The sequence below is a fragment of the Rhineura floridana genome, chromosome 3 (genome assembly GCF_030035675.1).
Source record: "Rhineura floridana isolate rRhiFlo1 chromosome 3, rRhiFlo1.hap2, whole genome shotgun sequence".
NCBI lineage: Eukaryota > Metazoa > Chordata > Lepidosauria > Squamata > Rhineuridae > Rhineura > Rhineura floridana.
The window spans coordinates 206,246,535-206,316,823 of NC_084482.1; the positions used below are offsets into that span (position 1 = coordinate 206,246,535).

The following is a 70,289-nucleotide window of genomic DNA, read 5'->3' on the forward strand; positions in this document are numbered from 1 at the left end:
CCTACCCCTTTTAAAATTTCATCATTTCTTTGGTTTTTATCCCAGGGGGGAGGTTTATTCCGAACCTGACCTTTCTCAGCTCCTGTCGGGTTTCCCCCCTCAGTCAGTTTAAAAGCTGCTCTGCTACCTTTTTAATTTTAAGTGCCAGCAGTCTGGTTCCATTCTGGTTCAAGTGGAGCCCGTCCCTTTTGTACAGGCCCGGCTTGTCCCAAAATGTTCCCCAGTGCCTAACAAATCCGAACCCTTCCACCCGACACCATCGTCTCATCCATGCATTGAGACTGCGAAGCTGGGCCTGTCTGGCTGGTCCTGCGCGTGGAACCGGTAGCATTTCAGAGAAAGCCACCTTGGAGGTCCTGGCTTTCAGCATCCTACCTAGCAACCTAAATTTTGCTTCCAGGACCTCATGGCTGCATTTCCCCATGTCCTTGGTGCCAACGTGCACCACGACCACTGACTCCTTCCCAGCACTGTCTACCAAACTATCTAAACGACGGGCGATATCCGCAACCTTCGCACCAGGCAGGCAAAACACCTTGCGGTCTACACGCCCATCACACACCCCACTGTCTATGTTCCTAATGATCGAATCACCCACTACAAGGATCCCTCCACCCCCTGGAGATATATCCTCGGCACGAGAGGATAGCTGCTCATCCCCCAAGGAATGGGTCCCTTCTAAGGGATCGTTTCCCTCTTCCTCAGCTGGATGCTGTCCTTCCCCGAGACCATCGTTCTCCATGATAGCAGGAGAGCTATCATCGTTGGAGTGGGACACAGCTATAACGTCCCTGAAGGCCTCCTCCACACACCTCTCTGCCTCTCTCAGCTTTTCCAGGTCCGCCACCTTGGCCTCAAGGAAATGAAGTCGTTCCCGGAGAGCCAGGAGCTCATTGCACCGAGAGCACACCCACGACTTTTGTCCAACAGGCAGATAGTCGTACATGCTGCAGGCAGTGCAAAACACTGGAAAGCCCCCACACCCCTGCTGGCTTCTTACCTGCATAGTTTTGTTTAAGGTTTATTACGTCAATGGGTTGGAGACTGCGGTTTAGTTGAGGTCAGGGAACAGACGGGCAGAGTGGGGGGCCCTGGCCTCCTCGCCCTGCTGCCGAACTCGCTCTGCTGCTGAACTCGCCTTGACGCTTCATCAGCTGGGGCTCCCTCTATCTCGTGGAGCAGGCTCCCTCGCTAGGGTGCTCTGACTTTATATGTGTGGCTGGTTCCTCCCAGCTACTGCTGCCAGCCAATGATGTGTTGCTTGAGGCTGATGGCTATCAGCTGGGGCTTAACTCTTTAGTATTCTCTCAGGCTTCCTTCCTTCCTGAGCGAGGGGCGGGGCTGTTTAAGCTTTTGGCTGCTTTTAATCTAATCAAGGGGCTGCGCCTTCCAGGCAAGTCTTTTGTGTTTGTTGTTTTCCCACCTAGAACAGCCTGACCTTTCTTTAACCTAGGGAAACAGAGCTTGTGGTTGTGTTTCAGGAAGGCTGAAGCTGCCCTTTTTAGCAAGGACTGAGCTGACTCTCTCCCTGTATGTGTCGGTGGAGTTTCCTTTTCCCCCTTCTCTCCGACTGGAATTTAGCCTTGTTTACAGTGTCCCCTGAAGCTTTCCTGCTAGGGTGGTGTTGAAAACTAGCTTTCTATGGGCTTCCTTCTCCTAGGATCTGTCTCTTAAGATATAGGTTCTTTCAGGATTTGGTTCCTAGCTCAGGGTGACCTTGGGCTGCCCTTATTACTTATTGCTCTGAGCTGTTTTACTTCAATTAAATAATGGAATAAATGGGAGCTACCCTCTTTTCGCTCTGCTGCTTAACTCGCCTTGACGCTTTGTCAGCTGGGGCCTTGACGCTTTGTCAGCTGGGGCCTTGACGCTTCGTCAGCTGGGGCTCCCTCTAGCTCTTGGAGCGGATGAGCCTGAAGGCTGCTTGTGTCCCTTCAGCCTGGGGTTCAAATGATGGAGAGAGTATTATGGTCAAAAGGTGCCCTTTGGGGACATGTCCGCTGAGCCCAGATCTGACCCCCTCTCCAAATCCTTTTGACAGCAGTATTTGTGGGTATATTATTTGTACTTGCATTTTTTTGTTAGGTTATGATTGACAAGTGACTAAATTCTCTTTTTCCCTCCAGACACACACATACCCCTTTCCCCCCTATGCATTCCACACTAACGGGGCTGATCCATCAGTTCTGTTATTAACTTGCTGCTTGGCACTCTAACTTTCCATTTGCCTGTCGATAGTGACGATGGCATTATTAAATCACTAAAAGCAATCCAGTGCTGTCAGTTATTTTGTGGTTTAAGGGGCAGCCCTTCCCAGATTGAGGGTGGGGGAAGGCTTGCCAGGGGGGGGAATATTTATTTTATGTACGTTTGGTCTGGGATTTTAACAAATCAAGAACACAGCCTTGCTTTTAAGGCACTCGGCAGGTTGCCACTGGCGACTAGAAAAGTCATCCAGGAGAGCAAGTAGGCTGCCAGATGAGGGAAGCCTCGCTTCTGTGACAGCTCACGGTGTTTCTGTGCACCACGGATGAACATCCTGCGTGACTACACAAGAGAAAAACAGCAGGCGGTTGACAAAGGGACAGAGCAATCAGTGCCTCTGTCACCACAGCAAGCCCGGCTGCTGGATCAGACCAAAGGCCCACCTAGTCCAGCAGCCTGTCCTCTCAGTGGCCAGCCAGATGTTCCAATGGGAGGCCTGCAAGAAGAACCGGAGTACAAAAGCACTATCCGCAGCCGAGGAAATGCTGCCCTTGGGCTGGGAAAATTCCTGTCTCCCTGACAAAAGAAAGATACTGCAGAGGTGAGAAAGGTTGAAAAAAGGGCAACTAAAATGGGTGAGAGGGCTGCAGCAACTTCCCCATGAGGAAAGATTGTAGCATATTGTGTGTGTATGTGTGTTATGTGCCTTTGAGTCGACCACGACTTATGTCGACTCTATGAATCAGCAACCAACAGCATCTGTCGTGAACCACCCTGTTCAGATCTTGTAAGTTCAGGTCTGTGGCTTCCTTTAGGGAATCAATCCATCTCTTGTTTGGTCTTCCTCTTTTTCTACTCCCTTCTGTTTTCCCAGCATTATGGTCTTTTCTAGTGAATCATGTCTTCTCCTGATGTGTCCAAAGTATGATAACCTCAGTTTCATTTTAGCTTCTAGTGACAGTTCTGGTTTAATTTGTTCTTTTGTTGTTATGTGCCTTCAAGTCGATCACGACTTATGACAACCCTATGAATCAGCGACCTCCAGTAGCATCTGTCATGAACCACCCTGGCCTTCCTCTTTTTCTACTGTTTTTCCCAGCATAAAAACATAAGAACAGCCTGCTGGATCAGGCCACTGGCCCATCGAGTCCAGCATCCTGTTCTCACAGTGGCCAACCAGGTGCCTGGGGGAAGCCCGCAAGCAGGACCCGAGTGCAAGAACACTCTCCCCTCCTGAGGCTTCCGGCAACCGGTTTTCAGAAGCATGCTGCCTCTGACTAGGGTGGCAGAGCACAGCCATCATGGCTAGTAGCCATTGATAGCCCTGTCCTCCATGAATTTGTCTAATCTTCTTTTAAAGCCATCCAAGCTGATGGCCATTACTGCATCTTGTGGGAGCAAATTCCATAGTTTAACTATGCGCTGAGTAAAGAAGTACTTCCTTTTGTCTGTCCTGAATCTTCCAACATTCAGCTTCTTTGAATGTCCACGAGTTCTAGTATTATGAGAGAGGGAGAAGAACTTTTCTCTATCCACTTTCTCAATGCCATGCATAATTTTATACACTTCTATCATGTCTCCTCTGACCCGCCTTTTCTCTAAACTAAAAAGCCCCAAATGCTGCAACCTTTCCTCGTAAGGGAGTCGCTCCATCCCCTTGATCATTCTGGTTGCCCTCTTCTGAACCTTTTCCAACTCTAGAATATCCTTTTTGAGATGAGGCGACCAGAACTGTACACAGTATTCCAAATGCGGCCGCACCATAGATTTATACAACGGCATTATGATATCGGCTGTTTTATTTTCAATACCTTTCCTAATTATTGCTAGCATGGAATTTGCCTTTTTCACAGCTGCCGCACACTGGGTCGACCTTTTCATCGTGCTGTCCACTACAACCCCGAGGTCTCTCTCCTGGTCAGTCACCGCCAGTTCAGACCCCATGAGCGTATATGTGAAATTAAGATTTTTTTGCTCCAATATGCATAATTTTACACTTGTTTATATTGAATTGCATTTGCCATTTTTCCGCCCATTCACTCAGTTTGGAGAGGTCTTTTTGGAGCTCTTCGCAATCCCTTTTTGTTTTAACAACCCTGAACAATTTAGTGTCGTCAGCAAACTTGGCCACCTCACTGCTCACTCCTAATTCTAGGTCATTAATGAACAAGTTGAAAAGTACAGCATTATTGTCTTTTCCAGTGAATCGTGTTTTCTCATTATGTATCCAAAGTATGATAGCCTCAGTTTCATCATTTTAGCTTCTAGTGACAGTTCTGGTTCAATTTGTTCTAACACCCAATTATTCATCTTTTTTGCAGTCCATGGCATGCACAAAGCTCTCCTCCAATAACACATTTCAAATGAGTTGATTTTTCTCTTGTCCACTTTTTTCACTGTCCAACTTTCACATCCATGCATAGAGATTGGGAATACCATGGTCTGAATGATCCTGACTTTAGTGTTCAGTGATGCATCTTTGCATTTGAGGTCCTTTTCTAGTTCTCTCATAGCTGCCCTCCCCAGTCCTAGCCTTCTTCTGATTTCTTGACTATTGTCTCCATTTTGGTTAATGACTGTGCCAAGGTATTGATTACAGTGAAAGTTGGTCCATTTGGGCACTGCTCCACAAACCTGCCTACTTCCAGCCAGCCTCCATCTCTGCCTTCTTGCATAGCACCAGTTGAGAGGTAGGCACTGGCCATCAGCTTCATCTTCCTTAAGTCTATGTTGGTCTTGTAGAAGTCGAGAAGATAGGAACAGCAACTAGAATTGACCCTGTCACTGGCTTCGGCTCCACCTATTTTGGGCTCCCTGCCTGCCACCCTGCCAATCTCAAATGAATGTCAGCCACCATTGTAAAATTAGACATGGTGCAGAAAAAGCAGATAGGAAGAGGTCTTTCTCCCTGTCTTAATAGGAGACCTGGAGCTCATCTGTTGAAATTGACCAGCAGGAAATGCAGGACCAAAACAAAAAGGAAGGACTTTTTCACACATGCACAATTGATCTATGGGATTTGCTGGCAAACTAGGAGGGTGGCTGCCAGCTTTAAAAAAAGGGTAGGATTTGATAAGTTCAGAGAATAAGTTTTTCAATTAGCTGTGATAGGTAAGGGGAACCTCCATGTTCAAAGGCAGTGTACCTTTATAAGTGCCAATTGCCAGGGACCAACAACGGGAGAGGGCTGCTGCTTTCATGCCCTGCTTGTGGGCTTCCTGGATTCTTCTGACTGGCCGTGGCAGGAAACCAGATGCTGCACTGAATGAGCCCTTGGTCTGATCCAGCACGGCTGCTCACCGTCTTCTAATCAGAAACTAGACAGCAGGGATAGGTGGGTGGGCCCCAGGCTGGGCTCTGAAAGCCGTCTCCCCCCTTTTTAGAAGAGAAACACTGCAACCTCACGTTGATCTTTCAACCACTTTTCTTCAAAGATCAGCACCAAGAGCCAAGGTAGGACTTGGGGCAGATGCCTGGGCCCCCACTGGCCAAATGCAGCAAGGCTGGCTTTGCAGATTTTGAAATGAGTAAAGAAAAAACCATCCCATCTGAAAGAGGAGACCCTGAACGCCCCCAAAGACTATGCAGAGTCTATCAGCTTTTCTAACTGGGTCCAAGTTCCAGTCCTCCACTCTGCGAAGAAGCTTGCTGGTAGCGTCACACAAGCCATACACAGCCAGCCTAGCCTGCCCCACAGGTGGGATAATCTCTTTTGCTCCACTTCCCCACCCCCACCCCTACTATGGCCTCTGGTCCTGAAGCCAACAGTCAGCTCTGGAGCACAGGATTTCAACATTCTGTGACTGAACCTCCTTCATCTGCACGTTGGCAAACATTCCATAGCATCAGACACACTGAAAAGGTAGATTAATGCCTGCACTCTGCTTTTCTCCTGGTGAAGAAATCTAAACTGGGCTCCTGCTGGGTGGAAGGGCGGGATATAAATCAAATAATAAATAATAAATAAACTGGAAAGCAAGGAGGGAGGCACCCAAAATGTTCCGCAGACAGAAAGAGGGGATGACCTCAAAGTGCCAAGCCAGCAAACAGCCAAAAATATTGCTGCCTGATGCATTTTGGGTGACAAAGAGCCTTTATCAAGGGCAATCTGTAAAAGCATACATATAAACAGCATTAAAATCAATTATCAGATATACTATAGATAATGTTAAACATACTACAAATAATTATATAAATAAAATTATAGACATACTATATAATGGGGTCATGTATTCACATGAAGTTAAGTTTTATTTTGTATTATGTTCCATCCCAGTTGCCCTTTTTCCTTATTGATTAGAGCTTCTTTAGCCAGTGTCACAGTATCACAGAATTTTTCATTTTTAATAGATTAATGTATAAAAGTATTATTATTTATAGTATAGCTGATAATTGATTTCAATGCTGTTTATATGCATGCTTTTACAGATTGCCCTTGATAAAGGCTCTTTGCCACCCAAAATGCGTCAGGCAGCAATAAACCACTTCTGTTTTCATTTCTGGCTGTTTGCTAGCTAGATACTTGGAGGGTATCCCCTCTTTGCCTGCGGAACAAAGCTAAACCTAAGAAGAGTTTTTATTTTATTCAAAATTTGTTTGGCAACAACTAGGTGGAACAGGAAGTTGTCTATAAGAACGCATTCTCCAACCCTGTGAAATCCATGATCTTTCAGCAAGTCCCCTTTCAGCCAAATGACAAATTCCCAGAAGAATGGTTCCCGACTCAGATCGTAAGAAGCTCAGCACATTTCTCTGGAAAGAGGCTGCCATGCGCCTTATTCCTCCCTGTCACGTTCTTGCAGATGCAAGTGTGACATGCGCAGGAGTAATCCCTACGCAGCAGCTTGCACAAACCTGTGTTAAAATAACAGGCATTAAGAACCAGAGCAGAAAGTCAGGTGAAGAAGCGGCCTCCCCTGCAATGGAGGCAGGCCCATGAGGGCAAATGGGACGCCCCACCAACCCCAGTCTGCTCTCAGCCAGCCCCCACCTACTTACAAAGCCTCTTCCTTGCCAGTTGTGGCTGGTGCCCACTGGGACTGGGTGGGGCAGAAGGCAGGGCAGCCCAATGGTAAGTGCAGCCAGAACCAAAAGATTCTGGTTTTGTCCTCAGCCCCTTGCCGGTCGAGTTCTACAAGGACAACACGGAGGTGAAGGACAAGGAAACGGAGAGGCAGGTCCACCTCTTGGTCCAGCTGTAAGTAAGAAGGCAGGCAGGCGGAGCAGACTGCTATTGGTGGGGCAGTGTCCCATTTGCCCTACTTGGCCAGCCTCCCACTGCTTTATCCAGGTCATTCCAGTGTAAGGCCTGTGGAGTATAGCAGGCATTTGTCTCTGCTCCTGTCCAGACTATTTTGCACCTGCCTCTGGTCGGTGGATCTCAGGGGTTCTAGTTAAAAAATCAAACACACCACCCCCCAGAGTAGATCCCACAGGTCTGGAGTTCACCCCACACATGATGTATTTGAAAGGGGATCTTCACTATAGAGAGTCACTATGGGCCCCTCCTAACACCCTCCTTGCTGAGCATTCATGATGATTTGTGCTGTCAGGGCACTCACAGGTGACCCCACTTTCAATACTGCTTGTGCCTGCAAACATATCGGGGAGAATCCACTGCTTCGTTTCCCATCGGTGAACGTCCCGTAGCTTCCTGCTGAAATCCCGTCGCTTTTCATACCACCAATGTTGGGGATTTTTTGGTCCTGCCTTTGTTGCGCTAGAGCGCAACAGCGCCTCCTCAGATAGCAATAATGCTCAGTAACAGTAGGAAAGCATTGCAGGACTAGAGATGTGAACATCCAAAAAAAAAAGGGAAAAATTAGGGAAAACCCATTCCCCCTGAAATTTTTTGCCCCCCCCCCCCTCAAATTGGAAAACACCCCTCCCCCAGACAAAAACCATTTCCCCCCATTTTTTTCCTGGGCCATCACATCTTTACCCATTGTTGCTGTTATATGCCTTCAAGTCCTTGCTGCCCTGGGCTCCTGCTGGGAGGAAGGGCGGGATATAAATCAAATAAGAAATAAATAAATAAGTCGATTACGACTTATGGCAACCCTATGAAGCAGTGACTTCCAATAGCATCTGTGATAAACCACCCTGCTCAGATCTTGTACGTTCAGGTCTGTGGCTTCCTTTATGGAATCAACCTACCTCTTGTTTGGCCTTCCTCTTTTTTTACTCCCTTCCTTTTTCCCCAGCATTATTGTCTTTTCTAGTGAATCCTGTCTACTAATGCATTAGCTTTGTGTTGACAGCAAGTTGCAAAGATGCTTGCAAACCCCCTCCCCCAAAACTCCACACCACCAGTCTAGAGGGGCCCTTGATTTTACCAGCACACCTGACAAAGATTATCCAAACCGCATGGGATTGTATAAGTTAGAACCTAAGAAGAGCCTGCTGGATCAGGCCAGTGGCCCATCTAGTCCAGCATCCTGTTCTCACAGTGGCCAACCAGGTGTCTGGGGGAAGCCCGCAAGCAGGACCCAAGTGCAAGGATTTTACTGCCTTGTCTCACATTTTCTGCCTTGTCAGCTTCCTGCTCTGCCCCATTTTCCTGTATGGCAGGATCACCAACATGCTCCCCTGGATGCCAGTGTGCTTGCCAGAACCCCCTATGGCCCCCATGTAAGGGCTCAGCAAATATTCCCTCAAAAACCCACAATGCACAAGAGACTGTTTCCTCTTTCTGCTCAGTTCCTGTTTGCAGTGACTCAGCCTCTCTGACATTGAAGATGCCCCCTTAAAAATGCTCACATTTCATTGGCTGTCTGGATAGGACACACAGCTCCCTTTCTTTCTGAACAGGTGCTAAGAGCATCTCTCTGCAAGGGGGCATGACAGTGGCTGATGTAGGCACCTTCCTCCCCCAAATGATGGAGCAGCTGGTGGAGGGGTAAGTATGGGCTCCTGCTAGGAGGAAGGGCGGGATATAAATCAAATAATAATAAGTCTACACATTTTGTGGCCCTGTCTCATTTTCTGCTCTTTTCAATATGGTAGCCCCATTGCAGTCTTTTTGTGACTGGCACCACAGCACAGTCTCAAACTTCCTGATGTGCCCACTGGTCCAAGGAGGTTGGAAACCTCACAAGACTAGGAAAATTCTTGACAAAGTTCTTTCTGTTGCTTGCCTCAAGGTCAGGCCTTGCATTTGCTGCGCATAACAAAATAATGTTTTACTGTTTGCCTAAATAATACATACTCTGCACAGGGAAAAGCCTAAGTCTGCAACCTGCACCACTTATGCAAAACTTATTTGGCATACCTTTAGTCCATTTCAGTCATGGGGAGAAAGGGCAGGAGCCACCCCCCTCAGGAATCCTGCTCAAGCCCCACTCGCTCTGTTGCCACCCCCCCTTTTGATTTCCAAGATTCCACCAAATATCACACATATGTATATATACTTTTAAGCCTATCTTGGCTGTTATGAGGGCTAGAAGCTTGCTTTTTAAAAAAGCAAACAAGAGACTGAATTCGTCATCAGATCTCAATTTTGGCACATACATTGGACAAACGTGACTAGTCCACATGCACATACACACAAATGAGCAGGTATACTTTGAGGCAGGCTAAGTTAATTATTTGTGGAGCAAAGGGGCAAGGGAGAAAAAGAGCAAGAGAAATCCCCATTTCTGTAAAGCTTCGGTGCTATTCACCTAGGGCGAGATAAGAATGGCCTCCAAGTGACCAGGGTTTACAAACAAGACTGACCGTCAGCCAGTGGTGCTGTCAGGGCAGGACTCCCCACACAACAGAATGAGCAGAAGAAGCCTCAAACACACCCACCAGGGCTGGCTTGCCGCATCTTGGAGCAAGTGAACTAATACATGTTGCCATCGAAAGAGCCCCCACCCCACCCCAGTAAGACCATCAAGTCTGCTATGTCAAATTATCTAGCCGCACCACTGCTATAAGTAACCCCACTCAGTGTGGAGAAGGACGCACATGTGTCCCATCCTCACATCCTTCTGGGCAACAATTCTCTGAGCCATTTCAGCAACTTCCTCCTTCGCCGGAAGTCCAATCTCGGCGGTATCAAAGCTTTTCCCATTGTCCAGATGCTGTGGGTACAGCTGCTGTCTCGTGTGCCTTCTCTCATGAGTGCTGCAGTGGGACCTCTGGCTGAAGCCTTTGCCGCAGTCCAGGCATTTGAACGGCTTCTCCCCCGTGTGGGTCCTTTGGTGGCGGACGAGATCTGAGCGGTGGCGGAATGTCTTCCCGCAGTCAGAGCAATTGTACGGCCTCTCTTTGGCATGCATCCACTGATGCCTAACGAGGAGAGAGGGCTCGCTGAACTTTCTCCCGCAATCCAAGCACCTGTAGGGCTTGTCGCTCGCTGTGTGGGTCCTCTTGTGCACTACTAGGTTTGAACTGTCGCTGAAGCCTTTGCCGCAGTATGAGCACTTGTACGGCTTCTCGCCTGTGTGGGTCCTCCGGTGGCGGACCAGGTAGGAGTTCTGGCAAAAGCTTTTCCCACAGTCCAAGCACTGATATGGTTTCTTGTCCGCATGGATTCTTCTGTGTGCGATGAGGTTGGAGCGGTCACTGAAGCTTCTCCCGCAGTGGAGGCACTCGAAGGGCTTCTCCCCTGTATGGGTTCTCCGATGTTTAAGCAGGTCAGAGCTCCGGCCAAAAGCCTTCCCGCACTCCGTACACACTTTTCTCCTCCGGTCCTTGTGTATTCTCTCTTGGGCTGTGGAGTCGCCAAGATTCTGGATGATTTCTTGACAGGGAACCGGTTTGCACTCTCCGTCCCCCAAGTGGCCATCATGCAGATTCTCCGATTTGTGTTGATTTTCAAAGGCTTCTAGCTGGTCAGGGCAGAGGAAAGCAGCCTCTCCGTGCACCTCGGACGGTTCTGTTTTCTCTGAACATTTCAGCTGATGTTTCTCCTCGTCATTCTCGCTCATCCACCCATCACCTGAGGGTTTTTTTAAAAAAGGAGGAGGCATATAATAAAGAGAATTTAATGCTAAACTACTTTTTTTTAGGAATCTTTTCTGTAAACCACTTAGAGGTCTTTAGATTCAAGCAGTATATAAATTTTGTTAAATAAAAAATAAAGAAAACCTAAGAAGAGGTCTGCTGAATCAGGCCAATGACCCATCTAGTCCAGCATACTGTTCTCACAATGGCAAGCAGGACCTGAGCGCAACTATGCTGTCCTTGTTTGTGATCCCTAGCAATTGGCATTCAGAGGCATATTGCCTCCAACAGTGGAGGGAGAACATAGCCGTCGTGGCTAGTAGCCTGTTTTTTGTGGGGGTGGGGAGGGGAAGATGGCTGGGAAAGTAGGGGAAGTTGTCCTGGTCACAAGGTGCCTCCACATTTGTATTTTTTTCCCTCCTGCTTTTGGTACTTCAAGGAAAAGCACAAAGAGCTATTTTGGATCAAAGTACTCTGCTATTTTTATTTATAAAAGCTTTGATATGCTGAGGGGTTTTTTTTCCGCTGGGGGGGAGGGCTGAAAATCAACACCCCTCCCCAGAGGTTCAGGTGAAGGGAAAAATACAGTAAAAGACAGAGGCCAGAATAAAACAGAAACCATGACAATGAAAAAAAAGAGCATGGGTGGGAAACCTCACACTCAGAAGCCAAATGCGGCCCTACAGGCCTTTCTGTCTGGCCTTTGGGACTCTCTGCAGGCTATGCACTCTCTACCCATGCTGCACACCCTCTTTGAATGTTTCTTGCTTGGTTAGCATGTGCCCTTGAATACCTATAATGTCCCTTGCTAGCCTGGATGGAGGATATCGGAAAGACCGCCTCCTTCCCTACAGACCCTCTTGGGAGTTAAGATATGCAGAGGGGGTCCTCTAGGTAGTTCCATCCTCAGAAGCTCAGGGGATGGTTGCCCGAGAGAGGGCATTCTCTGTGGCAGCCTCTAAGTTGTGGAACTCCCTCCCCGCAGAGAGGCGCCTGGTGCCTTCAACATACAGTTTTGGCGAATGTGGAAGATGTCCCTCTTTACCCTAGCCTTAGACACCAGAGTGGAGCAACGGACGTAAAACTTACATTTGTACAGTGCCCATGTGCACATGCACGCACACAGAGACCCCCCCACACACACACACCTCTCTTTCCTCCATCCAGGCAAAGCAGAGGCATTTTCAGAGTTCCAGACTCATTCCAGACAGGCACAAACACTCAAGGAAGGTTCACCTTTCTGGCTCTCCTGTCCTCAAAGCTATTGCCTCTATCTCCTTTTTTTCTCTTAGTTTGGGAGCCTCCCTCAACAGGTAGCCAGCTTGTCTTTTTACTTGAGCTGTGTGCATTCCCCTGCTCTGCTGCAAGGAGGATCCCTCCCTTCAGATGAGCCGGGCCACATTCACACTGTACATTTGTTTCACTCCTACACCGCTTTAAACAGGCATGGCTTCCTGCATAGAATCCTGGGAAGTATAGTTTGCGAAGGGTGCTGAGCAGGGCTGGTTCTAAAGGGTGGCCTGGTGGGGCACTGGCCAGAGGGACCCTGGAGCTACAGGGGCCCCTAAGGGGCCCCTCCACTCCCCTTCCACGATCCGCAGCAACAGCAGTGGATCGCAGGGCAGGAGCTTCCGCCTGCCCACAATTCCCTCGCCCCACCTACCTGTCTCCTGCCTTTTAGCATTGCCCTTAATGAAGATGGTGGCTGAGGTTTCCCTAAACTGCTGAAGCCCCTGCCACCATCTTGGTTGATGGCAGAGATACGCACGCGTAGCACACGCACGTGCCGTCAACAAAGATGGCGGTAGAGGCTTCATCCCCTTAGGGAAACCGTGTCCACCATCTTGGTTAATGGCAATGCTAAAAGACAGGAGACAGGTAGATGGGGCGAGGGAATGGTGGGCAGGTAGAAGCTCCTGCCTTGCAATCGCAGCTGTTGCAGCGGATCACGGAAGGGGAGCGGAGGGGCCCCTCAAGAGCCCCTGTAGCTCCAGGGGAAGGGGAAGCAGGGACAGGTAGGTGGGGGGGCATGGGAGGAAGGGGAGCAGAGACAGGTAGGTGGGGGGCATGGGGGCCCAGGGCACATGGCGGGGCCCAGGGCAAGCTGATGCCCAAGGGCCCCGGCATGTCTGGGGCCGGCTCTGGTGCTGAGGGTTGTTTGGAGCCACCCCTATTCGCCTCACAGAGCTACAATTTCCAGAGGTCCCTGGGAAGAAGGACTGTTAAATCATTTTGGAAAATGTACCTCTGTGAAGGGAATAGGAGGGTCTCACCTCTCAGCACCTTTCACAAACTACAGCTCCCAAGATTCTTTGGGGGAAGCTACGACTGTTTAAAATGGAAGAAATGTATGGTGTGATTGTGGTTCTAATCAAATTTGCTGGCAGCTGCCAAACCAGCTCCCAATATACACCTAGTTTCAGTGCATACCTCTACTAGACACTTTCTTCCCCAACAATGCCCAGCATAGGGTGCAAAGCTCTGTCATGGAGCTCCTGCTAATACGCTAACAGCTACGTGCTCCTCCCCAAATAAACTCCGCCCCCCCTTGCATCAGGACATCGCGGGCATCAGAAATACTTACCCGCTGAGCTGCCATCGCTGTCCTGCTTTGCTTCTCTGTAGAGCTGCCACTGCCCAGAGTCCGACGGAGGCTGCTCTGCCTTGCGGACGTTCCCTGGTGTTTCCTGGAAAGGCCTTGGAGCCTAGGACGAGAAGGCAGGACAATGACGGAGAAGGCTGGAAGACGCAGGACAGACAAAAGGACGTACTACTTCACACAGCACACGGCGAAACAACGGATTTGGCCTCGCAAGATTTAGCGGCAGTTACTAACTTTGGTGGCTTTAAAAGATTAGGCACATTCAGAGAAGGTCATCTAGTGGCTACTAGCCACCATGGCTGTGCTGACCCTCCACTGTCAAGGGCAGCATATGCCTCCAAATACCAGTTGCTGGGAATCACAAGAGGGGAGAGTGCTCTTGAACTGAGGTCCTGCTTGGGGGTTTCCCATCGGGGCATTTGTCCAGCCACTGTGAGAGCAGGATGCTGGATTAGGATGGGCCTTTGGATTGATCCAGCATGTTCTTTAGTGGTTCTTTAGTGGCCGTGCTATATCTGAATAAAAAAACATATTTATTATAGCATTTTTAAGCTGAAAGGGATCTTGGAAGTCATCTGGTCCAGTGTTCTTCAACCTTGAGTCCCCAGATGTTGATGGATGGGTTTATAAGAGAATTTGGATGATAAGGCTACCAGTGGCTACTAGCCATGATGGCTATGTTCTGCCTCCACTGTTGGAGGCAGTAAATGCCTCTGAATGCCAGTTGCTGGACACTGCAGGAGGGCAGAGTGCTCATGTGCTCAGGTCCTGCTTGCAGGCTTCCTATTGGGGCACCTGGTCAGCCACTATGAGAACCGGACGCTGGATTAGACGGGCCTCACTGGCCTGATCCAGCAGATTGGCTCCTCTGATGCTCTTATAGCTACAATATCCAGCCTGATATTTGTGCTTTACTTCACTCCCCCATTCCCCTCCTTTGTCTAACCCCTTTGCTGAAAAAGAGCTTTGGAAAACTCAAAACCTCATTCCCATTTTGCAATAATTTGATGGGTCCTAATAAAGGTACTGACCAACTGCAGATTATTTATTTTTCCCCTTTCCCCCCAGATTATTTATCCCCCCCATAGTAATTGTGTAAAATATTGTGTTATTTTACTCAAGAACAACACGTGTTGTTGTCTACACAGCACAGCTACAACAGGCAGGGGGGGAAATCATTAAGTGTCTGTGAAGATTCTCAGAAATTTTTAACTGGTCTGTGGGGGAAAATGTTTGGGAACCACTGCCTTAGGCTGAAAGATCATCTCACCTGCTGTGCCCACCTCTTGGGCTCTCGCGGCCTCCTCAGGAAACCCTCGGCCAGGGCCACCGCCTGGGCGCAGGTCTCCGGCCCACCTTCCCTCACCCAGCTCTGGATCTCCGGCGGCAGGATGGTCAGGAACTGCTCCAGGATCAGCAACTCCAGAATCTGCTCCTTGGAGTGTCTCTCCGGCTCCAGCCACTGACGGCAGAGCTCCCGGAGCCGGAAGCAGACATCCCGGGGGCCCTCTGCCTCCCGGTAGCAGAACTGCCTGAAGCGCCGGCGCTGAGACTCTGTGCTAACTGGGTCCAGCCTCAGGATCTCTGCTTTTAACTTCCCACTGCAGCCGTTGCCACTCTCTCTGGCATCCAGGTTGGGGTGGGACCCCAGCTGGGCCTCTCCTGAGAAGGGCGGGGCTGCCCATTCCCCTCGGGGCCACATCCAGGCATCGGCAGCTCCCTCAAAAGGACCCCCACAGATCTTGCTGTTCTCCTCCCATGGTGGGGACGCCAACAGCTGTGGATTGCCCCATCCTGGGTGCGGGGACTGGACTGCCTTCAGGAACTCCTGCCAGGGGCCGTCCCAGCCCTGAGGGGTCCCCTCACTTGGCTCCTGCTTCACTTGCTGCGGGACGGCCCATTGCAGAAGCTCCGTTGCCGTCCTGACCTGAAGAGCTTTCCCAGCTCTCCTGTTGGAGTCCTTGCTTGGTTTGGGGCTGGCTGGGCCTGCTTCCTGCTCCCCCATTTTCCCACTAGACCTCCTTGCTCAAGCGCTGGGTGGTAATGGAGGCCTACGGACGTCGTGGCAGCGCTCCCCGCAGCAGCCACCCTCTCTCTTGGCCTAGAAACGTGAACAAAAGGACAGCAAGTCACTTTTCTGGAACAGACCAGAGGCTTGGCCTAACCCAGTTCTGTCTCCAACTGAGTGCAGCCTAACACAGCTGGAAGAATATCAGAAGAACAGGTCCTAACGGAGGCGAACATAAGAAGCTGTGTTGCACCATGTCAGACCATTGGTCCATCTAGCTCAGCATTGTCTACTCTGACCGGCAGCAGCTCTCTGGGGTTTCAGATAGGGGTCTGTCCCAGTCGTACTTGGAGATCTGGACAATGAACCCGTGACTTTCTGCATGCAAAGCAGCATCCCTAACTGTTCCTCCTTCTCCAGCATCTACGATATTTTGCTTTTGGACACAGAGGATTTATTCTTAGCTTATCACAGCCGTTGGTGATCTAAAGACCCATCCTCCCTGACAGCAGTTTTAATTTTAGGAAGAACTTTGGGATGTGGGATATGAAGACTGGAAGGAGGCTGCCAAATTTTTTCCTCCATGGACACGCTCCTGTGCTTTTAACAGCTACACGGTGGGTCAAAATCCAGCAGGTGCAGTTTCCCATTATTGTATTAGAGCGCAATTAGATGTAAAAGAGAACAAGGAAGAGCTGATCTAAACCAACAATCTTTTCCCCTGAAGGTGGGGCTGGGGGAGGAAAGCCAGCTGCAAAAATCTCAAAAATCCTTTCTTCAGCACAACTGTTAAAACACAGGAGCTCCAAGCCTCTTTTAGATAGGAAGCTGCCTTCTATTGAGTCACACCATTGGCCCATTGAGCTTATTACGGCCTATACTGACTGGTAGTGGCTCTCCAGGGTGGCAGGCAGGGATCCTCTTCCTCCATTCTCTGGAGATGCTGGGGATTGAACCTGGGACCTTCTGCATTCAGAGCAGATGCTCTGCCACTGAGGTATGACCCTCTGCTGCGAATCAACTTGCTACAATTTCATGCTTCACCAGCTGATCTTCTGCCTGTCAGACTTTTTTAAAAACCCAGAAACTCTACTTGGGAACCTGTTAGGGAAACAGTAGCCACTAGAGACGGATGCAAGGTCAGTTACACTAACACCCCCAAATCCTAACCTGCAAGGTACAGTATTTTAATACTTTCACACACACCAGCGTTTACCCCTTGTTGCTAGATCCCTCCACCCTCTAACCAGGGGACTTCCCTTCGCCCCACATTTTCCAAATCTCAGCGCTTTACTGTCCCTCTCCGTTTTACCTTTTATCATCCAATACAGAAACCCCAGTTTACAGCTCACCCTTGCAAGCCAGTTTCCCCCACGTGGGAGGCAGGAGGCGTGGCAGGAAGGAAGGAAGGAAGCGTCTCTATTTACATCCTTTTCTCAAGTTTCCCACGCCTCCTCTAGACACTGCAGCTCTATTGTCACATTAACTCTTCCAGCACCTTGCCACAGCTGCCTGTTGTCGCAATTGAAACATGCTGTGCCAGACACTGTATTTTTTAATTGGGTTTTTATTGCTTCTGTCATTTCTTATGTATTGTATTTTATTGTATCATAATTTGAATTCTTGAGAATAAATAAATAAAAGAAGCAATACAAATACAATAAAAAAATCAATAGGAATATTTAATGTGATGGATGAGCCTTCTCCCATCTTCAACCACAAATCTATACACGTAAATCCTTCGACTATCTGAATGAAGCTGGTGGACCACTGTTTGGGAGCCCCTGACTTGGGTCAGCTGGCTGGGGCTGATGGGAGTTGGGTTCCACAACATCTGGGGAGCGCCAGACTGGGGACAGCTGACACAAAAAGACGTTCCCTCCTCCTTTGGCAGCCTCAGGATTTCCTTTGTTAAAAACATAATTCATTTAGAAGGCTTTGGGGGCAGAGGGTTAATCAAGGGGATGGAGCGACTCCCCTATGAGCAATGGTTGCAGCATTTGGGGCTTTTTAGTTTAGAGAGAAGCGAGTCAGAGGTGACATGATAGAAGTGTATAAAATTAAGCTTTGCTGGTCTACGGCCGAAATAAATAATGTATGTATGTATGTATGTATAAAATTTAGCATGGCATGGAGAAAGCAGATAGAGAAAAGTTTTTCTCCCTCTCTCATAACACTAGAAGTGGTGGACATCCAATGAAGCTGAATATTAAAAGATTCAGGATGGACATGAAAAAGGACTTCACATAGCACAGAGTTAAACTAAAATTTGCTTCCACAAGAGGCAGTGATGGCCACTGGATGGCTTCAAAAGAGAAGAGGCAAATTCTGCAGTGGTTAGAATGTTGATCTACTATGAGGGAGTCCAGGGTTCGAATCCCCACACAGCCATGAAGCTCTCTGGGTGACCTTGGGCCAGTCACTGCCTCTCAGCCTCAGAGGAAGGCAATGGTAAACCACCTATGAATACCACTTACCATGAAAACCCTATTCATAAGGTCGCCATAAGTCGGAATTGACTTGAAGGCAGTTCATTTCATTTTTCAAGGCTATCAGTGGCTACTAGTCCTGATGGCTACGCCCTCCCTCCACGGTTGGGGGCAGTGTGCTTCTGACCACCGGTTGCTGGAAACCATAGGAGGAAAATGCTCTTGTGCTCAGGTTCTGCTTGCGGACTTCCTATTGGGGCATCTGGTTGGCCACTGTCAGAAACAGGATCCTGGATTAGGATGGACCACTGGCATGACCCAACAGGTTCTTCTTATGTTCTTATGAGGGTTGTCCCACATGGCAGTGCCCACTGGTGACTTGCGTTCCCAGCGCATGGAAGTTGTAGTCCAAGCCTTCTGGAGGGCACCAGGTTGTTAAGAAGGGCTTACCCTCCCAAGCGGGTCAGAGGAGACATGATAGAAGTATATAAAATTATGCATGGCATTGAGAAAGTGGATAGAGAAAAGTTCTTCTCCCTCTCTCATAATACTAGAACTCGTGGACATTCAAAGAAGCTGAATGTTGGAAGATTCAGGACAGACAAAAGGAAGTACTTCTTTACTCAGCGCATAGTTAAACTATGGAATTTGCTCCCACAAGATGCAGTAATGGCCACCAGCTTGGATGGCTTTAAAAGAAGATTAGACAAATTCATGGAGGACAGGGCTATCAATGGCTACTAGCCATGATGGCTGTGCTCTGCCACCCTAGTCAGAGGCAGCATGCTTCTGAAAACCAGTTGCCGGAAGCCTCAGGAGGGGAGAGTGTTCTTGCACTCGGGTCCTGCTTGCGGGCTTCCCCCAGGCACCTGGTTGGCCACTGTGAGAACAGGATGCTGGACTAGATGGGCCATTGGCCTGATCCAGCAGGCTCTTCTTATGTTCTTATGTTCTTAAGAACATAGGAAGTTGCCTTACAGTGAATCAGATAATTAGTCCATCTACTTAGTATTGTCTGCAATGACTGGAAGCAGCTCTCTAGGATTTCACATGTGAATCTCTCCCAGTCCTACTTGGACATGCAGGAGACCGAACCTGGGACCTTCAGCATGCACAGCAGATGCTCTGCCACTGATCTATGGCTCTTCCCCAATCTAAGCGTAGTTATTTTTAAAGCCCATTATAAGAACCAAAGCAAAACGAAGACAACTCAGGGCTATGGGAAGCTGCCTTATACTGACTCAACTCATTGGCATTGTCCAGGGATGGGGTGCCTGTGGCCCTCCAGATGTCACTGGACTCCATTTCCCATCAGCCCCAGCCAGCATGGCCCAAGGATCAGGGTCTATGGGAGTTGTAGTCCAACAACATCTGGAGTGTCCTCAGGTGCCTTATTCCTGGTCCCCAATAGCTGGCAGACACTCTTCAGGGGTTAAGAACCTAAGAAGAGCCTAGCTGCTGGATCAGGCCCAGGCTGACCCTGGGCTTGAACGCTGAGAATTGTAGGTCTGTGAGAATAGGGAGGTCCCTGAGCACCTTTCACAAACTACAGTTCCCAAGATGCTTTGGGAGAGGGGAAGCCCTGTCAGTTTAAAGCGGTATGATACTGCTTTAAGTGCAGATGGAGTCTCAAATGCATAATGGCAAATTTAGGTTTGTGGAATTAAGGTGCTCTGGTGCAGCAAACCCATTTTTAAAAACGTGACAAGGAAAGTGTTGTGACAGTAATTGGGCTTCTCAAACTGTGGTCCATAAGCTTCATTCAGGTGGCATGTCTGTGAGGAACACATACAGGGGAAAGCCATGACTGTTTCAAGTGGTATAATACTGCTTTAAATGCTAGGGCTGATGTGACCAATGTAATACGTGGGATGAGGCAGGAAAAAGGGTGACAGGTCAGAGACGGTGTCATGACGTGGTTCTGGTATAGCACAGTGGGGAGGAGAGCCTGGCTGGGAGTCCAGAGTCTGCGGGTTCAAATCCCCGCTCGTGTCTCCTGAGTGTAAAGGGCCAGCTAAAGATCACCCCCACAGGGAGTGGCTCAGGGGTTACCTACCCTGCCACCTGTGCAGCTGTGGGCAAGCTGCATAGTCCCAAGGAGCCCAGTTGCCCCCCAGCTGGCAGTTGTGGACAAGGAAGGGGCTGACCTGTGCAGCTGTGGCAAGCTGAGCAGGCCCTAGCCAGCTGGGGAGGATGAACCTCAGAGGGAGGCAATGGTAAAGCCCCTCTGAATACCGCTTACCATGAAAACCCTATTCATAGGGTAGCCATAAGTCAGGATCGACTTGAAGGCAGTCCATCCATCTGTGGTGTGTTAACAGCATCCAGGATCAGGTTCATTTCCCCATACATTTGGGTCAGTCATTATCAGTCAAAGGCCTAGCCTTCCTTGCAGGATTGTTGTGATGATACAAGAGGGGCGAACCACCTGCGCTGTCCCGTGGGCCTTGGAAGGAAAGGTGGGGTATTAATGCTATCCAAAAATGAACGAAAGACACACACCCCTCCCCAAACAGGACCCAGTCTCCATGATCCCACAGCATTCAAAGTCTCCCCTCCTGCCGGTCCACCCAATCAAATGCACATAGTGTAGATGGGGCCTAACACACACTGCAAAGCCCCAGAGGATCTTCCCGTAAACGCAGAGCCACCTACAGGTCAAGAGACGCCAGGACAGGCAAACAGAAAACACCTCCCCGCCTCCGCAGCCCCCTCGGTTCCAAGATAAACCTTCCAATCAGCGCAGAGCAAACAGAGGTCGGCTTACCTGCTCTTTCTGGCCCTTCCTTCGCAGTGACTGCCGGGAACTGTAGTTTTCGTGCTTCAGCGGCGGGACCATATTGGGGTGGGAGAGATATTATATACAGCCTGGGCTCGGCAGGACTCGCCTTCGGGGGGGGGGGAAGGAGGCACCGGAGCGTGGTGTTGAAAGTGGGTGGCGTCGTCGTCGTCGTGGTGAAGGGGGTATGCCTGGAGGCTTCTGGAGGGCCCAAGTGGATGCTAATGAATAAAGCTTAAGAACATAGGAAGCTGCCTTATACTGAGTCCAGATCTCAGGTCCGTTTAGCTTGGTATTGCCCACACTGACTGGCAGCAGCTCTTCAGGGTTTCAAGTGGAGCTCTCTCCCATCCACACCTGGAGATCCCGCCGGGGACTGAGCCTGGGCCTTTCAGAGTGGAAAGCAAGATGCTCCACCCCTGAGCTTGGGGCCTTTCCTTCTACTTCCTCAGTGTAAGTCAGACCATTGGTCTGTTTACACTGACGGGCAGCCGCTCTCCAGGGTGTCAGGCAGGGCTCTCTCCTAAGATCCCCACCATCTCCAGGCAGGTCTGGCCCAGACCTACCCAGAAACGGTGGGGATCGACCCTGGGACCTTCTGCAGGCAAGGCAGATGCTGTGCCACAGCCCTTCCCTTCCCTCCGCGGGCGACAGAACCGGGGGGGGGGGAGCTACCTTATACCGAGTCAGCCCATTGGTCCAGCTTGCTCCTAGTCTAGGCTCCCGAAGGGGATGCACAGGGACTCCCTCCGTGCAGGGTTTCTCCATGACAACCACTCCAGGGGAGGGGGGGAGTTCCTTTCCTGCGGAATTATTTCCCTGAATCCGGGATGCCTTTGTAGGTTTGTCTTGGGATTCAGGAAAAGAAAGGGGAGAGGGGATGGAGGAAATGCTGTGTGTATGTGCAGGTGGGGTGAGGTGTTTGAAAGAGGGGGAGACCCCCACCTCTTGGCTTGGGATGCATCAGAGCCATTTTCAAACCAGTTTCTCGAAGTAAGGTAGGATGGAGGAGAAGACTCTCTAGAATGCCTTGTCTGTTGATGTCAGCCAGGCTCCTTTGTTCTACTGATTTTGATGCCTGCCAAAAACATTTTTGTTTGGGCATGCCTATCCAGATATTTAATTTTATAATGTGTGTGTGTGTATATATATATATATAATTAAACGATATATGGAATGGAAATGGACTACCTTCAAGTAGATCCTGACTTATGGTGACCCTATGAAGAGTAAGTGGTATTCAGAAGTGGTTTACCATTGCCTTCCTCTGAGGCTGAGAGGCAGTGACTGGCCCAAGGTCACCCAGTGAGCTTCATGGCTGTGTGGGGATTTGCACCTAGTCTCCAGGCCGTAGTCCAACACTCTAACCACTATGCTACACTCTTCTTAAATAAATAAAAGGAGAGGGGCCTGGATGGAGGTTGTGATGGGAGGGGTCTCAGCTGCTGTGGGAGGGAGCTGGAGGAGAAGCAGTGGATGTGTGTTTTCATTTTTGGTGGTCCTTTTCTGCACTTTTTAAAGCTCTACAATATCCTCCCTGAGATGCAGTAACCAGTAACCTCCTTCTCTATCAAAGTTGCTCATCTGAAGGAAAGGCTATATCTCAGTGGTGGAGCCTCTGACTTGCATGCAGAAGGTCCCAGGTTCAGTCCCCCGCATCTCCAGGTAGGTCAGGGAGAGAAATCTGTCTGAAACCTTAGAGAGCTGCTGCCAGTCAGTGCTGCCAGTACTGAGCTAGATGGTACAATGGGCTGACTCAATATAAGGCACCTTCCTATATTCCTGTGTAAAGCTTTAGCTCTTGCAGGGGAACATCCAGCCACCTCGCCTTGACTGCCTTTTTGGATTGTTAAATTATCTGTGAGGTGAAACTTTTCTTCTTCTTCTTCTTCTTCTTCCAGGGCCTGTTGATCTTTGAGGAGGTGGCTGTGTGTTTCACAGAGGAGTGGGCTCGGCTGGATCTGGACTGGAGGGCCGTGCACAGGGACGTCATGGAGGAGAAGTACAGGAATCCGGCTTCTCTGGGTAAGGCTCCCTCTTTCCTTTGGCCCAGAGATCTCAAATGCAGGAATTGTTGCTATTATTTTATTTATATGTACCATCGCCCTGTAGGGTTGTTGTTGAGATGTTCCAAAGAGATCCACATTCCTTGGAGGCGCTGTTTCAGCCTTCTCCAAGCTGGTGGCCTCCAGATGTTTTGACTACAACTCCCACAAACCCCACCTACTGTGGCCTATGATCAGGGGTGCCAACAGGATTTCCTGGGCCTGGCGTACTGTATGTAGATTGGGCCCCCTACATTCCCACCAGCCCTCCACTGTCCAGCAATCTATTGGCAAGAGCTTGCTGCTTAGGTATATATTGTTGTGCACACTCCAATCTCCGAGCGAGACTTCCAGGGGTTCCAGCGTTTTACCCAGTTTTGGTTGCCTTGGAATGAAGATCAACAGAGACCTCAATTAGTTTAACTGCAACATTCCACAGTCCTGATATTTTACAGCTAAATACCAACAACAAAACAGCTTGCTACCCCCCACCCACAAGCATGTGCATCTTGACTGAACCAACTCTCAGCCTAACCTACCTCACAGGGTTGTTAGAAAGACTCCATTCACACACACTAGAGAAGTAAAAATAGATACACTCCTTATAATAATTTATTGTCAAAATAAAACCAGTTGGTCATTGCAGAACTTTTTTTTAAAACGGTATTGGTTTCCTGCCAAATAACAGTGGTGACACCTAAGTAAGCCCTGCCGAAATGCTTAAAAAATGCTTAGAGACAAGACAAGTCAGAGGTGACATGATAGAAGTGTGTCAAATTGTGCATGGTGCAGACAAAGCAGGGAGAGAATAGTTTTTCTCCCTCTGTCGAAATACTAGAACATGGGGCTTGCCAATGAAGCTGAATGTTGGGATATTCAGGACGGACAAAAAAAGGACTTGTTCACACAGCCATAATTGGAATTGACTGTGGAATTCGCTCCCACAAAACCTGGATGGCTTTAAAAGGCTGATTCAGGGTGGATAAAGCTATCAATTGCCACTAACCCTGATGGATATGTTCTGCCTGCTGTTCCTCTGAATAGCTGGGAGTTGCAAGTGGGGAGTGTTGCTTTTGGGCTTTGGCCATTGGGGGCCCTGCTTGGGCCCCTGTGAGAACAGAGCACCAGACTAGATGGCCTTTGGCCTCATCCAGCAGCCAGGCTCTTCTGATGTTTTTATGACCTGAGAGACCAGGGTTCGAGGCTCCACTCAGCCATGGGTGATCTTGGGCCAGTCACTGTCTCTCAGCTTAACCTACCTCCCAGGATTGTCATGAGGAGAGGGAGAAGCCTGTGTGTCACTGTGATGTTCTTATATTAATGTATATATGGTAAGTGTTGGTTGTTTAGAAGATACATGGTAAGTGGAGTGAAAGAGGAGGGGGAGTGAATGGGCAGTAGAATGCTAGATGATTGGCTGAGTGTTTAAAATGGCTGAACGTATAAAAGGAAGAGTGAGAGTGGAATCTGGGGGGAGAAGAGAAAGAGTGGGTTGTTTGGTGGGTTTGAGAGAGTGGTTTGCCAGGAGAGAGTGGAGAAGGAGGGGGGTGGAGTTCGGATTAGTATTGAGTAAAACCATATGCTTATGTGCCTTAAGAAGAAATCTTGTTAATCTTGTTAGCTTTGTTATCTTTAATAAATACTTAATTTGGTTTACCAAAGGCCTGATCCTTGGCTGGGGTTTCACAGACCAGAAGGGAGGGTAAGGTAATGACCAAGGCTGAAGGGAAACTGTAACAAACGGTGGCAGCGGAGAAGAGAATAACAATACCAGTATTCAGAGTCTCTGGGAATACTAGTATTAGGACGTGACTGGTGGTTGCCTAGCAGGGGGATCTGTTGAGATCTGTGCTAGAGCGGGGAGAGAAACCATAAGAGAGAGCGGTCCGGACTGGTGGAGTCCCTGGTGGTGCCTAGTGACAGGCAGTAACCACGAGCAGGTAGGAACCTGACAGGGAGAGCCAGGGAAGGGCGTCACATGTGGTGGCAGTAGCGGTGGGATACGAACCAAAGAGAGTCCCAAAGACACGTGGTGACAAAGGAGACTACGTCACAGGTGGTGTCAGTAGCAGTGGGATACGAACAACAGAGAATCCAGATACGAATACTAGAGAATCCAGAACAGTGGTGTGGCAAACAGAAATAACAAAACAAGATTACTTGTGAGAGTGACTGGCAAAGAGTGTGTGGCAAAGAGTGAGTGAACTCAAACACCATGGCTGAATATATAAAAATGAAAAGAGAGGAGCTGGTGGAGAAGTGCATAACATTCAATTTACCTCACGAGGGTAAAGGGGTAGATGAATTGAGGGTAGCACTTATAGGATTTGCAACTGCCCAGCAAAAACAACCTGTCAGAGAAGAGACCCCAGAAGGATATTTAAGCAATCCCGCTTATATAGAGTACTTGAGAGAGAAATTAAGATGGGAGGCTGAGGAAAAAGACAAGCAGAGGGAGTTGGAAGCTGAGAGATTGAGGATGGAAGCTGATGGGAAAGACAAGCAGAGGGAGTTGGAAGCTGAGAGATTGAGGATGGAAGGTGCAGAGAAGGAAAAACAGAGGGAGTTGGAATTTGAGAGAATGAGAGTGGATGCGGAATTACAGGTAGAAAAGTTAAAATTTGAAAGAGAGAAGTTTCATTCTGATGAAACAAGGAAAGACAGAGATGGAGCAAAAATAAAAATTACTCCAAAGGACTTTGCTGTCTATGAGCCTGGTCAAGATCCTCAAATTTATCTCACAACCTTTGAAAAAGCAGCTCAGTTGTGGGGGCTACCTGAAGATAAATACATGCAGTATTTATCAAACCCGATTAAAGGGGAATTGGCTGAGGTATACCAATATTTCCCCTCAGACAGGCCCGTCACCTATGCTGAATTCAAAGAAGCAGTGTTTAAAAGATTCAGACTGGGGCCTGATCATTTTAAAAAGCTTTTCAGAAACTGCCAGATACAAACAGGGAGGTCTTTCATGGAGCTGGGGGCAAAACTGATGGACATATTTGGGAAATGACTGACAAGTGCAAAAGCTCAGTCTGTGGAGGAGGTGAAAAACCTCATGATATTGGATCAATTATACCATCAGTTACCACCAGAAATAAGGCTCCTGGTCAAAGACCGTTCCCCTACATCGGTGCAGGAGGCCGCAGAGATGGCGGATCACTTCGCCTCCAACAGAACTGGCTGGGTGGGGAAAACATCAAGAGATTTTAAACCCAGACCATATAATGCTGGCAGAAGGGATGTGGCACCACAGCGAGTGAGTCCTCCAGTAAAATCTGAAGGGCACAGGACACCCCAGAGTGGATCTGTGTACCCTAAAAGTGAGGAGAAATTATGCTACAAATGTGGTAGACCGGGGCACCTACGTTTTCAATGTGAGGTTGCCAACCCCATTAGTAATCCTGCTCAGACAAGGGCAGTGAAAACAGAGCCCAAGGCTTTAGAAACAGCGAAAAAGGTTCAGTTCTGCCAGATAAACTGGACAGAAGTAACAGACCTTGATTCAAGTCTGAGAGAGGAAGTGAGTGTACAAGGGGCAAATTATTGGGCATTGCTTGATACTGGTGCCGCTCAGACATTACTGAGGCCAGATTTAATAAAATCTGAGGTAATATTACCTCAGGAAACTGTGACTATCCAAGGAGTGAGGGGTCAACCAGAAAGTTTGCCTGTGGCCCTGGTGGAAATGACTTGGAGAGGCCGAGAGGGCCGATATAAAGTAGGCATTAATGCCCAGCAACAAGAACCAGTAATACTGGGAAGAGATGTAATGGGAGCCCAAGGAAAGATATATGTAGTGACCAGACAGCAAATTGGCAGAGAAAAAGAAGCCATATTAAGGGGGGCTGAAACAAACAGGGTGGAATCTGTTAAGCAGCCTCAGGTCACCATAGCAACCACTAGCAGGCCTGCTGAAGGAGACAAACTGTATCAAGTGGTCTCTGATAAGAAAGAAGCAGAGCAATTCAGGGAAGAGCTGCATAAAGATATAAGTTTGAAGCAGATAAAGGAACAAGCTCTGACCCAACAGATTCCTTTCACTGACAAACTGAGGAATCAAGTTGTGTGTGAGAATGGGATTTTATATAGACTGTGGATGCCCGCTGAGAGAAAGGATGAATGTGAACCAGTGAAGCAATTGATAGTACCTAGCAAATACAGAACCAGATTGCTTAGAGGTAGCCCACAATGTCCCATGTGCAGGACATCTGGGAATAAAAAAGACCAAGAGGAGATTGGCGGCACACTATTATTGGCCAAACATCTCCAAAGATGTAAAACAACATTGTCTATCTTGTGGAATATGCCAAAAGGTGGGAAAAAGTGGAGTAAAGACTAAGGCACCCTTAAAGCCCCTTCCTATAATTGGACAACCCTTTTATAGAGTGGGAATAGATTTGGTGGGCCCTTTTTCCAAACCCACAAGGCATGGCAAGAAATATCTATTGGTGGTGGTGGATTTTGCCACCAGGTACCCAGACGCAGAAGCACTAAGATCTGTAGAAGCCCCTGTAGTGGCAGAGGCTTTATTAAAAATCTTTATGAGGCTGGGTTTCCCTCATGAAGTGCTGACGGATCAAGGCAGTGTATTCATGGGAGAAGTGATGCAATGTATGTGGAAATGTTGTGGTCTAAAACATCTAAAGACCACTACTTACCATCCCGCCACTAATGGGTTAACAGAGAGATTCAATGGCGTTTTGAAGGGCATGATCAGAAGCTATGTTCAAGATCACCCACAAGACTGGGATGAACGTTTGGGATGCTTCTTATTTGCATATAGAGAAGTCCCTCAACAGGCTTCTCACCCTTTGAACTCATGTTCACTAGAAAAGTGAGGGGACCTTTGGAACTATTAAAAAATTCATGGGAAGGAACCCTGGGAGAGTACAAAACATCTGTAGTAGATTTTGTATTGGAGTTCCGCAATAAATTAACATCAATGATGGAGGTGGTGGAAAAGAATTTGAGTCAAGCACAGGAGAAGCAACGTTATTGGTATGACAGAACAGCCAGGGAACGTGTGTATGATGTGGGAGATATGGTTATGGCGTTCATACCCAGGAAACATGACAAATTACAGGCTAACTGGGAAGGACCATATACCATCAGAGAAAGGCTTGACACAGTGACGTATGTAATCACCACAGACCAATTAAACAAAAGCAAAGTGGTTCATGTAAATATGTTGAAGCCTTACCATACCAGGGATGCACAGGTGTTGCAAGTTACCTTATTCCCTGAGGGAAGTGGGCCTGAACTTCCAGATTTGGTACAGGAAAGCAAAGACAAAGGAGGGGTAGATCAAGTGGAATGGTCAGAGGAGGTGAAGGAGGAAGTAAAAGAAGAGATTCTGAGAGTTTTGAAAACCTATAGGAATCTCTTTAGCAACAAACCTGGCCGAACCAGTATAGTTATACATTCCATTGATACTGGAGATCATGCCCCAATCAGATCTGTTCCGTACCGTGTGAATGGGAAAGTTTTGAATGAGATCAAAAAGGAGGTGGAAGATATGCTGGAATTAGGAGTGATCAGGAAATCCATCAGTCCCTGGGCCTCAAGTATTGTCCTGGTTCCGAAAAAAGATGGAACGACAAGGTTTTGCATTGATTATCGGCTAATCAATAAAATTACTGTCCCAGATGCGTATCCTATGCCTAGGGTAGACGCAATGTTAGAGTTATTGGGGGCAGCAACCATTATCTCTACACTAGATCTCTGTAAAGGATTTTGGCAAATGGAACTAGATGAGCAATCCAGAGCCAAAACTGCCTTCAGTACACCAGATGGGTTATATGAGTTTGTGACCTTACCCATGGGACTAAGGAACTCACCAAGTTCATTTCAGAGGCTAATCAATACTGTGTTGCGAGGCATGTCAGATTTTGCAGTGGCCTATATCGATGACGTGGCCATTTTTAGCAAGTCGGTGCCTGAGCATGTCCAACACCTGACAACAGTATTGGAGGCCTTAAGAAAAGCAGGCCTCACAATAAAAGCTAAGAAATGCCAGTTTGGACTAAAGGAAGTAATCTATTTAGGACATAAGGTGGGGAGTGGGAAAATCACCCCCTTATGGAGCAAGGTGGAGGCAATACAAGCGTGGCCGATCCCCTTAACCAAAAAACAAGTAAGGGCATTTCTGGGTGTGGCTGGATTTTATAGGAAGTTTGTGAGAAATTTTGGGGAAATAGCAACCCCCTTGCATGAATTAACAAAGAAGAAGTGTTCTGAGCGTGTGGTATGGACGGATGAATGTCAGAAGGCTTTTGATCTACTGAAGCAAGCCTTGTGCCAAGGACCCATATTAATAGCACCAGACTATGAGAAACCATTCATCGTGGCTACAGATGCGTCGGACCTGGCGCTGGGAGTCGTCTTGCTACAGGAGAGAGAAGGCACTAGACATCCAGTGGCGTACCTGAGTCGCAAGCTGACGCCGAGGGAGAAAAACTATTCGTCGGTCCAGAAGGAGTGCCTAGCGGTCGTGTGGGGACTGAACAAGTTGCGCCTATACGTGTGGGGACGAAGATTCACGGTAACTACGGATCATCGGGCCTTGTTATGGTTGCAGACTATGAAAAACCATAACACTATGCTGCAGAGGTGGTCCTGGGCTCTACAGGACTATCAAGTGGACTTCCAGTTCATAAAAGGCAAGGACAATGTACTGGCCAATGGACTTTCCAGGCAAGTGGCCGGGACTGCAGTGACGTGACCAGACGGAGGGACAAAGAAAGACATTTTCCCCATAGAGACTTGTTTATATTGTTAACACGATGTATAAATCCTGGAACAGGAATAATACTCTGCCGTTGTTTAAGGGTGGGCAAATGTGATGTTCTTATATTAATGTATATATGGTAAGTGTTGGTTGTTTAGAAGATACATGGTAAGTGGAGTGAAAGAGGAGGGGGAGTGAATGGGCAGTAGAATGCTAGATGATTGGCTGAGTGTTTAAAATGGCTGAACGTATAAAAGGAAGAGTGAGAGTGGAATCTGGGGGGAGAAGAGAAAGAGTGGGTTGTTTGGTGGGTTTGAGAGAGTGGTTTGCCAGGAGAGAGTGGAGAAGGAGGGGGGTGGAGTTCGGATTAGTATTGAGTAAAACCATATGCTTATGTGCCTTAAGAAGAAATCTTGTTAATCTTGTTAGCTTTGTTATCTTTAATAAATACTTAATTTGGTTTACCAAAGGCCTGATCCTTGGCTGGGGTTTCACAGACCAGAAGGGAGGGTAAGGTAATGACCAAGGCTGAAGGGAAACTGTAACAAATGGTGGCAGCGGTGAAGAGAATAACAATACCAGTATTCAGAGTCTCTGGGAATACTAGTATTAGGACGTGACTGGTGGTTGCCTAGCAGGGGGATCTGTTGAGATCTGTGCTAGAGCGGGGAGAGAAACCATAAGAGAGAGCGGTCCGGACTGGTGGAGTCCCTGGTGGTGCCTAGAGACAGGCAGTAACCACGAGCAGGTAGGAACTCTTATCCCAAGCAGCAGATTGATGGTGCGTTGGGGATCAAGTGCCCGGTCCTGCTACTGAGCAGTTGCTGGGCCATGCAGGGATGAAAAGCTCACTGTTTGGCAGTAGACCTTGTCATCTCTGGGAATTGCAAACCACTCTGCGAATTGTAGCTTGATACTTGAGAGATTTAAGGGGAAACAGCCTGAGAATGTATTCATTTATTTAGAACATTTGTGGACTGCCCAGTCAACAAAGCCCTCGGGCGTACTTCAAACAATAAAATACGCCATCAACAAATTAAAATCCATTCAGTTATCTATAGCAGGAATGGGGGAACCTTTCTGAGCCTGAGGGCCGCATTCTGTGATGGGCAGCTTTCCAGGAAGGCGCATGCCAGTTGTGGGCAGCGCCAGGAGTACAAGTGGGTGGTGCAACGGATGTGACTCTTACATTTGTAAAGTAGAATATATTTCAGCCGTGCAAAATCAGAGGTTTCTACACACACACAAACACCCCCATCTTCCTTCCAGACAAACAAGAGGCACATTATCAATGTTCAAGGACTCATTCAAGCCAGTATTTGAGGGGATTGCAGAGAAGGCCTGGAAAGGGGTGGGGAGAGACCTGAGGGCTGAATAGAGAGGTCTGGAGGGCCACATTTGCCCCCCAGGCCTGAAATTCCCTATTCCTCATTCACATAAAAGCCAGCATAGCACCATAAAAATCACATTGCAAAGTCTGGGTTGGGCAATGGCTAGAGCGCAAGTGGCGAAAGACATGCATTGAGGCTGATCGGGCAAACGTTAAACATCATGACCATGCCTAATGTGGGGCAATGAGGGTGGTGAAGAAGGCCCACTTCTCTGCCTCCATTGCATCCCCAAATAGCCTCCAGTGGAGATTTTTCATGTTGTCAGGGGTCTTGACAACATCTCCAGGAAATGGAGTTTTAGACCTTTCAGGCTGATAAGACAGCTGCGGCCATTTCTGGACCGGGATAGCCTGACCATTGTTGTCCATGCACTGGTAACCTCCAGGCTGGATTACTGTAATGCGCACTGTGTCGGGCTGCCTTTGAGGTTGGTCCGAAAGCTACAGCTTGTGCAAAATGCAGCAGCACGACTTCTCACTGGGGCAGGGTATCGCCAACATATCACCCCGCTGCTGAAAGAAGTGCACTGGTTGCCCATTAGCTACCGGGCCAAGTTCAAGGTTCTGGTTTTGGTGTACAAAGCTCAATACAGCTTGGGATCAGTATACCTGAAAGCTCATCTTACCCCTTATATGCCCAGTCAATCACTGCGCTCTGCAGGTGAGGGCCTCCTGCAGATCCCATCTTATCAGGAGGTCTGTTCTGCACAACATAGGAAGCGGACCTTTAGTGTAGTGGCATCTACCCTTTGGAATTCGCTCCCCTTAAATATTAGACAGGCACCATCTGTTGTCTTTTCTCCGCCTACTGACGACCTTCCTCTTTCAACAAGCCATTTAAGTAGAGACCTTATCCCAGCCTGCATCTGTGCTAGAATTGCTTTTTAATTTTTTTAAAGCCTTTTTTAAAAAAATGTTTTGTTTTAATATATTTTAAAGTTTGTTTTTAAAATGTTTTACAGTGTTTTTAATGTTTTGTTTACCTCCCTGGACTCCTTTTAGGAGGAAGGGTGGGATATACATGAAATAAATAAATAAATGGAATTAATAATCCCTGCTGTTTGAGTCCCCTTGGCTAGAGGTGCTGGGAATTAAATCTGGGACTCGATGCATGCTGAGCTTCCAAATATTTATAATGGGTGGTTAATCTCCACTCTGAGGGTGCCTGATCTACAGCCCGTCCCCCAACAACTTTTTATGACCTCCCAAGATTTGGATGGCAGAGGCAGAGTAGACAAGAGCACTGTTATAGGTGGAGCCCAGTGCCCTGATGAGGATGGCAATCAACTCTTTCTTCCATCGTTAGATCTGCAAAAAAAGGATGATAATTTCCCCTCCTCAGCTGATATGCATGGATTATTATCTGAGAAGGGCAGGGGACTGTGTGTCCTGTGTTTGCTCACTGGAGAGAGAGTGTGTGCATGAGAAAGTGTGGGCTGACCATGCCCACTTTTGGCCACACTCACCAATGTCATGGGGCCCCTTTCAGGGCAAAAAGCATCACATTGGGTGCCAGTTAATGCCAACAGCAGCAGTTTTAATACTGTGTAGGATCTGCCTACCCATTGTCTTTCCTATTGCATTATTTACACAGCAGTTAACTGGGATTGTTCCCTAATTTGAGAACCTATTCCTCCCTGATCAGAATTCCCTCTTTATCTCTGCAGGTGATGGAAGTGAAAGCGACAAAGAGGATGAACACCAGAGAATTAAAATGGAAGCAAAACAAAATTGGATGAAAAAATTTGTTTCAGAAGGTGCTGTCTTCAATGAAATTCCAATACTGGAAGAATGTCACACAGGAAAGGAACAGGCAAAAGTCCTTCAATGTGCAAAAAAGGTAACTAGGACATCGAGCCTTAGCACCCCTAGAACAGCACATGAAGGAGAGAAGCCATTTAAATGCTCAGAGTGTGGAAAGAGCTTCACTCAAAGCAGTAGCCTTTCTAATCATCAAAGAATACATACAGGAGAGAAACCGTATGAATGCTTAGAGTGTGGAAAGAGCTTCAGTAATAGAAGCAGTCTTTCTTATCATCAGAGTGCCCACACAGAAGAGAAACCATATAAATGTTTTCATTGTGGAAAGAGCTTCAGTCAGAGCAGCGACCTTCTTTCTCATCAAAGAATCTATACTGGAGAAAAGCCGTATAAATGCTCAGAATGCGGAAAGAGCTTTAACCATAAGAAACATCTTATTGTACATCAAAGAGTTCACACAGGAGAGAAGCCGTATAAATGTTCAGAGTGTGGAAAGAGCTTCACTCAAAATAGCAGTCTTTCTAATCATGAAAGAATCCATACAGGAGAGAAACCATATGAATGCTTAGAGTGTGGAAAGAGCTTCAGTAATAGAAGCAGTCTTTCTTATCATCAAAGAGCCCACACAAAAGAGAAAACATATAAATGTTTTCATTGTGGAAAGAGCTTCAGTCAGAGCAATGATCTTCTTTCTCATGAAATAATCCATACAGGAGAAAAACCATACAAATGCTCAGAGTGTGGAAAGAGCTTCACTCATAGCAGTAACCTTTCTAATCATGAAAGAATCCATACAGGAGAGAAACCATATGAATGCTTAGATTGTGGAAAGAGCTTCACTAATAATAGTAGCCTTTCTTGCCATCAGAGAATCCACACAGGAGAGAAACCATATAAATGTTCTGAGTGTGGAAAGAGTTTCTCTCTGAGCAATGACCTTCTTTCTCATCAAAGAATCCATACAGGAGAAAAACCATACAAATGTTCAGTGTGTGGAAAGAGCTTCACTCAAAGCAGTAGCCTTTCTAATCATCAAAGAATCCATACGGGAGAGAAACCATATGAATGCTTAGAGTGTGGAAAGAGCTTCACTAATAATAGTAGCCTTTCTTGTCATCAAAGAATCCACACAGGAGAGAAACCATATAAATGTTCCAGTTGTGGGAAGCACTTCAGCCAGAGCAATGCCCTTCTTCATCATCAAAGAATCCATACAGGAGAGAAACTGTACAAATGCTCAGAGTGTGGAAAGAGCTTCACTCATAGCAGTAGCCTTTCTTATCATCAAAAAATTCATACAGGCGAGAAACCATACAAGTGTTCTGAGTGTGGAAAGAGTTTCTATCAGAGCTATGGACTTCTTTATCATCAAAGAATCCACACAGGAGAGAAGCCATATAAATGCTCAGAATGTGGAAAGAGCTTCACTCAAAGCAGTAGTCTTTCTAATCATCAAAGAATCCATACAGGAGAGAAACCATACAAATGCTTAGAATGTGGGAAAAGCTTTACTAATAATAGTAGCCTTTCTTACCATCAAAGGATCCACACAGGAGAGAAACCATATAAATGTTCAATTTGTGGAAAGTGCTTCAGCCAGAGCAATGACCTTCTTCATCATCAAAGAATCCATACAGGAGAAAAACCTTACAAATGCTCAGTGTGTGGAAAGAGTTTCACTCATAGCACTTACCTTCCTTATCATCAAAGGATGCACACAGGTGAGAAGCCATTTAAATGTTCAGAGTGTGGGAGAAGCTTTATTCACAGGAGTAACCTTACTTATCATCAAAAATCACATGCAGGGGAAAAACCATTCAAATGTATGGAGTGTGGAAAGAGCTTCAGTCAGAAGATACATCTTACTAACCATCAAAGAACACATACAGGGGAGAAACCATATAAATGTTCTGAGTGTGGAAAGAGCTTCAGTCGAAGCAGTAGGCTTACTAACCATCAAAGAATCCACTTGGCAGAGAAATCATAATAATTAAGAATGTGGACAGAGCTTCAACCAGAGGTTACATCTTACTGTACACAGGAGAGAAATCATATTAATGCTTGGTGTGGAAGGAGCTTCAGTCACATCAGTGGCCTTACTTTCCATCAGTGATCTGCACAGAAAAGGAACAATTTAAATACTATGAGCGTGGAAGGAGTTTTAGGCAAAGCCCTGCCATTGCTCATCATCATTGAATCTCCACAATGGAATAAGTAATTTAAATGCTCAGTCAGAAATGGTTTCTGTCAAAAGGAAAGAAAGTCCTATTACGCAGGAAAGACTATGGCCTGGTTCACACACAGTGCTAAACTATGATTTATTAAACCATGGTTTAGTGTTATGTGTGAACGTAGTTCAGCAGCTTAATTATGGCTTTTTGACTATAGTTAAAGGTCACTTGTTAACAAAGATTTGTAGTTGGTTTATAAACCTAAGTTAACATTAGTCATAGCGTAGCATTATATGCTTACCCAGAATTCTTTCTTAATTATGGCTAAGGAGCCATCACTGCTAAGTGCTGCAGACCTGTGAGTGAAGAGTGGCAAAAAATTAAAACTGTTCTCAAGGCTTATTTCCTCTGTGATGTAATAAACCAAGGTTTGTCTGCCAAATGCATCAGTTTTAACTATGGTTTATTAACCTTAGATATTATGTATGGTTAACCATAGCTTAGTGTTATGTCTGAATTGAGTCAATGAAGCCTAGCAATGTTTTGAAGTGTAGAAAGAACTAGAGGTGAGGCGCAAATGTCTGTGTCAAATGATTCACACCCAGGCAACATCATGTATATAACTAGACCAGAGCTTTTCTGACCAACAGAACCCTAATAAGAAGCAGAGAATCCACAGAAGTTACCATATAAAGGGCCAGTTCCAGAATTCAGGAATACTGCTAATTTTGGTAGAGCCCTATATACACACTCCAAAGGATTTTTATTTATTTATTTATTTCTTAAACTTATATACCGCCCGACTAGCAATAGCTCTCTGGGCGGTTAACATAAAATACAATAAAATTACAGAATCTGATACAACAAGCATATAAAAACTACACAATCTAAAACCAAGTTACAAACATTTAACAAGATTAAAATGCCTCAGAGAAGAGAAAGGTTTTAACTTGGCACCGAAAAGATGATAGTGTCGGCGCCAAGCGTACCTCCTCGGGGAGACTGTTCCACAATTCGGGGGCCGGCACTGAGAAGGCCCTAGATCTTGTCACCACCCTCCGGGCCTCCCTATGCGTCGGGACCCGGAGGAGGGCCTTCGTAGTAGACTGTAGTGTACGAGCTGGTTCGTATCGGGAGAGGCGTTCCGACAGATATCGTGGTCCCGCGCCGTATAAGGCTTTATAGGTTAACACCAACACTTTGAATCTGGCCTGGAAGCGTATTGGAAGCCAGTGCAGGCGAGCCAGCACAGGTGTTATATGCTCAGACCGCTTAGTTCTTGTTAGCAGTCTGGCCGCCGCATTTTGCACTAGCTGTAGCTTCCGAACCGTCTTCAAAGGTAGCCCTACATAAAGCGTGTTGCAGTAGTCCAAACGCGAGGTTATCAGAGCATGTACTACTGATGTAAGGTCCTCCTTACTCAGGTAGGGACGTAGCTGGGCTACCAACCGAAGTTGGTAGAACGCATTCTGTGCCACCGAGGCTACATGAGCCTCAAGTGTGAGGGAAGAGTCTAAAACGACTCCCAGACTATGAACCTGTTCCTTTAGGGGGAGTGTAACCCCGGACAGGGTATATATACACCATCTGATCGGAGAAACCATCCACCAACAGCATCTCAGTCTTATCAGGATTGAGTCTCAGCTTGTTAGTTCTCATCCAGTCCATTGTCGCGGCCAGGCAACGGTTCAGCACATCGACCGCCTCACCTGAAGAAGATGAAAAGGAGAAGTAGAGCTGCATGTCATCAGCGTACTGATGACGACGCACTCCAAAACTCCTGATGACCGCACCCAACGGCTTCATATAGATGTTAAAGAGCATGGGAGACAAAACCGAACCCTGCGGGACCCCACATTGGTGAACCCACGGTGTCGAGCAATGTTCCCCAAGCACTATCTTTTGGAGACGGCCCGCCAAGTAGGAGTGGAACCACTGCAAAGCAGTGCCTCCAACTCCCAACTCCGCAAGCCTCTCCAGAAGGATACCATGGTCGATGGTATCAAAAGCCGCTGAGAGATCAAGAAGAATCAACAGAGTTACACTCCCTCTATCTCTCTCCCGACATAGGTCATCAAACAGGGCGACCAAGGCTGTCTCAGTGCCAAAACCAGGCCTGAAGCCCGATTGAAATGGATCTAGATAATCAGTTTCATCCAAAAGCGTCTGGAGCTGGTCGGTAACCACTCGTTCCAAGATCTTGCCCAGGAATGGAACGTTCGCTACTGGTCTGTAGCTGCTGAAATCTTCTGGGTCCAAGGAAGGTTTTTTCAGGAGTGGTCTCACAGCTGCTTCTTTCAGACAGCCGGGGACCACTCCCTCTCGCAAGGAGGCATTTATCACTTCCTTGGCCCAGCCAACTGTTCCCTCCTTGCTAGTTTTTATTAGCCAAGAGGGGCAAGGATCTAGTACCGAAGTGGTTGCACGTACCTGTCCAAGCACCTTGTCCACGTCCTCGAACTGAACCGACTGAAACTCATCCAACAAAACATGACAAGACTGTGCTCCAGACACCTCACTAGGGTTAACTGCTATAAAATGGGAGTCTAGGTCCTGGCGAATGCATAAGATCTTATGCTGGAAGTGCTCAGCGAACTCATTACAGCGGGCCACCGATGTACCTACCGTGTCCTGTAGGCCTAGATGTAGGAATTGACTCATCACCTCACTTGCTGGGAAAGTCGTTTGTATCCCTCTGTAATATACGTACAGCTTAAAGGGTTGTAGCTCAGTGGCAGAGCATCTGCTTTAGATACAGAAGATTTTAGGTTCAATCCCCAACAGCTCTAGGTAGGGAATGCCCCCTGTCTGAAAACCTGTCAGTCAGACAATACTTAGCAAGACGGATCAATGGTCTGACTTGATGTAATGCAGTTGCTTCTGTTCCTAACTGGGCTGATTCCCCGCCCAGGGCACTTCCAAAGCCCCCATCTCTGATCTCCCACTTCTGACCCTGGAAGCACATTCCTTGGCGTCCTCCACCACCACCCCATCCTGGGGTTCCTCTGCACCCACAGACACTTTGCACTCACCGTAGGAGAAGAGGGTGCTCGATAGGAAGCGATTGTCCCTCCTTTGTGCCTCTCTAGAATGTGGGACTCGCTCAGTCGCTTTACCCCTGAATCTCCCCATCAGGCTCAAAGAGGAGGCACTCTTCATTCCCTTGCTCTTGCACAAGCCGGAGGCCAGCACCAGGTTTTCTCTCCATACTCTTGTTGCTGGAAGAGGCTGTTGCAGCAGAGCTTTGTCTTCTCAAAGTCCATCCCACTGTTTCCTTCTCTGTGCAAGAGACATTGGGTGATGGTCCCCAACATTAGTCATACTCAAAGTTAGGTTGCATACGCAGCATACATTTAAAGTTCAAGAATTCTCCCTAGGAATCCTGGGAACTGTAGCTTACCCCTCACAGAGCTGCCATTCCCAGCAGCCTCAACAAAATACAGTTCCTAGGATTCTTTTTTTGGGGGGGGGGGCTTATGAGCTTAAAACATATTGTGTGTACCATGTATGGTGAGTGGAATAGCATTCCTGTCAAGATAGAACAGGTGCCCACTCTCTCAATTTTCCGGAAACAATCAGAGACACGTTTGTTCCAACAGACTCTCCTAGCTGGATGAATGGGTCTCTGCTATGGGTGTCTATTTTGTATTATTTTGCCTTGTTTTTTAGATTTATCTTTTTGTGTGTTTTTAAATGTTTTTTGCTGATGTTACTGTACATTGCCTTGTGTAGAAGGTGATTAATAATAATAAAAAAATGCACGAACCCACTGAAATCAATGCACTTATATAACAGGACGCTTCCAGACTGTCACTATTTTGAGGGTGGGGTTCAATCCCATACAGTAGTATAGTGGCAAATTCAGAAGTGCAGGGTCCCTTCATGATAGCCACACATCCTCCCATCCTCTTTTTTTTCCTGCTGGGTTGAGGATGAGATCCTTGCTAATGCCTTCTCCCACAACTAGGAGCCAATAATAATGAACAAGCGGAGTGCTAGCTACTGAGAAGAGTCTTCTCAGTGGCTGACTCACCTCCTTAAACTCTGATTCACTCTAATTAGCAGGAAAGAACAAGGAAGTATATTAGAAGACTCTTCTCAGTGGCTAACACTCCTTTCATGCTGATTGGCTCTTAGGATGCTGGCGACATGGAGACCCTGCTGAGACCCTGCTCCCAAAAAAGTAAGCAGTCTAAGACCCCCGAGACCCTGGACAACTACACCCCTGATCCCATACTGGCAACTTCAGGTTGTGCAGGTTTAGCTGATTTGGGAGCTCTTGAGCCACAGACCCATTTCCCCCACTGATCAGATTTTTGCCCTAAGGAAAGTGGGGGGTGTAGTGAAAGCAGGGAGTTCCCCTCCTCCTACTTTTACTGTCCCAGGAATCAATCCCCAACCTTGGGCAATTGATCCTAGCAAACCTGGTCTGCTAGGGCTGTGTATACTTACACCAACCCTGCACGGTAGTACTGCCACCACCCTTCTATTGGTTAAATACTCTGGGGTGAAGGGACCCCCAGAGCCCACTGAACACCCAAGCCTCTCAGGACCAGAGGCTCAATACCCTCCTGGCCCCTTCAGAAGTCTTAAGTGAAAATGTTCCTCTAGTACACGGTAGTTTGGTCAAGCAGCCAGGACTGAACTTAGTAACTGAACCCCTTCTCTGGAATAAACACACGTTGCTTTAAAATAAGTAAAGTTTATTAAAAAAAAGAAAATAAGAAAAGGGGTAAAGGGTACAAAAGATAAAAAGGTACATACAATTAGTTTGGAGCAGCAAATCAAATCCTAAAACCAACACCCAAAAGGGGCAAGGTATATAACAAACAAGATATAAAGGTTCTTGGCACAAAAATGAAAATAATAAAACTAACTGCCTCAATTGTACTTACAAGCCTCAGCTCTTTCTCAGGAGTTAGTGTCCTTCCCCTCAGGGACGGCCAGTCAGGAAGTATAGTGGAGCCACCGCAGAGCATCACCATAAGCAAGGTGGTGCCCACAAGTGGAACACAGCCCAAGAGCTGAGGCCTTCTCTTATAGAGAAAAATCCTTGCCTCAGCTGGGAGCAATCAACTAATTTAGCAGTTCCAACACAGGAATGATGAAACGATGTTCCCACAGTACCAGGCCCCGTCCCTCCTGGTTTCCCATAACAAGCCGTAGGAGTTTTTACGGCCTTGACGGAACCAGGCCCCTCTTGCTGATAAAGAGGTGCCAATTTGCAGTAAGCTGATACAGCTGGGGCTGTAAAAATCACCGGGTCTCCGGGATGAAAAAATATCAAAGGATTTAACTATCTATGACCAGGGACCCAGGAAAATAATTAAGGGGATCAAACTGGCATGACACGCCCCCTTTCGAGGAAGATGACATCAAAGGTTGAACACCTTTGATATCATCGCTCTAGAAGACATCAAAAAAGATTATCACCTTAAAATACAAAACTAAATTATACATTTATTAAAAAGAATTTCAGGCATAACATGGCAAAATCAGTTACAAATCACAAGATCAGCATTAATCATCTAAATGATACATACGAGATAGAGCATCGGCGGCTTTATTATTCTTCCCAGCCACATGATTTATGGTAAAATCAAAATCTTGTAATAACAGAGCCCACCTCAATAGTTTTTGGTTTGAATTCTTCATTCTGGACAACCAGCACAGGGGAGAGTGATCCGTTTGCAATTGGAAGTGACGTCCCCAAAGATATGGCCTTAATTTCTCCAGGGCCCAAACTATAGCAAGACACTCCTTCTCAATGGTCGCTAGATGGCGCTCTCGCTCTATTAGCTTTTTACTCAGATAGGCTACAGGGTGGAGTTCTCCATCCGTATCCTTCTGCAAGAGTACAGCACCCAAACCAAAATTACTAGCATCAGTCTGTACCACAAAGGGTTCAGCAAAGTCTGGGGCTTTTAAAACAGGATAATTTATTAATGCAGCCTTTAAGGCCTCAAAGGCCTGTTGGCAATCGGACGACCACACCACTCGTGCTGGTTTGCATTTCTTACACAAATTAGTCAAAGGAGTGGCAAGACTACTGAAGTGGGGAGTGAAACGCCGATAGTAACCAGCAAGCCCCAAGAATGACTGAACTTGTTTCTTGGTTTGAGGTATTGGCCAATTAGTAATTGCTTCAATTTTGGCATCCAAAGGTTTCAAACAGCCACTACCCACCCTATGGCCTAAATAGGAAACCTCTCCCAACCCAAATTGGCACTTCTGGGCTTTAATGGTAAGTCCTGCATCCTGCAGCCTTTGAAATACAGTTCTTAAGTGTTTCACATGGGATTCCCAATCCCCACTATACACCGCGATATCATCAAGATAGGCGCAGGCGTAATCTCCTAAACCATTCAGGACAGAATTTAATTTCAACTCTTCCTCAGGAGATTCAACATCATCCCTATTCCCAGCTCCGTTTGGCAGCGGCTGGTTTAAATCATCAACTTCTCGTGTCACAGCACCATCTAGTGGTAAAATTTCAATATCAGGTTCGCGCTCTAATTTCTTAACTGCACTTCTAGTTAAAACATTTACATTCACGTCTCCAGCCTTCTGATTATGTAAATAATGTGCATAGGCAATATCATTCCCCAACAGGAAATCAAAAAACTGGTCAGAATAATCATGAATTAATACTCTATGTTTTCCCGACCAGTTTTTATATGAAATCCAAACATCAGCCACATCACAAAGTTTATTAGACATCCCATAAACATGTACTGACGCTTTAATCCCTGGTAAAATTAATTCAGGCGGAACTAAATGGCGAGATAAACTCGATGCCTCACTGCCCGAATTGCGAAAGGCCATTAACTTAACATAATTCACAAAAATAGTCTCTTTAAACATTTTGTTGGACCAAGCAATCTGGCCAGGCAAACAGCAATAGTTAACGTTGTCTGCAGGGAGTCGTTCCTTCTCTCCCTTCCCGCTTTGGAGTAGTTCCTGGGTTGGCTTTTTCCTTCCACCCCCCTTCTTTTCTCCCGGTTGAATAACACTCACCGCAGGAGTCTGTTTACTTCCTTTCCTTTGGGTGATGGGACTATTCTCAGTACTAGGAGCTGAAAACTCCCAGTCCTGGTCGGAATTAGAATCCGAAGACGACCAACGGGAAATTTCTGGAGATGACTGCCCTCCTGGTTCTTCATAATCACGGGCTCTCTGTACTACCGCTATTTTAGTCCCTTTGCTGACACTCACATTCTGCTTCGTAATCAGTTGGGAACACTGGTCCTTTCTGTGCCCTGGTTGTTTACATAGAAAGCATAAATTCTCCAAAACTGCTTTACTCGGTTGGTAAACTGACGGACGCACGGGAACAGCAGCAGGAACAGAGCTCTCCCCTTTGTCCTCCGACTTAACTACAGATGGCCACGTTTTTTTCTTCCACTCACTTCCTCCACCCGCTGGTTGATTCCCTTTGTAATTGCCCGGTTTTTTAACATATGCTTTAGGCAATTCCTCTTTGTCCTGAAAGGAATCTAGTTCATCAGCATAATGACCGGCTTCTTGCAAGCTTTTTGGCTTTTTGCCTCGCACCGCTGCGGCAAGCTCTCTTGGCAACATTTTGTAAAATTTCTCCAGAGTATACACAGTCCTTAACTGCTCAAAAGTATTAGCTTTTGCAGCTGCAATCCACAAATCCATAGCTTGAGCAGTACGAGCGCTTAATGCTGAAAACGTCTCTTTTGATTTTTTTGTCAAAGTCTCAAACTTTTGGTAACATGCCCTGGTGGATAGCGCAAACTGGGCTGTTGCCAATTTTACAAAGTTTTCATAATCATCAGCTAGCTCTCTCGGGAGTTTACACATTAGACTTCTTAACTCTCCCTTTCCTTGAGTGCGTAGAATTTTCATCCAGTATTTTTTGTCTAAAGACTGGTCCACACACGCTTGCTCAAAGATTAAAAAAAACTCGGAGATATCCTCTCCTGCTTGATAAAACGGAAAATCTGCTGGATCCGCTCCTCCCAAACACACTCTGCCAGAGCTCAGTCCTTGGCTTGGTGGGGCAAAAGCTTGTTGTTGTTGTACAAGGGTAGTCATAAGAGCCATCTGTTTCGAGAAGAAGTTGTGCATTTCTGCCCACATATCCATGGGTGGCACACCCCCACTCTGGCTAACTTGGCTATCCATACTCCGTCGACCCCGTACCGGTGACGGTGCTCGTTCTCCCTCCGGAGTAAAGCTTTGGACTGGCAGCCCCTCTGCGCTGCCTCCTGCTGCTTCAAAATTGCCTTGAGGTAACATCTCTGTTTGTTCCTCATCACTACTCTCAGTGGAAACCTGATCTAATGCCTTCTTTTGTTTAGATCTTGTATCCATCCTGACTTTCCAAAACAACAAACCTTTGTGCCAGAATCTTTAATAATTGTAATTTATCCAATTGTACCTTTTCCACAACTATGTTTAACCAGAGATAGGTTCAGTCTTTTTCGACCCCAAACGCTGCCAACATGTAGTGAAAGCAGGGAGTTCCCCTCCGCCTACTTTTACTGTCCCAGGAATCAATCCCCAACCTTGGGCAATTGATCCTAGCAAACCTGGTCTGCTAGGGCTGTGTATACTTACACCAACCCTGCACGGTAGTACTGCCACCACCCTTCTATTGGTTAAATACTCTGGGGTGAAGGGACCCCCAGAGCCCACTGAACACCCAAGCCTCTCAGGACCAGAGGCTCAATACCCTCCTGGCCCCTTCAGAAGTCTTAAGTGAAAATGTTCCTCTAGTACACGGTAGTTTGGTCAAGCAGCCAGGACTGAACTTAGTAACTGAACCCCTTCTCTGGAATAAACACACGTTGCTTTAAAATAAGTAAAGTTTATTAAAAAAAAGAAAATAAGAAAAGGGGTAAAGGGTACAAAAGATAAAAAGGTACATACAATTAGTTTGGAGCAGCAAATCAAATCCTAAAACCAACACCCAAAAGGGGCAAGGTATATAACAAACAAGATATAAAGGTTCTTGGCACAAAAATGAAAATAATAAAACTAACTGCCTCAATTGTACTTACAAGCCTCAGCTCTTTCTCAGGAGTTAGTGTCCTTCCCCTCAGGGACGGCCAGTCAGGAAGTATAGTGGAGCCACCGCAGAGCATCACCATAAGCAAGGTGGTGCCCACAAGTGGAACACAGCCCAAGAGCTGAGGCCTTCTCTTATAGAGAAAAATCCTTGCCTCAGCTGGGAGCAATCAACTAATTTAGCAGTTCCAACACAGGAATGATGAAACGATGTTCCCACAGTACCAGGCCCCGTCCCTCCTGGTTTCCCATAACAAGCCGTAGGAGTTTTTACGGCCTTGACGGAACCAGGCCCCTCTTGCTGATAAAGAGGTGCCAATTTGCAGTAAGCTGATACAGCTGGGGCTGTAAAAATCACCGGGTCTCCGGGATGAAAAAATATCAAAGGATTTAACTATCTATGACCAGGGACCCAGGAAAATAATTAAGGGGATCAAACTGGCATGACAGGGGGAACATGCATTGGAAAGCGGGGGACAATGTTTACTTCGATGCAACGTTGTTTAACAGAGAGCTTCAGCTATGGGGCGGTATACAAATGTAATAAATAAATAAATAACTTCCCTGCAAACAAATCAGAATGAATGCCAAAAAACAGGTTGTCTGGAAGTGCTCTTTATCTATGCACTAGATTTGGATCAGACAGCCGTTCGAATAGAGGTCTGTCCTCTGTAAATTAGGTCACATGGCCACCCTAATCTTGAGCCAGCCACAAGACCAGAGATGGGCAAGGGGCTCCAGTGCCCAAAGGATACATCATTTCTCTATCCTTCCTAGTTGATCACTCCTGTTAAGTACAAGTGCTTCTCCAGATGACCTGTTCATTGAGCATTCATCCTGATTTGCTTGGACAAAGCTCATGTTTTGGAGATTTAGACTATGGGTGCTTTTTGACTGTCACGATTTTCAGGTGAGATTCAATCACATACCAGCAAATTCAGGTTGTGCAACTATAGTTAGACTAGTGGAAAGTACCTGGTGTTGCCTGGGAATTCTTGGAAGCCAAAACATACTGAGGTTTACACATGGATTTTTTTAAAAAAAATCTTAATAGAAAAAAGTATTTTCTAGGGCTGTGCACACCCCACCCAATCTGAGGAATTAACTCTAATTAGACATGCAGTCGGGGGAGGGGGGAGGATAAGAAGGAGAGGTATATCTCCTCCCCCAAATGCACTGCAGAGAGTGGGATTGCACTTTCCACTCACTAGCTGGTGAGCAGAGGGTTCAATCCTGCTGGGTGCTGTTTCACTACTGCATTCCCTACAGGGAACCCATTGGTGAAGCAAACCCTGCAGCCAGCAGGATTGCACTCTCCGCTCACTAGCTGGTTCATCAGTTAACACTATTTGTTAAGAAACAACCTTCCAAAATAACGCAGACGGCACAAACACATCAAAACAGTACAGCCACGTAGAACAACGCATGAGAGCACCCAAGTACAGGTGAGAAGAACAATTTCTAATTTTGTGTTTTCTGACATGGAGGTCTTTAAAGGTAGCATCTTCCGACTCAGGACTGCTGTTAAAAGTTTCCATGAACTTTATTTATTTATTTATTTTATTTTATTAAATTTATATACCGCCCCATAGCCGAAGCTCTCTGGGCGGTTCACAACAGTAATACATCAAATACAATAAACCACATAATTTAGACAATTTAAAACAATTTTTTATGAGTCCCATTTCCGTATATACCTGGCCGGGACTTGTGCTTCCCCATCTCCTTGATGTAACAAAAGAAATAAAGTCTCGTCAAGTGTTGAAAACTAATCTGTTGGGTTACTTAGTGGTTTAAAGTGGCACATTAGTGTCTCCATTATCACAAAGTCTGGTGTCCCAGTTCTGGATATTCAGGCCCACAGCATGTTTCCAGGGCTCTGCAATAATCAAGCGTGCCGACGGATGGCAGGCGGTGAAGTCTCTGGAGTGAAGTGGGCCTGACAGAGTAAGGGCGCTTCCAGACAATCTGTTTATTGTTTAATGAGCATTCGGCCTGATTTGTTTGCAGGGAGATGAGATGCCTGCCTTCTCCCTCTCTCTCTTTTTCTGCCTGCCAGGAAGAGATCTGGGCTACAGCCTGCTTCTCCACGTTTCTTGATCCAAAACTACTTGGAATTCATCAGAAGGTCCATAGCTCAGTAGTAAAGCACCTGCTTTGCATGCAGAAGGTCCCAGGTTCAATCCCTGGCATCTCCGGGCAGGACTGGGAATGTCCCAGTCTAGAACTCCTGTAGAGCCGCTGCCAGTCAGTGTAGCCAGTACTGAGCTAAATGGACTAATGCTCTGACTTGGTATAAGGAAGCTTCCTAGATCTCTCCCACTTGATGCAGCAACAGTCCAGTGACTGGGATACCCAAAACTTCAGCTTGGGGTGGAGGAGGAATTTTTTTTAAGGAGGGGACACAAGAAATGTCTTTACAGGTTTTATTATTCATTATTTGATTATTAGATTTGTATCCTGCCCTTCCTCCCAGTAGGACCCCAGGGCGGCAAACAAAAGCACTAAAACCACTCTAAAATATAATAAAAACAGACTTTAAAATATCTTACAACAAAACATCCTAAAAACATATTAAAACAGAACATCTCTAAACACATATTAAAAAAAAAAAGTTCTAAACAGAGCTTTTTTAAGAGGTTGCCCCTCCTTCCTAGTTGCATCTCTAGGACTGTATGCTCAGTCATTTTAACCCTTACCAAGAAGCTAAAAATAAAACTGCAGGTTGCTGGGAGAGGAGACAGGATTGTCCCCATGACATTTTGCTGTCTAAATTGTACCACCACCACCACCAATAGGGCTAAAAGTTTAAAAATCAGGTTGTAATCAACTAAGTCCTACTCAGAGTAGATCCATTGAAATTAATCTATTATTGGCTACTAACTTCAATGGGCCTACTCTGTGTGGGACTAGTGTTGACTACCACCCTCAATTTCATTAAGTTAGCTTATTTGTATTGTTTTATACAATATTGTAAGGATTTATGTATTTGGCATTATTCCTAATTGTTTCTGTTTTTGAATTGTACTTATTGTTCATTTTGATGGGAGTAAAGCACCAATGCATGTTGAAAGTGACATGAACGGGGGGGGTATCATCATCATCATCACCATTATTATTATTATTATTATCATATTTATTTATACCCCGCCCTTTTTCCAAACTGGAACTCAGGCACAAAGGCAATTTCCTCTTCCCTCTGCTGATTCCTCCTCTAAACTGTTTGTTGTTTTTGCAGGATTTACTCCTCCCCTTCCTTCTCTCCCTGTCTGTTCTTAGTTAGCAATGATTCCACTGTGAGCCACTTTGGACACAGAGGATAATGAAGAACAATCTTGCTGCACTATTGACACCAGTTCCTACCTTGTCTTTCTACACATATCCATCCCACAAGCCTGCCTGTCTGCACACCAAACATTTCAAGCACATTCTTTCCCCCAAAGAATCTGGAAAATTATAGTTCGTTAATGTGCAGGAAAATGTAGGTCTGTGAGGGGCAAACTACAGTTTCCATAATTCTTTGTGGGAAAGAATGTGTTTTAAATGTATAGTGTATATGCACCCTAAGGCTGCAAATCTACATGTGCATACTTGGGAGTAAGTCCCATTGAACTCAGTACCTAAACTTGCGGAGGGCGCTGTGCTGGCTATCCCTGCATAACTCCTTAAACCTGGGGTGGGGAACCTTTTTTTCAGAGTGAGCTAGTATGGTGTAGTGATTAGAGTGTCGGACTGGGAGATCCGGGTTCAAATCCCATCTCGGCCATGAAGCTTACTGGGGTGACCTTGAGCCAGTCACTGTCTCCCAGCCTAACCTACCTCACAGGGTTGTTGTGAGGATAACATCAGGGGGAGGAGAACCAAATTTGTATGCTACCTTGAACTCCTTGGAGGAAAGGCAGGATAGAAATGTAAGAAATAAATCCCTCAGGGGCACCCTTCGGGGAGGGGGGATGCCAATGTTGGGTGGGACCAGAGGTAAAAAGTAGGCGGAGCAACAGATGTGACTCTTGGCCTTTGTACAGTAGGCTACATTCAAGTCATGCATAATGTCGAGGTTTCTACATGCACATCTCTCCATCCAAGCAACTAAGAGACCTTGTCACTGTTCAAGGACACATTACAGGTCAATGAGGGGTGTGGGATTCCAGGGCCAGATACTGGGGTCTGGATGACTGCATTTGGCCTTTGAGCCCCCCTGCCTTAAACCACAACTTGATCAAACAAAGCATGTTGAACAGGCAACTGGCACAGGGGGAATTAGCCTTTGGGATATCAACACACTCAACTGACCTCAGGATCTACCCTGAATTTTTTTTTTAAATTAATTTTCAAAGGGAGGAGAGGGAGAAATCAGGTAGCATAGCAGAAGAAACAAAAAAGTTCTTTCTGCACAGCCTACTCTAAAACAGTCCTTAAAGCGGGCAAGGAGACAAAGATGTGGAGGTGCAGAGGAATGAAGGGGTCAAAGCAAATTATCTTTTTATTTTTATTTTTACGTTGGTATCCCACTTTTCCTCCAAGAAGCTCAAGGTGGCACCCGGAACGGTCCTCCCCCTTCCCGATTTTATCCTCACAACAACCCTGTGAGGTAGGTTAGACTGAGAGGCAGTGACTGGCCGAAGGTCACCCAAGGAGCTTCAGAGTGGGAATTTGAACTCTAGTCTCCTAGGTCCTAGTCCGATGCTCTAACCACTGCAACATCATTATTAGTAACAATTAGTTACAGTATCATTAGTAACAAATAATAACAATAAATAACCTGGCAATAAAAAGGAAGGTAGTAAGATAGGAGGTGATAGGAGGAAAAAGTAAATGTAAAAGGAAAGAAGGATGAAAGAAACTGGCAAGTGTTTTTTTTGGGGGGGGGATAAAATACAAATTACAGGAGATGGATAAAAATCCCTCGAGAGGCATGTTGGGGTAGAAAGGGGAAAATACAAAAGAAAGAACCTTCTCACCCACACAATATTTACAGCCGTCTCTCAATCGCACAGCACGGAACAAAGTAAAAAAGTTAAACAGAACACACACACACACAGTATACGGAAATGCGGAGAATGAGTTAGAGTACCTCCAGAGCAAATGGCTGTCCTTCGCTGGAGGAAACCTGAGCTATGGAACTCCTTGCCACAAGGAAAAACGCTGAGCCCAAGAATATGGCCATTTCCAAAAATGGATTATATGTCAACAGAAACTGATGTCAGTCATTGCCTGCTGATTCTGCCAACGCTGCCTCCATCTGCCATTAATTTGAATGAGGTTGAAAGGTTTGGTAGACGGGGTGTGCGGGGGAGAGAAGGCGCTTCTGGAACTCAGTCCTCCAGTGGTTAAATGAACAGACTGTCGGATCCTAGAGAGAAAGGAAGTTGGATAAGTGTGTGTGTGTGTGTGTGTGTGTGTGTGTGTGTGTGTGTGTGTGAGAGAGAGAGAGAGAGAGAGAGAGAGAGAGAGAGAGAGAGAGACAATAGGGAAATGCCCCCTAATTCCTAGTAGCCAGGGAGGGGATTCGATCTTCATCGAGGCTGATTGCGTGGACAGGGCAGGAGAGGAGAGGTAAAAGTCCCAGAATGTGTTTTGGGGGGAGTGTTGGGGGGGAAGCCCCCTCACTCCCATCTTGGAATCATAGGTAGGGGGCTGATTGAGTGGGGCTCAAAGATCTGCACGATTTCCATCATGGCAGGGTCCTCGGGGCGGGCAAAGGTGGGGGGACTTAGTGCAGAGGAATCAGGCTTGTTACTTGCCTGGGGAAGGCAGAGCGCTCTGGCCACATTCACACCTCACATTTATTCCACTATTATTCCACTTTAATAGTCATGGCTTCCCCCAAAGAATCCTGGGAAGTGTAGTTTGTGAAGGGTGCTGAGAGTTGTTAGGAGGCTCATATTCCCCTCGGAGAGCTGCAATTCCCAGAGTTCTCTGGGAAGAGGGACTGACTGTTAAGCCACTCTGGAAATTGGAGCTCTCTGAGGGAAATAAGAGTCCCCTAACAACTCTCAGCACCTTTCACAAACTATACTTCCCAGGATTCTTTGAGGGAATCTATGACTATTTAAAGTGGAATAATAGTGGAATAAATCTACAGTGTGAATATGGCCACGCTCTCTCTGAAAGAGGATTCCATAGAAGGGGCTGCTCCCTTTTCTCCTAGCAGCGGGACGTTCATCATCTTTTGGAGAGGAACTGAATGTGGTTTTGCGGTATAAAAATATGTGAATCGTAGTTGCGAGGAGGGAGGCGCGGCTTACACACTGCCTTACCACTTCCTCTCTTGGTTCCCGGCAGCAACCTCCATTTGCTACGGCATGTGGACCATAGAGGGAGTAGGTCAGTGGCAGAGCAAACCTGCCTTGTGTGCAGAAGGTCCAACCCCCAGCATCTCCAGGTAGGACTAGGAGAGGATCCTGCCTGAATCCCTGGAGAGCTGCTGGCAGTCAGTATAGATAATACTGAGCTGGATGGACCAATGGTCTGATTTGGTATAAGGGACCTTCTTATGTGAACAATGAAGCTCCACCCCAACCGACTGCTGCTGGGAATCAGACTTGTTGCAAGGCAGGGGGCAGTGGGTGATAGCTGTGCTGCTTTTAGTCTGCCAGAGAGTGCGAGGACTTCACCATCTTTGCCTTTCCTTTACTCCCAAAGAGTCTTGCCTGGTTCAGATATTAATATTATGTCTCTCCTAAGAGCAGTCAATTGCTTTTAGCCATGATAAGGTTGTTTTAGATCTCTCTTTCCCCAATTAAGTGAGTTGGTCCAGGTTGGGATTTTACATATTATTTTTCACTGTTTTTCCCTATTTTTAGATTTATTTAAATAAATTCTAAATTGTCCTCTCTTACATAACACTTTTAATAATTTAATGGGTTGTATCCAGTGCTAGTCCTAGTTTCAATAGGCCCATTGTAATTAATGAACCTAAGTTAGTCACGTCCATTAACCTCCATGGGTCTACTTTGAATAAGAATAGCATTGGATACAACCCAATAAATTGGGATACAACCATGATAAATGCATGCCCTTCTTAGGCTAGATTCAAAGGTTGCAGCGGAAATGCACATTTTACTAGGTGATAACTGGTGAGCCATTCCCCTTACATTGCAGAAAAGCAGAGCCAACCTCTGCATTGTGAATGCAGTGAGAGAGGGGAAAAAAAGGGGGGGGGAACAGAATGCAGAGAAGCAGCTTAATTGGGCTTGATCCCTGATGTGATCCTGGTTTCTGGTTTGGACTCCTAATGTTTTTTTCCTTCATGCAGTGAACGGACCTGACAGTGAGAATTATTGAGAGCCGTTGGCGCTGTACTTGGAAACAAGCAAGTATAACATGGCAAAAGGAATATTTGGAAATCAAGGGAACTGAAAGGGCACAAGGGAAACCAGTCAAAGAATGAGAGGAAGAAATGTCTACTCCTTAGGGTATTCATGTGCATGAATGTCTGATCCCACAAGAAGATTGCAAAAGAAGAGAACTCCTACTGGGATTTCTATTCTCTTTTCTTTTCTCCCCCTGATAGGCAGAACTATGATAATGAACTTGTTTTATTCACAGTGAGAATTCTGAACTGACATCAGGAAAAAACAAGCATAAAGTAGGAAGAGGGATGATTGAAAATCAAAGGGGTCCAAAAAGGCATAAGGGAAATTGGGAGGACGCTGATGTGTATGAACTCCTGGTTCCACAAGGTTACAAAGGAAGGAGAAAGGGAAAGTGTTCAGTGTGTTAAATTAAATATACATTGCAAAATCCACACATGAGTGAAGCCACAAGTGTGCAGAGAGCTTCAGTCAAACAGGAAGGCTTAATTTACATCTAAGAACCCACAAATGATGAAGCCACATGAATGTGTAGAGTGTGGAAAGAGCTTCAGCTGTAGCGGAAGTCTTAATGTACATCTAAGAACGCACACAGGGTTGAAGCCATATGAATGTGTGGAGTGTCAAAAGAGTTTCAGTCAAAGAGGAAAACTAACTTTACATCTAAGAACCCACACAGGGGAGAAACCATATAAATGTATTGAATGTGGAAAGAGCTTCACTGATAGCAGAAAACTTACTCAACATCAAAGAACCCACACAGGGGTGAAGCCATATGAATGTGCAGAGTGTGGAAAGAGCTTCAGTCAAAGAGGAGGGCTTACTGTACATCTAAGAACCCACACAGGGATGAAGCCATATCAATGCATGGAGTGTGGAAAGAATTTCAGTCGTAGTGGAAGCCTGACTTTACACCAAAGAACCCATACAGGGGAAAAACCTTATAAATGTATGGAGTGTGGAAAGAATTTCAGTCGTAGTGGAAGCCTGACTTTACACCAAAGAACCCATACAGGGGAAAAACCTTATAAATGTATGGAGTGTGGAAAGAATTTCAGTTATAGTGGAAGCCTTACTTTACATCAAAGAGTCCATACGGGGGAGAAACCATATAAATGCATGGAGTGTGGAAACAGTTTCAGTCAAAGTGGAGAACTTATTCTACATCAAAGAACCCACACAGGCATGAAACCATATGAATGTTTGAACTGTGGAAAGAGGTTCAGTAAGAGAGGAAACCTTACTTCACATCAAAGAACCCATACAGGTGAGAAACCATATAAATGCATGGAGTGTGGAAAGAGCTTCAGTCAGAGTGGACATCTTACTTTACACTTAAGGACCCACACAGGGGACAGACCTTACACATGCTTGGAGTGTGGAAAGAGCTTCAGTGTCAGAGATAGCTTTACTAAGCATCAAAGAACCCACACAGGGGAGAAGCCATTTAAATGTGAGCAGTGTGGAAAGAAGTTCAGTATTAGAGGAAACCTTACTTCACATGAAAGAATCCACAAAGGGGAGAAGCCCTTTAAATGTATGGAGTGTGGGAAAAGTTTCATTTGCAATGGAAGTCTTACCATGCATCAAAGAACCCACACAGGAGTGAAGCCATTTAAATGTGTGAAGTGTAGAAAGAGTTTCAGCCAGACAGGAAACCTGACTTCACATCAAAGAACCCACACAGGGGTGAAGCCATTTAAATGTGTGGAGTGTGGAAAGAGTTTCAGCCAGACAGGAAACCTGACTTCACATCAAAGAACCCACACAGGGGTGAAGCCATTTAAATGTGTGGAATGTGGAAAGAGTTTCAGTTTTAGAGGAAGCCTTACTTCACATCAAAGAACCCACTCAGGTGTGAAACCATTTAAATGTGTGGAGTGTGGAAAGAGTTTCAGCCAGACAGGAAACCTGACTTCACATCAAAGAACCCACACAGTGGTGAAGCCATTTAAATGTGTGGAATGTGGAAAGAGTTTCAGTTTTAGAGGAAGCCTTACTTCACATCAAAGAACCCACTCAGGTGTGAAACCATTTAAATGTGTGGAGTGTGGAAAGAGTTTCAGCCAGACAGGAAACCTGACTTCACATCAAAGAACCCACACAGGGGTGAAGCCATTTAAATGTGTGGAATGTGGAAAGAGTTTCAGTTTTAGAGGAAGCCTTACTTCACATCAAAGAACCCACTCAGGTGTGAAACCATTTAAATGTGTGGAGTGTGGAAAGAGTTTCAGCCAGACAGGAAACCTGACTTCACATCAAAGAACCCACACAGGGGTGAAGCCATTTAAATGTGTGGAATGTGGAAAGAGTTTCAGTTTTAGAGGAAGCCTTACTTCACATCAAAGAACCCACACAGGGGTGAAGCCATTTAAATGTGTGGAGTGTGGAAAGAGTTTCAGTTTTAGAGGAAGCCTTACTTCACATCAAAGAACCCACACAGGGGTGAAGCCATTTAAATGTGTGGAATGTGGAAAGAGTTTCAGTTTTAGAGGAAGCCTTACTTCACATCAAAGAACCCACTCAGGTGTGAAACCATTTAAATGTGTGGAGTGTGGAAAGAGTTTCAGCCAGACAGGAAACCTGACTTCACATCAAAGAACCCACACAGGGGTGAAGCCATTTAAATGTGTGGAATGTGGAAAGAGTTTCAGTTTTAGAGGAAGCCTTACTTCACATCAAAGAACCCACTCAGGTGTGAAACCATTTAAATGTGTGGAGTGTGGAAAGAGTTTCAGCCAGACAGGAAATCTGACTTCACATCAAAGAACACACACAGGGGTGAAGCCATTTAAATGTGTGGAATGTGGAAAGAGTTTCAGTTTTAGAGGAAGCCTTACTTCACATCAAAGAACCCACACAGGGGTGAAGCCATTTAAATGTGTGGAATGTGGAAAGAGTTTCAGTTTTAGAGGAAGCCTTACTTCACATCAAAGACCCACTCAGGTGTGAAACCATTTAAATGTGTGGAGTGTGGAAAGAGTTTCAGCCAGACAGGAAACCTGACTTCACATCAAAGAACCCACACAGGGGTGAAGCCATTTAAATGTGTGGAATGTGGAAAGAGTTTCAGTTTTAGAGGAAGCCTTACTTCACATCAAAGAACCCACACAGGGGTGAAGCCATTTAAATGTGTGGAATGTGGAAAGAGTTTCAGTTTTAGAGGAAGCCTTACTTCACATCAAAGAACCCACTCAGGTGTGAAACCATTTAAATGTGTGGAGTGTGGAAAGAGTTTCAGCCAGACAGGAAACCTGACTTCACATCAAAGAACACACACAGGGGTGAAGCCATTTAAATGTGTGGAATGTGGAAAGAGTTTCAGTTTTAGAGGAAGCCTTACTTCACATCAAAGAACCCACACAGGGGTGTAGCCATTTAAATGTGTGGAATGTGGAAAGAGTTTCAGTTTTAGAGGAAGCCTTACTTCACATCAAAGAACCCACTCAGGTGTGAAACCATTTAAATGTGTGGAGTGTGGAAAGAGTTTCAGCCAGACAGGAAACCTGACTTCACATCAAAGAACCCGCACAGGGGTGAAGCCATTTAAATGTGTGGAATGTGGAAAGAGTTTCAGTTTTAGAGGAAGCCTTACTTCACATCAAAGAACCCACACAGGGGTGAAGCCATTTAAATGTGTGGAATGTGGAAAGAGTTTCAGTTTTAGAGGAAGCCTTACTTCACATCAAAGAACCCACTCAGGTGTGAAACCATTTAAATGTGTGGAGTGTGGAAAGAGTTTCAGCCAGACAGGAAACCTGACTTCACATCAAAGAACCCACACAGGGGTGAAGCCATTTAAATGTGTGGAATGTGGAAAGAGTTTCAGTTTTAGAGGAAGCCTTACTTCACATCAAAGAACCCACACAGGGGTGAAGCCATTTAAATGTGTGGAATGTGGAAAGAGTTTCAGTTTTAGAGGAAGCCTTACTTCACATCAAAGAACCCACTCAGGTGTGAAACCATTTAAATGTGTGGAGTGTGGAAAGAGTTTCAGCCAGACAGGAAACCTGACTTCACATCAAAGAACCCACACAGGGGTGAAGCCATTTAAATGTGTGGAATGTGGAAAGAGTTTCAGTTTTAGAGGAAGCCTTACTTCACATCAAAGAACCCACACAGGGGTGAAGCCATTTAAATGTGTGGAATGTGGAAAGAGTTTCAGTTTTAGAGGAAGCCTTACTTCACATCAAAGAACCCACTCAGGTGTGAAACCATTTAAATGTGTGGAGTGTGGAAAGAGTTTCAGCCAGACAGGAAACCTGACTTCACATCAAAGAACCCACACAGGGGTGAAGCCATTTAAATGTGTGGAATGTGGAAAGAGTTTCAGTTTTAGAGGAAGCCTTACTTCACATCAAAGAACCCACTCAGGTGTGAAACCATTTAAATGTGTGGAGTGTGGAAAGAGCTTTAATCAGAGAGGAAACCTTACATTACATCAGAAAACCCACACAGGTGAGAAATCATTTAAATGCATGGAGTGTGGAAAGAACTTCAGTCAGAGTGGACATCTTACTTTACATCTAAGAACCCACACAGGAGAGAAATTATTTACATGAATGTGTGATTAACTTCCTTTCTAAGAAGACCTCTCAGAGCCTATTGAAGATCTCTGCAGCTCCTGAAAATAGTAAGTATCACCCAGCCCAAACATTGGTTTTGGGGCATCTCACAGGTTAAAATGTTCACAATGCCATTCCCCATCTCAGGAATTCTTTCTAGCTCTTGAACCTCCCCAGCCCCAATCCCTTGGAAACAGTGTTTCTCTTGGTCCTTGTTGTTCCTCACAACCTAGGCTTCTAGCAGTTCTGTGGTTTATATCCCTGGCCCACACTCAATTCCAAACCACCAACGCTGTGTTCAAGTGGAACAACATTAGGCCCACATCTGGCAGAGTGTCCATGCTGCCAATTTGTCCCTGCATGGAGTGTAGAAGGAGTTTCTGACAAAGCATACCTGTTGTGTCACATCCAGGAAGCTGCAAATGTCCAGAGCAGTGGTTCCCAACCCTTATGAGCACGGGACCCCCTTTATAAGCTGAAAAAAAATTGTGACCCCCTCCCCCCAGGGAGGCAGGCTGGCTGCCAGGAAGGAAGGGGGAAAGCAGCCTTTCTTTGCAGGCTTCCTTCTTTTTGCTTCACAAAAAGCCCTCTCCTCTCATTCTAAGTAAGGGCGTTGCCAGTAGTGGCAGTGCAAGGAGACAGGAATCAGTGATAGTAATCCCCTCTTCTTCCTGGTAGCCCCACCCTCAGCCTCCTTTGGCATCTGCCATGTATTTTATAGGCAGATGCCTGCCCTTAGTGCGCCTGAAAGACGCTCTGGCGCTTCAGCAAAAGGCCTCCCCTCTCGTTTGGAGCAAGGGGGAGGTGTCATCTGCAGCGGCAGTGGAAAGCAGACAGTGTAGAAGGAGTGAAGACTTTTTTAAAAAAAATTAATAATTCATTTCTTTACTGTTCACGGCCCCTTCTGGATTACTTTGCGGGCCCCCTGGGGGTCCCGCCCCCTAGGTTGGGAACCACTGGTCTAGAGTGTGGAAAGAGCACAAACTGGAATTAGGGGATTATTTTATATCAGGAATGAGGAGTCTCTGGCCCATGGGCCAGATTTGAGTGGTGAGACTCTTGATATGCCCATCTGCCCCATGCTGATATGTGACATCAGGTGTGTGGCAGGTACCAACCTGGATATAAAGGAAAAATCAGAAGCTCCCAATTGTTGCTGGAGCATTGTGCACTCCCACCACCCATCAGATCCTGGGAGTGCATCTTGCTTCAGTATCGGGAATTGGTTTGGATAGAAATCGCTACTAAAATGGAGGTAAAAAACTACATTTAAGGAACCAATCAATGAGCAAGAAGAGGTTTTGGGGAAATTGGGGAGCTTTACATGATTCTTCTGTAGACACCATCTTAACTTCATCTGTATTTCACACAAACTGTATTTTCTTACAACTTCTTGCGTTGTAATTTATCTCGTCTTTGGAATACGTACAGAGAGAAGAAACTGTTGCTTTCAGAGTTCATTCTTGCTATTTGTAATAATTTTACACGGGCTTAGGTTTTTGTGAGCTGAGTTCTCGCACATATTTTTCGTATGGCTCTGATCAACGTTTGTTACTTGTTTTGGGAGATTTTTCTTCTCTCTTATCAGGTTCTCAAGTGGACTGATGCCTGCCATAAGCAGAGCCTACATTTGGTACCAAATACAAAAAGTGCCAAAGTCAAGCCCCACTCAGGAGCGCACTTTAAGACTCCTAGTCTTTTCTTTTCAAATGTGCGTTTACATGGGTATGCTTAGGCGAAAACAACCCCAGCGCTAGATGATGGCCCCTGGTTGGGTGTATTTGTATGCCTCCTATGCTAGGACAGCTGGGAATGTAATACAGTAGGGCCCCGCTTATACGGTGGGTTCCATTCCGGACCCCTGCCGTAAAGCGGAAATCGCCGTAAAGCGGAACCCCATTGAATTTAATGGGGCGCCTTGCATGAAAATGCCACAAAAGCGGCTTTAAAAGAGGGGAGGAAAGCCGCCACATTAGCGGAACGCCGGGAAGTGGAGCCCTACTGTAAGTATGAACCAGAGAGGTGGTAGAGTTTTGGTAGAATTTAGCAATAGAAGCTGTAGATGATTTTAATTGTTCATTTTCAAATCCTTGTATGTAATAGACATGGGGTCATCAATTTCTTTGGCCCAGTGGGCACATTTGGAATTCTGAGAATGTGCTGCAGCCCCAGTCACAAAAATGGCTGCTGTGGGAGCATGGCGTAGCATAAAATAGCTGACATTTCTATAAGAGCTGAGGGATAAAAGAAACAGGAGCACAAAAAGGTGTGGGCTTCCCCCTCCCACCATGAATGGGGGAAAAGGCACCTCTTCTCTGCTTAGAATGGGTGGGAGGGTAGGCATGCCTGAGGGGGCATGTTCAATGCAGAAGAAGCCAAGCCATGTGAGCAGGAAGAGCAAACAGTTTTGCCGATATTGTGGATATTTGAGGGAATAAAAGTCAGGATCATTCAGACCATGGGATTCCCGATCTCTAAGTATGGATGTGAAAGATGGACAGTGAAAATAGCGGACAAGAGAAAAACCAACTCCTTTGAAATGTGGTGTTAGAGGAGAGCTTTGCGCATATCATGGACTGTGAAAAAGACAAATAATTGGGTATTAGAACAAATTAAACCAGAACTATCACTAGAAGCTAAAATGATGAAACTGAGGTTATCATACTTTGGACACATAATGAGAAGACGTGATTCACTAGAAAAGACAATAATGCTGGGGAAAACAGAAGGGAGTAGAGAAAGAGGAAGGCCAAACAAGAGATGGATTGATTCCATAAAGGAAGCCACAGACCTGAACTTACAAGATCTGAACAGGGTGGTTCATGACAGATGCTATTGAAGGTCGCTGATTCATAGGGTCACCATAAGTCGTAGTTGACTTGAAGGCACATAACAACAACAAACTCAGTTCTTTCACATGCACCATAGAAGGTGCTAGTGGACATACTGGCATCCATGGGCACCACATTGGCCACCCCTGTAACACGCACTTGTCCTGATGTTTTAACACTGTTTATTTTGTACTTTACCATGAAACCTTACTGCTGCCTGTGTATACTGCTTCCATATATTTTTCCTTCTTCAACATTCATTTATGTATCATGGGCTTTTGATTTTCCTTTGATATTCTTTGTAGATGATGCTTGAATCTTTAATAAAGTAATGTGTGGTCTCACATTGAAGTATTTTAAATAGTATTTCCAAACTGGTTTTAGCCTCTGGTCATATCTGGTTACAGCCCTCTTGCCCACTGGGGCAAATTAAGAACCTCCCTTTCACATATAAAGTTAGTGGAGAAAATAATTCTATAATATAAACCGTTGGAGAGTGGAAAGATGTTGAGCAGTAGTGGAAATCATACTTCATATCAAAGAATCCATGTGGCCCACTTTCCACAGACCACTTTTGACAAGTGAGTAGTGTCAGGGACCTCTCATTCAACTGATGTCACATGGCATGAAAGGAACTTCAAAGTGAACTTCAGGTTTTCTTTATTGCAATAAATAAATAAATAAAATATTTGCTGCCGCGGGTTGAATTCAAGCTATTGTTGTAAAGATTCCTACTGAAAGCAGGGCTTGCATTCAGCAGTGAGTGCAAGCCCTGCTTTAGGCAGGGATTGATTGCTCTTGGAGCTCCGACTGGGTGGAATCAATTCTGACTGGATGTGCATTCCTTGGCAACTGTGACATTACCTGCCCTATCCCTGACATCATATGACAAAACATGGGACAGATGTGCGTTGCTGGGCAAAAACTGTTAGGGGAGTGCTGTAAACTTTTCCACATGTGAATGAGGCCTGCTTGGTATCTATGTGGAAGTGAGCATTCAGCATGGCTGGTCCAACAATGTGGAATGCTGCCCTGATGTAAATCTGCCAAGTATTCTCACTTCTTATTTTTAAATGTCTTTTGAGGACATAAGAACATAAGAAGAGCCTGCTGGATCAGGCCAGTGGCCCATCTAGTCCAGCATCCTGTTCTCACAGTGGCCAACCAGGTGCCTGGGGGAAGCCCGCAAGCAGGACCCGACTGCAAGAACACTCTCCCCTCCTGAGGCTTCCGGCAACTGGTTTTCAGAAGCATGCTGCCTCTGACTAGGGTGGCAGAGCACAGCCATCATGGCTAGTAGCCGTTGACAGCCCTGTCCTCCATGAATTTGTCTAATCTTCTTTTAAAGCCGTCCAAGCTGGTGGCCATTACTGCATCTTGTGGGAGCAAATTCCATAGTTTAACTATGCGCTGAGTAAAGAAGTACTTCCTTTTGTCTGTCCTGAATCTTCCAACATTCAGCTTCTTTGAATGTCCACGAGTTCTAGTATTATGAGAGAGGGAGAAGAACTTTTCTCTATCCACTTTCTCAATGCCATGCATAATTTTATACACTTCTATCATGTCTCCTCTGACCCGCCTTTTCTCTAAACTAAAAAGCTCCAAATGCTGCAACCTTTCCTCGTAAGGGAGTCGCTCCATCCCCTTGATCATTCTGGTTGCCCTCTTCTGAACCTTTTCCAACTCTAGAATATCCTTTTTGAGATGAGGCGACCAGAACTGTACACAGTATTCCAAATGCGGCCGCACCATAGATTTATACAACGGCATGATGATATCGGCTGTTTTATTTTCAATACCTTTCCTAATTATCGCTAGCATGGAATTTGCCTTTTTCACAGCTGCCGCACACTGGGTCGACATTTTCATCGTGCTGTCCACTACAACCCCGAGGTCTCTCTCCTGGTCGGTCACCGCCAGTTCAGACCCCATGAGCGTATATGTGAAATTCAGATTTTTTGCTCCAATATGCATAATTTTACACTTGTTTATATTGAATTGCATTTGCCATTTTTCTGCCCATTCACTCAGTTTGGAGAGGTCTTTTTGGAGCTCTTCGCAATCCCTTTTTGTTTTAACAACCCTGAACAATTTAGTGTTGTCAGCAAACTTGGCCACTTCACTGCTCACTCCTAATTCTAGGTCATTAATGAACAAGTTGAAAAGTACAGGTCCCAATACCGATCCTTGAGGGACTCCACTTTCTACAGCCCTCCATTGGGAGAACTGTCCGTTTATTCCTACTCTCTGCTTTCTGCTTCTTAACCAATTCCTTATCCACAAGAGGACCTCTCCTCTTATTCCATGACTGCTAAGCTTCCTCAGAAGCCTTTGGTGAGGTACCTTGTCAAACGCTTTTTGAAAGTCTAAGTACACTATGTCCACTGGATCACCTCTATCTATATGCTTGTTGACACTCTCAAAGAATTCTAATAGGTTACTGAGACAGGACTTTCCCTTGCAGAAGCCATGCTGGCTCTGCTTCAGCAAGGCTTGTTCTTCTATGTGCTTAGTTAATCTAGCTTTAATAATACTTTCTACCAGTTTTCCAGGGACAGAAGTTAAGCTAACTGGCCTGTAATTTCCGGGATCCCCTCTGGATCCCTTTTTGAAGATTGGCGTTACATTTGCCACTTTCCAGTCCTCAGGCACGGAGGAGGACCCGAGGGACAAGTTACATATTTTAGTTAGCAGATCAGCAATTTCACCTTTGAGTTCTTTGAGAACTCTCGGGTGGATGCCATTCGGGCCCGGTGATTTGTCAGTTTTTATATTGTCCATTAAGCTTAGAACTTCCTCTCTCGTTACCACTATTTGTCTCAGTTCCTCAGAATCCCTTCCTGCAAATGTTAGTTCAGGTTCAGAGATCTGCCCTATATCTTCCACTGTGAAGACAGATGCAAAGAATTCATTTAGCTTCTCTGCAATCTCCTTATCGTTCTTTAGTACACCTTTGACTCCCTTATCATCCAAGGGTCCAATTGTCTCCCTAGATGGTCTCCTGCTTTGAATGTATTTATAGAATTTTTTGTTGTTGGTTTTTATGTTCTTAGCAATGTGCTCCTCAAATTCTTTTTTAGCTTCCCTTATTGTCTTCTTGCATTTCTTTTGCCAGAGTTTGTGTTCTTTTTTATTTTTTTCATTCGGACAAGGACTTTCTTGTGTCAACAGGCCTTTTCAGTAGGATGAATGTTGTCTGATTCACCAGTTTTTTGAGACATGCCCCAGTAAACTAATGGAGAATTTACCAGGCGATGCATAATTGAAGCCAGCTATCATCATCGAAGTCGGTTTGTAATTGGTGCACCAACCTACATTTAGAAAAGATGCTTTAGGCCACTGAGGAATATAGGTATGTAACTGAGGGGGTTGCACTCCCCCAACCTCCTTTAGGGGACTTTGAACCTTTCCAGGAGAGGCTCCTCTTTACGGCGGGGCTCTGGTCTAGTGGAGCTACAAGCTTTTTATCAAGGTCTTGAAGGCCCACTCCTAAAAAGCAAGCAGCAGCAGTAGTGGTGATGGTAATAATAAACAATTCAGCAAGAACGTATACCATAGCTCAGGAAAGGTACCACAAGTGCCAAGGGGATTCCAGGGTGGATAATGAACAGAGTCCTGGAAGCTGTTAGGGGAAAGGGCTGTTGCACTCTGGTCCTCCTTGTGGGCGCCCCACAGGCATCTGGTTGGCCATTATGAGAACAGGATGCTAGACTAGATGGGCCACTGGCCTAATCTAGCAAGTTCTTACGTTCTTATGGAAGGCGGTGGGGGCAGGGGTGCAAGAAGAAACAATTATTTGCATCACGGGTAATACACATGGCTGTCTAAAGTTCCTGCTTCCTGTGCCACTGTTCTTCAACCTTGCGCCCCCAGATTTTTTTTTCAAATTACAACTCCCATCAACCCCAACCAGCTTAGCCAATGGCCAAGGTTGGTGGGAGTTGCAGTACAACAACATATGAGGACCCAAGGTTGAAGATAAGCCTGATGCTAAGGTCTGGAGCAGGGTTTTGCAGGAGGGGGAGGGGCAGGACCCACCAGTGAGCCCTAGACTTTGTCCATGTGGGTCCTAGTGCCACAGCCTACCAGTTGCCTCCTCATTTGCCTGCCTGGTCTCCTAGACCAATGCCAGTACCAGCAACTCCTGGCATGCTGAGTAAAGGTAGGTAGGAGACAAAGGCGGTTGGGGAAGGTCTCCTTTCTCAGCAGAAAGGGCCAGAGGAGGGAAATAAAGGGGAGATAAATAAAGGGGAGATAAAGGGGGAATATTGTTACTAATTTGTTTTAAAAGTTGGGAATAATAAACTGCAAATAGAAAGGAGGGGATGAGAGAGGAGAGGTATTCTAGGAGGAAGATGTGAATGTCAGACCAGGAAGGAGGGATGAAAGAAACTGGCAAATGGGGGGGGGGAGATAAAGAACAAGGAAATTACAGGAGATGGATAAAAATATGCTGGGTTTTATCCAAAGTAGTGCAAAGTCACGGCCCATCTGTGCAAGGATTTCTGCTTGTGGAACTGGACTTCATCCACTTTCTCCTCTCACTCCCCAAGCCCCCCAATCTGTTCTAGGGTTCCCCCAAACCTCAGGAGCAGAAAAGCCGCATTGCACCAGCACAAATCCTTGCACGGACTGGACTTGAGAGGTATGTGGAGGGAGGGAAGGGGAAATATGAAAGAAAAAGTATTCTGCACTTAGAGATGCAGGATGAGCAAATCCTGCCTCACATGGGGAGGCTGAGTCATAATACCGCTAGAGCAAATGTCTATACTGAACTTGAGGAAAGCTGGCCTATAGAACTCCTTGCCACGAGGAAAAACGCTGTGGCAAAGAACATAGGAATTTCCAAAGATGGATCAGATCTCAGTAGGAAGCGCCGCCGCTAATTGCCAGCTGACTGTGCCAAACTCTGCCTCCGTCTCCACCAGTCTGAATGCAGGGGAAAAGTTTGGTAGGAGGGGAAGGATGGAAAAACCGCTTCTGCCACTCAGTCCTCCAAAGGTTATTGAGCTCCGGTTCCTAGAGAGGCAGGAAGTTTGATAAGTGGAGGTAGACCGTAGGGAATGCACCCTCCTTCCGAGTTGACTCGGTGGGAAATCCGTGTGGGGAGGATCCTTTGTCGAAGCTGATGCAAGGACGGGACGGGACAGGGAGAGAGAGGTAAAACTGTCATGTGGGGGAAAAGAACCCAGAAGGTGCTTTTGGGGGAGAGTTGGGGGAAAAGAGGAGAAATCCTCCCCAACTCCCTCTCGGAGTTGCAGGTGGGGGTGATCCATGCACAGGTTGGCCTCAAAGAGCTGCGGGATTTCCATTGCAAGGTCCTCTTTGAAGAACCCCCCCCCTTTGAAAATCAGCCCTGTCTCTTGGGGGTGAGGAGGGGACGCGTTGGGGCAGAGGAACCAGCCGTGCTTGCCTGGGGGAGGCAGAGCGCTCTCTCTCGCTCGCTCTCGCTCGCTCTGTCTCTCGTGTACAGAGTTGCCCCCTTTTCTCATAACAGCAGAGAAGTTTATCCTTAGCCTAGCGATGGGGATCTCTAGAAGAAATTAATGTGGTTGTGTGGTATATAAAAATGTTTGGAAAATAACAGTGTGGCGAGGGATTATACCTCAAATGTTGGATATGGGCAAACGAAGTGATTTCTATGGGACGGTGTAAAAGACGGAACGGAACAGGCCGGAACGGGCCCTTTATAAAAGAAATTGATGCCAAAAACACTGGGATGTGTTAGAGACACTTGAGAACAACATTTAGGAACAAAAACCATTCCGATGGGATTTTTATTAACCCTTTAACAACCAAAATGCCCTCCGGAACAGAATGAAACAGCCTGGAACGGTGACTTCCCAGTGAGCCAGAGCTCCGAAATTCACCAGTCCCACATGACTACATGGGATGCATGCAATAAGACACAAAACTTCCACGAAAACCACGTTCCGATACCCATTCCGGGCTATAATACGCTTTTACGTAAAACAGCCGGGAACAGTGACTTCCCAATGATCCAGACCTCCCAAATTCACCAGTCTCACATGACTACATGGGATGCATGCAATAAGACACAAAACTTCCACGAAAACCACGTTCCGATATCCGTTCCGAGCTATAATACGGTTTTACGTTTCTAAGTTGTCTTTAAGGGCAGCCCCATATGCAGCACTTTGCAATAACCCAGTGATGACCCAGACTATGTAGGCCCTTGGCCTGATCTAATAGCCACACCTTACTGGGTGTTATGTGGTGTTATCTGGTGAGGCATTCTCCTTACAGTACAGAACAGCTGAGCAAACCTCTGTGGTGTGAGTGTAGTGAGGAGAAGGGGAAGATTACATGCAGAAAAGCAGCTGTTTGATCCCTGATCCTTGTTTTATGGTTTGGACTCCTAATGTTTTCTTTCCTTCCATGTAGTGAAAGGGCAGGACAATGAGAACTATCGAAAACAATCTGTGTTATCATCAGAAACAGGCATTACATGGTGGAAGAAATGTTTGGAAATCCAAGAGTCTGAAAAGGCATAAGGGAAGTCCTCTACTCCTCAGTGTTGATAGCCATGAACGTGTGATCCCAGAAGAAGATTGCAAAGAAAGCAGAAGGAGAAAGTGTCCAGTGTGGGGCAAAATATTCAAATATTAATTAAACAGACATTGCAGAACCCACAGAAAGGGAGAAATATATGAATGAGTGGAGTGTAGGGGGAGCTTCAGTTGCAGTCACAGCCTGGCTGAGCATAAAATAATCCACACAGGGAGAATCCACTTAAATGTATGAAGTGTGCAAAGTGCTTCAGTTGTAGCAAAAGCTGTATTTCATATCAAAGAATCCACAGAGGAGTGAAACTGTTTTAATGTGTTCAGTACAGAAAGAGCTTCAGTAATAATAGAAAACTTATTCTGTGTCAATGAACCCATACTGGGAAGAAGCTGTATAAACGTATGGAGTGTGAAAAGAGCTTTAGTCCTAGTGGGTGCCTTACTTTACATCTAAGAAACCATACAAGGGAAAAACCATATAAATGTATGGAGTGTGGAAAGAGCTTCAGTCGTAATGGACACCTTACTTTACATCTAACAACCCACACTGGGGAGAAACCATATAAATGTATGGAGTGTGGAAAGAGTTTCAGTCAAAGTGGAAGCCTTACTTTACATCAAAGAACCCACACAGGAGAGAAACCATATAAATGCAAGGAATGTGGAAAGAGTTTCCATTTCAGAGGTGTTCTTAATCAACATCAAAGAACTCACACAGGGATGAAGCCATATAAATGTATGGAGTGTGGAAAGAGCTTCAGTCAGAGTGGAAATCTTACTTCACATCAAAGAACCCACACTGGGGAGAAACCATATAAATGCAAGGAATGTGGAAAGAGCTTCAGTCAATATGTACAACTTACTCAACATGAAAGAATCCACACAGGCGTGAAGCCATATGGATGTGTGGAGTGTGGAAAGAGCTTCAGTCGTAGAGATAGCCTTACTTCACATCAAAGAACCCATACGGGGATAAAGCCATATAAATGTATGGAGTGTGGAAAGAGCTTCCGTTTTAGCTGCAACCTTTCTTTACATCAAAGAACCCACACGGGGGTGAAGCCATATGAATGTGTGGAGTGTGGAATGAGCTTTAGTCAGAGCAGTAGCCTTACATCGCATCAAAGAACCCATACAGGCGAGAAACTATATAAATGTGTGGAGTGTGGAAAAAGCTTCAGTCAAAGAGGAGGACTGACTTTACATCTAAGAATCCACACAGGAATGAAGCCATTTAGATGTATGGAGTGTGGAAAGAACTTCAGTCAGAGCAGTAGCCTTACTTCACATCAAAGAACCCACACAGGGAATAAACCATTTAAATGTGTGGAGTGTGGAAAATGTTTTCGTCGTAGTGACAGCCTAACAACACATCAAAGAACCCACACAGGGTTGAAACCATATGAATGTGTGGACTGTGGAAGGAGCTTTGGACAGAGCAGTAGCCTTACTTCACATCGAAGAACCCATACAGGGGAGAAACCATATAAATGTGTGGAGTGTGGAAAGAGCTTTAGTCGGAGAAATAGCCTTGCTTCACATCAAAGAACCCACACTGGGGAGAAACCGTTTAAATGTGCAGAGTGTGGAAAGAGTTTCACTCGTAGTGACAGCCTAACTTCACATCAAAGAACCCACACAGGGGTGAGGCCATGTGAATGTGTGGAGTGTGGAAAGAGCTTTCGTCACAGCAGTAATCTTATTTCACATCGAAGAACCCATACAGGGGAGAAACCATATAAATGTATGGAGTGTGGAAAAAGTTTCAGTTGTAGCGGACACCTTAGTTTACATCTAAGAACCCATACAGGGGAAAAACCCTTTAAATGTATGGAATGTGGAAAGAGCTTCAGTCAAAGAGCACAGCTTATTACACATAAAACAACCCACACCGGGGTGAAGACATATAAATGTATGGAGTGTGGAAAAAGCTTCAGTTGTAGTGGACACCTTCGCTTACATCTGAGAACCCATACAGGGGAAAAACCGTATAAATGTGTGGAATGTGGAAAGAGCTTCAGACAAAGAGGACACCTTATTACACATCAAATAATCCACACTGGGGTGAAGACATAGGGATGTGTGGAATATGGAAAGAGCTTCAGGCACAGTGGAAAGCTTACATCACATCAAAGAACCCACACGAGGGAGAAACTATGAACGTATGGCATATACCATTTTCAAACTGCAGAGATCATTTTCCAGTCTTTCAGCATCAGGACCACATCTGTCAGAGACTGCACAATTCTTCTCAGTGGAGAGACTCTGGCACAACATATCTTTTACTTCTCATCCAGGAAACTGCAAATGTCAAGAGCTGGGGGCACTAACCCAGCACTCGGAGGTGCCATGGACACTGAGAAGACCTTTGTGTGTGTCCCAGCCCAGGGGCCCAGACTCTGAGCTTTGTTTAGAAAGAACAAGTAAGTTTCTATCTTTCCTAAAAGGAAGGTTGTGAAGAAAATGTGCCGGTACCCTTCTAAGTGATTTCTGCAAAATGAGTCAGTCTAGCTGCTCCCGCCTGTCAATCCTTTTACTCAGTGAGTGAAGTCAGAGCTGTGACTGATAAGTGAGTTGTTTGGACACCAGGCAATAGGAATCCCTGTGGTCCTAAAGACCTCCTCTTTTCCTTCCCTTTTTAACTGTGCTTTTCCTGGTTCTGTCTTCTTTTCTAGTAGTCCATGGAATCTCCGTAGTTTGCTCTTCCATTTTCTTAGCAACTAGGATGCATCTTTCCTGTACTCCTTAGAACAGGAGTGACCAACCCTCTTAGACCAATGGGAACATTTAGAATTCTTAGAGAATGCTGCAGAAGGATGTTAAAGAGCCCCATCCCCAAATGGCAAATGCAAAATATAAAACTTTTCAAAGACGCTTAGGGATTTCTCCTGCTGTGCAGGAGCTGATGCCCAGGCGCTCATTAAGAATTCACTGTATAGTTTGTTTACATGTGCACAATGGTATACATATCTACTTCAGAAGTAAGTCTCTTTGTGTTTAATGGGGCTTGCTCCCAGGTAAATGGGTATTGGTTGCAGCCTGGCTTTGGTTGAGGATTGGCATTTGGGAAAACAGCTGTACCTCCAGAATCAGGACCAGCAAGACATGGCTGACTTCCCATGGTAAGCATGAGGTTGTCCGATATCGGGGGGAATATCATACTCTCTCTAACTTTGTGTGATGCCATACCCCTATGGAGCCATTTTGTAGCATGCACCCTTGGCACCCTCTCAAAATTCCAAATGTGCCCCATGTCCAAAAAGCTTTACAACCCCGGTCAAGAGTGCAGAAAGCATATATGTTTGAAGCAGGCTTACATTACATCAGGGGTGGGGAGCTCCAGCCGGTGGGCCTGATTTAGCCCAGCAGAGGTCTATCTGTTTGACCGCTGAGGCCACGCGCCTGACATCTGCCCCATATCTGATATGTGACCTCAGGTGTGGGACAGGTAACAATGAAGCTAGAAAATAACAATCTAGAGCAGTGGTTCCCAACCCTTATGAGCACGGGACCCCCTTTATAAGCTGAAAAAAAATTGTGACCCCCTCCCCCCAGGGAGGCAGGCTGGCTGCCAGGAAGGAAGGGGGAAAGCAGCCTTTCTTTGCAGGCTTGCTTCTTTTTGCTTCACAAAAAGCCCTCTCCTCTCATTCTAAGCAAGGGCATTGCCAGTAGCGGCAGTGCAAGGAGACGGGAATCAGTGATAGTAATCCCCTCTTCTTCTTGGTAGCTCCACCCTCAGCCTCCTTTGGCATCTGCCATGTATTTTATAGGCAGATGCCTGCCCTTAGTGCGCCTGAAAGACGCTCTGGCGCTTCAGCAAAAGGCCTCCCCTCTCGTTTGGAGCAAGGGGGAGGTGTCATCTGCAGCGGCAGCGGAAAGCAGACTGTAGAAGGAGTGAAGACTTTTAAAAAATAAATAAATAAATAATTCATTTCTTTACTGTTCACGGCCCCCTCTGGATTACTTTGTGGCCCCCCTGGGGGTCGTGGCCCTCAGGTTGGGAACCACTGGCCTAGAGCTTAAAGTAAGCTGCGGGGTGGTCCTTTACTGGAGCATGGTGCTCTCCCACCACCTGTCGGCTCCTGGGTGGTGGGGAGTGTGCTTACTTCAGTGGCAGGAAGTGTTTGGCGTTGAAACCACAGGTAAAGGAAAGGGGGAAAAGCTCAATTAAATGAACCAATAAATGAGCAAGAAAAGGATGTTGGGATATTGGAGAGCTTCACATCATTCTTCCGTAGACTCCATCTTAGCTCCAACAGTATTCACACAAGCAGTATTTTTTTTCTTATGCCTTTTTGCAATTTATCTCTTCTCTAGAACGCTTTCAGATTTCTTGCTATTTGTAATAATTTTACACCGGCATAGGCTTTTCTGCATGGAGTTCTCCACATACCTTTTGTATAGCTCTCATAAATCTTTATTTGTTTGGGAGATTTTTAACTTCTGCATGATCGGAACTGTACTGTGTGATTTTTACCCAGTGCTGGGTTTTTTCCCCCTGAGCTTCCGCCACATGTGCTGTTGCCATTGGGAACCCTTGTGTGTGAACCATGTATCCCTTTAAACATGCCTCCTACAGAGGAGGAGGATCTTGTGCTAGAAATGAACCTAGCGTATCCTAGGGCTGTGCCTGAATAGTGTGTGTACAACCCAAGAATGTGGATCGACAACAGGTTTACAGCAAAGCTTTCTTTCATTGAAAGAAAAGAGAAGAATAGAGAGAAAAAATTATTGGGTGTGTGGCAGCATTACCGTAATTATGACCAAACTAGGCAAAGGGAGTTGGGCAGTGAAGTCCAGCTCTGTGATGTGAAGGAGCTCTTGACCAAAAGCAGGAAGGAATCCCTCTGCTTCAGGGTTTGCAACGAGACACAGACTTCCCTTCCAGACTTGTGTTGTGTTCCTTGAGAGCGTAGAGGCACGTTGGAGCTCAGGTCACCATCATGTGTCTCAAACCACATTC

General features: G+C 46.1%; 4 protein-coding genes across 6 annotated transcripts in view; 3 read left to right on the forward strand and 1 right to left on the reverse strand.

Annotated features, from left to right (window-relative positions):
* Window positions 1–9,683: 9,683 nt before the first annotated feature.
* Window positions 9,684–21,357, reverse strand: LOC133381306 (zinc finger protein 397-like). Of its 3 annotated transcripts, XM_061620269.1 has the most exons (5): window positions 20,943–21,357; window positions 20,418–20,621; window positions 15,009–15,839; window positions 13,721–13,841; window positions 9,684–11,131 (listed from the first exon to the last, which is right to left on the reverse strand). In XM_061620269.1, exons 3-5 carry the CDS (start codon window positions 15,741–15,743, stop codon window positions 10,119–10,121), a joined length of 1,869 nt encoding a protein of 622 aa, XP_061476253.1. In that variant the 5' UTR covers window positions 15,744–15,839; window positions 20,418–20,621; window positions 20,943–21,357; the 3' UTR covers window positions 9,684–10,118. The 3 variants fall into 3 exon arrangements, with proteins under 3 accessions (XP_061476253.1, XP_061476254.1, XP_061476252.1); XM_061620270.1 differs by lacking the exons at window positions 20,418–20,621; window positions 20,943–21,357 and adding an exon at window positions 17,099–17,188; XM_061620268.1 differs by lacking the exons at window positions 20,418–20,621; window positions 20,943–21,357 and adding an exon at window positions 17,059–17,167.
* On the forward strand, window positions 20,932–35,493 carry LOC133381297 (zinc finger protein 883-like). The gene is made up of 3 exons (XM_061620244.1): window positions 20,932–21,020; window positions 22,856–22,979; window positions 32,787–35,493. Exons 2-3 carry the CDS (start codon window positions 22,946–22,948, stop codon window positions 34,865–34,867), a joined length of 2,115 nt encoding a protein of 704 aa, XP_061476228.1. The 5' UTR covers window positions 20,932–21,020; window positions 22,856–22,945; the 3' UTR covers window positions 34,868–35,493.
* Window positions 35,494–52,354: 16,861 nt separating this feature from the next.
* LOC133378895 (zinc finger protein 665-like) lies at window positions 52,355–56,209 on the forward strand. The gene is made up of 4 exons (XM_061613510.1): window positions 52,355–53,026; window positions 53,858–54,268; window positions 54,340–54,643; window positions 56,202–56,209. The coding sequence occupies exons 1-4, from the start codon at window positions 52,355–52,357 to the stop codon at window positions 56,207–56,209; spliced, it is 1,395 nt and encodes a 464-aa protein (XP_061469494.1).
* Window positions 56,210–63,860: 7,651 nt separating this feature from the next.
* Window positions 63,861–70,289, forward strand: part of LOC133381309 (zinc finger protein 420-like) — a 7,884-nt gene continuing 1,455 nt past the window's right edge. Inside the window, exons 1-2 of the mRNA XM_061620278.1 lie at window positions 63,861–63,959; window positions 65,205–70,289. The exon at window positions 65,205–70,289 is cut by the window's right edge and continues 1,455 nt beyond it. Coding sequence (XP_061476262.1) covers window positions 65,729–67,402 — 1,674 coding nt within the window. The 5' untranslated portion in view covers window positions 63,861–63,959; window positions 65,205–65,728 and the 3' untranslated portion in view covers window positions 67,403–70,289. The remainder of the gene's footprint in view (window positions 63,960–65,204) is intronic.

What these genes read in the sequence shown, in the direction of transcription:
- LOC133381297 (XM_061620244.1), top strand. Translation starts at nt 22,946, where the DNA reads ATGGAGGAGAAGTACAGGAATCCGGCTTCTCTGG. An exon ending in CAGGAATCCGGCTTCTCTGG is followed by an intron (nt 22,980 to 32,786) that starts GTAAGGCTCCCT and finishes TTATCTCTGCAG; the next exon opens with GTGATGGAAGTGAAAGCGAC.
- LOC133381306 (XM_061620269.1), bottom strand. Translation starts at nt 15,743, where the DNA reads ATGGGGGAGCAGGAAGCAGGCCCAGCCAGCCCCAAACCAAGCAAGGAC. An exon ending in CCAAGAGGTGGGCACAGCAG is followed by an intron (nt 13,842 to 15,008) that starts GTGAGATGATCT and finishes TTCTCGTCCTAG; the next exon opens with GCTCCAAGGCCTTTCCAGGA. An exon ending in CAGCGATGGCAGCTCAGCGG is followed by an intron (nt 11,132 to 13,720) that starts GTAAGTATTTCT and finishes AAAAACCCTCAG; the next exon opens with GTGATGGGTGGATGAGCGAG.
- LOC133378895 (XM_061613510.1), top strand. Translation starts at nt 52,355, where the DNA reads ATGGAGTGTGGAAAGAATTTCAGTCGTAGTGGAAGCCTGACTTTACAC. An exon ending in GAGTGAAGCCATTTAAATGT is followed by an intron (nt 53,027 to 53,857) that starts GTGAAGTGTAGA and finishes GGGGTGAAGCCA; the next exon opens with TTTAAATGTGTGGAATGTGG. An exon ending in ATCAAAGAACCCACACAGGG is followed by an intron (nt 54,269 to 54,339) that starts GTGAAGCCATTT and finishes TTCACATCAAAG; the next exon opens with ACCCACTCAGGTGTGAAACC.